Source organism: Hoplias malabaricus, chromosome 2, assembly GCF_029633855.1.
Source record: "Hoplias malabaricus isolate fHopMal1 chromosome 2, fHopMal1.hap1, whole genome shotgun sequence".
Taxonomy (NCBI): Eukaryota; Metazoa; Chordata; class Actinopteri; order Characiformes; family Erythrinidae; genus Hoplias; species Hoplias malabaricus.
In genome coordinates, this window is record NC_089801.1 from 42,462,697 (window position 1) to 42,534,617 (window position 71,921).

The window sequence follows — 71,921 nt, forward strand, 5'->3', positions numbered from 1 at the left end:
CAATGTTAAATTTAGAGAAATGGAAAAAGAAAACTGTTTTTATATATATTATAAATATATACATTTCTTTTGTTATCTTGATGTTTATTATTATTATTTTTGTAATTTGGGCAGTAAAACTAAGGCAGTGTTTTACAATGTACAGATTAGCAAAGAACCATTAAAACAGATAAATGGTTCAGATGAACTAACAGAATGCGTTTCTTGCTTCTCCTACATTTTGACACATTTGTCCTGTAGTTGTATTGAATTCTGCCGCTTAGCATCTTTCTGTTTTGTAATGTACATTATTGTATTGTGTTGCTGTTTATAGCTCTGTTTTCTCACACATGGTCTCTTTCTCTCTGTTTTTCTCAGGTGGAGCACTGAACGGAGATCTGCATGAGGTAAAATGGATTTTGTCTAGTGAAATGCAGATGCTAAGTACTTGGCAGGTCATTGTGTTCATAGGATTTCTCCTGGTGGATTACAGAATGTGTGTAAACTGTTTGTTCCCCTCAGACACATGTTGCTGCTTTTATGATGTATGCTAAGAATAGCAGTGTCAAAGGTACAGAGCTAGATTGCAAAATGGATCAAGATGAATATAGAATGTATGTTGTAAGTAGGGGTGGGTTATATGGCCCTAAAATATGATATTTCAGGGTATTTTGGCGATAATGATATTCTCAGCGAAACGAAATGGCAAATATTTGTATAATTTCAAAAAGTAATTGCAACTAATGCAACAAAATTTTATATGAATATTCATTTTATTAAAATAAATATATTAATTTGTATATATTAATATTTAATCATTTTATTTTTTAAAAGGTCTTTTACTATAAATGTAAATTTGTAATTTTTGATTTTCCAGCCAGGTACTTTTGCTTGAGGTGGTGAAACAGATTTGAGTTTTCCCTCTTCTGTGGTTACAGGCTTCTTTCATTTCTTACATAATACCATGGTTTGTTTTACATCTTAATTTGTAACCAAGTCACCTCCACACGACTTAAGTCACTGCCTCCTCCGCCTCAGAGCCACTTTCCATTGTACTTCACTATGCCTGTATGACTCGTAAAGAATTTAGGCCATATTATGCACAACTGCATGACATCGCTGTGTAATGAGAACAGTCAGAATATCACTGTCATGATATTGATTTTTTTTTTTCTTTATCGTAGTAAAAATTATGACAATGTTATTGCGAATGATATGATATGGCACAGCCCTAGCTGTAAGTCACTTTGGATAAGAGCATCTACTAAAATATTTTTCATGTCCAAATTAAAAGTGAAATTTATTAACAGGTATCTTTCAAATTTTAAAAATTGGTTTAGTTTGTATAAATTAAGTTCTCAGATCACTGAGTGTTCTCCAATGCTCTGTCTAGGGATGGGTGGTATCCACATTTTTCATACCGGCATACAGTCTCTCAATTTAATTGCGTATATGGTACTACTGTGGGGAGTATGTGGAGTGGTGAAATGTTAAGCTGCTCTGAGCCTTATCTGTGAGTGAAAGGTTTTCTGAGTGTTTGTACAGAACAGTCCGACAGTGGACAGTTGACGATAAAAGACCTGTTTCCCAGAGAGCAAATTTCAGCGACTGGTTTTGGATGAAGAGAATGTTAAAAAATAAGCAAACTTGGCCCAAAACACACACACACAGAGGATAAAGCACAAAGTTGTGTGAATGGTCTTCTGAATATTTTGTCTGCTTTCATTCTTCTTCCTCTCTTAACCAAAACTCAGCGCTAAACTCACAATTGCGCTGGGATGGTATTTCTCCACCCGTTATCAGACTGTACTGAAACACTGAAACAGTGGTTGTACTCTGACATAGTGGCCAGGATGAATCCCCATAGAGCATAAACTGGTTTAAACCACTTTAATCCGAGCTGTTTGATTAAATCACTTCTGTAAATATTGTTTATTGCTCCTTTTAATTTATTTGGAGGGTTTTGAGAGAAGCAGTGACTTGGGGGATTATGAGAGTCCTGGTGTATGACAGTGTGGGAACACTTGTTTTGTTTATGTAGTTGTATGTCTGTATATTTAATGCAGCTAACATCACTAATGTGTTGAGTCTTGTTTGTTGTAGCATAGTTCATAATTATAAAGCCTCTGTGGGGTGTGTAATTTTCTGGCTTACTAAACAAATGTTTGCATTGGACAAAGCTGCTCATTCAGTCAATGCTGTGTTGACCCAACAAAGTATGTGTGTTTGTAGAGCAACGGTCCCTCAGATGCATATGCTGCTATTTCCACCGCCGATCGCCTGCAAGCGGAGCCCGAGAGCTTGCGAAAGTGGAGAGAGGAGCAGAGCGAGAGGCTGGAGGCTCTTGGTAAAGAGGGCGGGTTTTGGGGGAGGTGGCATAATACAAAAAATGGTCAGAAGTATGTGGACACCTCTTAATGCAGCATTTCTTTTGAATTGAATGGCATTAAAGCAACACTATGTATTTTTTGTGTACAAACTTCTGTTCTTTGCTTCTGGAGCCCCCCTAGATTTTTTACAAAATGCTACTGGGTGGTGGTTACCTATCCTCCTCCCAGATTTGCATAGTGCAGTTTCTGCAGAGCTGAGCCCAGAGTAGTAAAGCCAGAGGCTCACTTCTGTGTATTACAACTTGGAGGAGCATCACAATGAATATGAAGCTGTAATTTGAAATGTTCCTTTTAAAAGATTAATAGATGACACAAAGTGGATCCACAGTGGTTCTACCTCTTAAATAGCTGCATTATGTCAACATAAGATGTGTCCACAAACTTTTGGGGAGGTGTGTGTGTATGAGGATACAAGTCAAGAATCCTTTGCCCTGTTTGCAGACGCAAACTCCCGTACGCAGGAGGTCGAGTGGAAGGAGAAGGCAAAGGTGGAGCTGGAGGAGTGGCATGCAAGACAGGACGAGCAGCTCGCTAAAACCAAAGTCAACAACAGGTACAGCGTGCACATACACACCCATAGTAGTAAAATACACAGCCCTCCACTGATTAGTTCTAGGATTACAGGTCAAAGGCTTCTACACCACACAAGTGATAATATGGTTGGTTAACATAGTGGAGAACATCCACCTGCACACCACACAAGACTGGGGTTCTAGTCCCAGCCTGCGCAGGGGCACCACACTACATCAATAGGAGTCATTGGGTTAAACATCAGTGCTCACAATGGTCAGTTGTTCTACAGTAGTGCATCATATACATTAAAAACTAAACATCAAGTTTTTTTTTTTTTTTTTTAATTTGTTAAATGAGCTTTAAGACTGTTTAACCTTTCTGCACTTGATTCTGTTGTTCCACAGTTAATGCCAAACCCAGGGCTGGCTATCGAAGCAGAGTATCTTTTTAATATTGAAATATTAGGTTGCAATACAGAGGATGGAAATATCTCTCACTGCTTTAAGCCCAAGTGTTCTAGGAGAGCCAGAAATATCCAGGAGTCAGAAGTTCGATCTGAAATTAGCTGGTCAACTCCCTGTAAGTGCTGGTTAACAGCGCCACAGCCCGTAATGCAATTTCGAAACCAGGTGATGCTTCAGCACAGCCTGCCTCAATCTCTGGGTGTATAGTAGTGCCACTTCATCAGGAGGATATTCCACACACCCCTCAATTTTTTTTGTCATGGTACTGGAAAGCATACTCGTCTGTCAGCTGATGTGATAGATCTGGACAGTTTGTGTTCTCCTCCAATGTGCTGAACTGTCCAGTTGCTTTACATCAGCAGCGATTGGAAGAGAGGGCTGACCTCAAGAGTCTTTGAGGGAGCAGGTGTGCATATCCCCTTCAGCCAACGACAGGCAACATGTATATCCAAGGTTTTGATTTGCAAATAGATTTGTATTTTTTTTTTTTTTTATATATATAAAAACCTTACTATTGCTATTACCTTTTCAGTGCCACCTTTAAATAGTGCACTCTGATGTTCCAGGATATATCTGCTGCATGAGTTAAAGTGGATAATATTTGAATTGCTTTTCAACTATGTTCATTCTTCCTGCTCAGCCCATATAAACACAGAAGTCAGTTTCTTACCCTCCTCCCAAAGTTGCAAAGGGCTGTATCTGTTCTTTCTGTTATGACTCAATAGTGCATCGCAGTGATTTTGAAGCTTTAATTTAAGGTGAAAATAATACCTAGAGTTGCTTTAATCTGTGGTCATGCCAGCTAAAATAATCCTGTTCATTCTAATGGAGATTACTTTGATTATGAGCCAACCTCGACCAATAGCGCTCCTGTTTGACTGTTACAAACCTAACGGGGCAGGGCTAAATGAGCAGTTCAATTCTGGTGTGACCGCACCTTTTAATACTTTTTTTCGAACATATAACCAGCCCTGGGTTGATAACCTTCAGGTTGTCTCTCTGGTACCTGTACTCCTGTTCCTATATGACTGAGTTGAGCAGCTCTCTTCTTGGTTTGTGTGCGCACGCACTCTAACCTCTTCTGTGTATAAACCTGTATCAATGTCTGACTAAGACAGAGAGATTGTCTGTTTCTCTGTCTGAGTGTTTTTCTTCTCCTTTCACTGCTCTTTCTCTTCTCTCCTGACCGGCTGCTCTCCTCTGGGATTCCCAGGGTTTTGGATGAGGATTTCTACAAACAGCCCTTCGCTCACCTGATTGGTTATGTGTATGTTGCTCAACTAACATCCTTTTCTTTTCTCATTCACCACATGCATCTGTTTCTCCCTCTTTATTTTAAACACTCGTTTAACCACCTCTGCTTCGACCCTCTTGCTCCTTCCATCCGTCAGTTTCATCGTTCGCAAAAAAGACTGGTTTGGTTTTATTTATTTATTTATTTAATTCCTCCAGTGACTTTTTATTTGTTTAAAGCAACGGCTGTTTGGTTTTAAGCCTGAAAAGACCGATGCCGTTCCGCATGCCCCCACATCCGTGTTCGTAATCAAATTTATTTTAAAAAAATAATAAAAATAAAGGACTTGATGTGTTTGTGTCAATGTCCAGCCCTTTGTATCGTCTCGTGTTTTGGACACAAGACTGTTGTCATGTTTCGTTTTCTGTCTTTACTCGTTCAGCTTTGTCTTGTGCCTCCGTCATGTTTTCCACCAGTCCACTTTCTTTATTTTTTGTATGGTTAGACACTGTGTTTGTAGTTGAACTGTTTTTGATGTAGTTTATTACTAGTGCAGTGTTAGTTTAAACTTGATTTTAGACTTGTGTTCAGCACCTGGGGTCCAGCAAATATCTGACTGCAAAAGTAAACCAGATTAAAATGATATTTTCGTTAGATTCTGGGGCTCAATTTTATAGTTTTATTTTTCCCCTCTTTCTTTAACAGATTCAATGGTTATAAAATTTTTTGGACTCCTTTTAATGTTCTATAAAATTGATAATTCATTATCAGGTAATATTAAATATAACATTGTAAAGCAGTACAAAACCTTGCATCTAAATTCATCTTTCATCTTATTTTAAATCAATGTGTGAAAATGTCCAACAAAAAAATGTCCTGTTCCATTAACTTGCGTTCAAAGCTAAGAACATTTTTCTTAATCTCCTTAAAAAAATCACAGTTGCAGACCCTGACAATGTAAAATGGGGCATTTCTTGAGAGTCAGTGCTTTGCTGGACATCTCTGTGCCTCTAAAAGTGGGTAGTCACTCAGTGTCTGTAGTTTTTAGTTTGGTCAGTGGTGATGTAGTGTTGTTTTTATTTATTTATTATTATTATTATTGTTTTTTTTTTTTATAGCTCTGAGCCTTTATGCATCTGGCTTAGTTGTGCAGCCCTCATTGAAGCCTTCACTGTCTCCTTCACTGAAACAATGCATGGCCAAGAGTTCACGCTAGGCAGTGTATTGAAGAAACACTGGGATATAGCTTCTCAACCAGGCCCATGAGATGCCAGAATATACATAAACTAAATATTAAGAGACTTTATTATATATAAGAGAAATATTAAGTTTCCACTGAATTTACAGGAATGACCAGCTGTTTCCATATTGACCAGAAGTATCATGGATATATCTATCATATTCTGTAACAATACCTGATTCAAACATGTCCACCCCTGATGTGGAACCCACTTAGCCCTTTCTCCCAACGTGAAACAGGTTCAGTTCCCATTCACAAACATAATTTAGGGCCATTTTGGTGCATTTCCACCAAAATAAATTGGTTTGCAAACCAGAAAATGTGTTCATAGATGGAACCAAAGAATAGTTGGCTTTTCAGCGCAAACTGTAATGGCATCCGTGGGTGAGTCGAGATAAAGAATCTCCAGAAAGAGATTCACAGTGTTATATACATAAAAGGAAATAAAAACAGGACAATGCTGCCTCTGTGTTTTCTGGGGCTGCGGACCAGCTCTTTGCTAGAGAGCACCAAGCTTCCATGAAACCTGAATAGAGCTGGTTCAAGAACCAGAGTAGTTTTGGTGGTAACTGGAAGTCTGGTGCATAAATTGGTTGTTTCAGGGAAGATATAAATACTGCACAAGGGACTGCTTCCACTTTTTTTGTAATTTAAATCCTGGACTGGAATATTTCAGGGGCTCTGCATTCTTCAGCTTTAGCGATAAACAGTGTGATGTTTATTTACGTCTTATACAATGCTATCACACCTTGTCTATGAAGGCTGCAAGCTAAGCCCACTAGGATCAGTCTTAAGATGACTATGTGTATGGGGTGGGGTCTTTGTTTCTTAATTTGCTACTACTTTTTTTATTTATTTATTTATTTATTTTGTCTCCTTTTTAATCTCTGGGGAATGCATGCCTGCTTTGGTCATCTGCATAATTCTCATTTCTTTTCATTTCCTATATTATATCTGACTTGTGCTCTGTTTCTCCTTGTGTTTCTTTTCTCTATGCACCTTTTAAGCACTCATATTAACCATCCTTGCTACCGCCTAGACCAGTTAAGTAAAAAATCAGAAAAGAAATTATGCTAATCCTGATGGAAAATAATAATGATAGCAATGCAGAGACGTGTGGAGTTGAATGGCTGCAGGTGGATGTGGAGAATTGACTGCTGTTGTGTAAAGTTGTGTTTGTGATTTGATACTATTCACCGCTGGCGTTGGATAGACTCTGGGGGTGTTTTTGTAGTGATTGTGATGGTGATTATTTTGGGGTTTTTGTATGTGAGTGTGTGTGTGTATGTATGTGTAGTTGGGTTTGTGACCACAAAACTCCTCACTGGCTCTTATGCTTATTTTGGGGTGGGGGTGTGTGGGCTGCCAGCTGCCAGCTGGCTGTGGCAGTGTGTAATAGTGTATTACTGCCACACACTCAGGAGCTGCGGTTATTTCACATTAAGTAAAAGCCATAAAAGTATGTTAATTGGGGAATTATTATGATAATATTCTTTTTTTTTTTTTTTTTTTCATTTTTAATATTTCAGTCAGTTTGAGTGACTGAGTGTTAAAATTAAACGGAAATGTGATTCTGTGTCTTATATCTACAACTAAAGACTACAACAAAAAATTGATATTTTAAGAAGATTTTATGCCACTGATGATGATGATAATAATAATAATGCAGTTACACACCTTTTAACAAGCAGTGAACCTTTAGCAAAAACTTATTCAGACATTAGGATTGGAGTATAAAATAAATCAGTGAACCTTAATTAAAATAAAACCACTATTTTAAAACAAGTCCATATAACAGCTCTTGAAATAACTAACCATATGCCATAAGTGAAGTAACCCTGTCTCCTGAGAGCACCACAGTGGCAGTAAATGTGGGTTTGTGAAAGAAAAACAAAGCAAAAACCATTGTAAAAGAGCCAAGATGGATTATTATCATTATTATTACAGAATGCTTGGCTTGCCAGTTGTTTTTTTTTTTTATTTTCCATGAGCTGTTTCTCTGTTTTCTCAGGGACTGCCATTGCTTGGCGTGTGCAGCTTCTGCACAGCGATTTGGTGGTTCTTAAAAATCAACAGTAATGCCTGATTTTCTCTGATCCAATGGACAGAGAGCTTGATAAACTAACCAAATCGCTTCTAAAAGTCTGTAGCACATTTTCTGTTTGGTTTCTTTGTTTCATTTTGTGTTAAAGAGCCATCCTTTATGTCTGAGGTTGTTAAGACAGGTTGTGTTGGGTGGGGAATGTTATTGGTTTCTAACTGGTGTTCAGGGCCTTTTGCTCTTTCTCCTGGCCATTCTTGAATAAATTGGTATTTGTGTTAAATTGAGAACTGTATGGAGACTGTTGGCCTTCTGATGTCCATGCTCTCTCACACTGGCTTCTCATTTCCTTCCAAAGTGGGTCGATAGATGGCTCTGAGTTCACAGTTGGTGGAAACATGATCTGATATTCTGAGATTAAGGAAGTGTGATTTCTTGGTCAGTAACTCGCCAATAAACTTCAGTGAATCAGTAAATGAACCAATGAATAGGAACAAGCAAACATTACTTTGAGAGAGAGAGGGAAAAAAAATACAGACATGAGCAAGTTAAGACAGATGTACACAAACTTATCACACATTTCTACTGCATGGTCCCAACCCTGCTCAGCTCAAATTATTTTTCTGCTTTTCCATTAGGTACATTTGGACCTGGTCCCTGGAGCCAGGTTTTTTTTTTTTTTTGTTTTAAAGTCCCTGCTGTCTCTTGTTCCATGCGAGCTGAGTGAGGACTAAACTCTAACGTGTAAACTAGAGGTCTGCATACCAGCAGGTTGCGGGTCCCATCACTATCTTGTGGCACAGGACTAAACTTCAGTGTTTTACGCAGGAGTTGGCTGTTAACCTGTGCTGTGACTACAGGAGCAGGACTAAATACACATGTAAAGGAATCCCGCAAATGAATAAAAACACTATTATAATAATAATCATATTGTCTAAATAAAATTATGCAATAATTACCGTGCATAATCAACATAAGAGAGAATAGCTAAGTGATAATGAATTAAACTCATTCTTAATATTTGGTAACCTGTACACTGTCAGTTGGCCTCTCGGATATGTGTGTTTGTGTGTGCGTGTGTCTGTATGTGTGTTAGTGCCTGCCCATGCTCATATGCCCACATTTGCAAGGGAATTAAAAGTCTGACATGTTTCCCCATTTTTGTGAAGTATGCGTGACTGCGCAGGTAGGAGCAGTCCTTAAAATCTAAGCTGTGGGTGGGAACGGGACAGATGTTAATTTTTCGCAGTTGAGGAACAAACTACTGATTTGTCTGAACTGATGATGGAGCCGTGTTCAGTCTCTAACAACATGCAAAAATATACAATGAGAAAACAATACTTTACCACCACTGATGTTGTGGTTTCCAAAGCCCACTGTTCCCATTCGAGACAGGGTTTTGAGACAATACCAGAAAACTGTCCAGGGACCAAGCAGAGAGTAGAGTCCTATAGAGCAGGGGACCATGCAGTCACCTCTCCATATTGACTTTCTTGAAACCTGTTAACCGATTTAATTCAAAGAAATTGATGTAGATGTATTTCACTAAAGAATAATCACTAAAGCTTTCAGTCTATAATAAATCAACTCTGTCATTAATACTGCAATCAATAATGTGCCAATCCCAGACATCCGGGTTGTAGCTGTGTGTGAACTTTTCCTGAAGTGCATAGGAGGTGAGCAGGTCAGTGTGTTCGGGGTGGAGACTCTTGAGGCCATGGTGTGGGTATGTGTCTGTTTTGGTGTGAGTGTTTAAAAGAGTGTGTATGAGAGAGAGTGAGTGTGAGAGCGTGAGGGTGGGCGAGCGTGCCTAACTCTTTCTTTGCTTTGTTGGTCAGGGCTGCTGAGGAGGCGATGGTGTCGGAGCTGGATGAGGACAACCCTGGAACGGAGTGGGAGCGAGTGGCTCGTCTCTGTGACTTCAACCCCAAGTCCAGCAAACAGGCCAAGGACGTGTCCCGCATGCGCTCCGTCCTCATCTCCCTCAAACAGACCCCTCTCGTCCGCTAGGCCCGCACACACCCGCTTGGCCCCATGCACCTCCCACAAGACTACAACTCCAAACAGCCCACGGGTCTCCAGCCTTTGGCCTCGTTCACCAACTGGGTGGAGTACTGAAGGTCAAGAGAGACATTTCCACATAAGTAATATATAAATGATGTATATTCCGTTTCTATATATATATATATATATATATATATATATAAAATGTCCATAAACACGTCTTTAAAATTGTGCGTTCCAGATTTGGGTTCTGTTATTGTCTTGTTTCTCTACTATTTTACGGACCAAACTCCTGAAGTAAGAGGTGTGTGTGTGTGTATGAGAGAGAGAATTTCTATCTCCATTTAGAGCCCAACTATGGCATTTGTGACTTGATTAAATCTATGCATTTCCTCTAAGACATGTCCAGGAATGAAGTACAAAAATGTCTTGTGTATTGTTGTGTACAGACAGTGGGTGTATAGTGTGTGTGTGTGTGTGAGTGAGAGGGTGTGTGTGTGTGTGTGGGTGTATATTGACCAGCCCCAGTGTACACCTCAGAACAGTGTAAAAGAACTGAAACATAACTAGCTGTTGTTATTGAGCAGAACTGTACTTTGGTTGTTGTATCATTGTCATCCTCTGAATTTGATTCTGATTAAACATGGTTGAAGTCTAGGTCTTCTTTCTGTCTTTGGTTTGTCCCAGAGATGTTCACAAGTCACTGAAAACAAGTCCAAGTCAAGTCTCGACACGAAACATGTACATCATTTTTCTTTAAAATTGGGCTATTTGCTAGAGGACTGGGTTTTTGAGGATAAAATTACATTGCTCTGCCACAGCATTGACTCACTGCCCGTTCTCTCAGCTCCACTGACCACATTTTTCTACAGTTACAGACGGTAGTCCATCTTTTGTTCTGCATGCTTTCTGTCCCCTTGCACCCTGTTTTTCAATGGGTTAAGCTGTTAAATGTGATATTTTCTCTGAATTGCGTATATTTGTGGTTCTAGAATAGCACCTCATTGCATTATTAGCTAGTAATATGAGGGAACGGCTTAATGTTTCTAGCTAATTATGAAATTAAAATAAGTTTAATCACAACAAAAAACTGTCCAAAGAAAGTTGCAACCTTTTAAAATGTATAGAAAAGCCTATAATTTGGAGGAATTTCAATTGTTACAGATCTGTATTCTTTACTTTCTCATTCTCTGTGTTCTCATAACAGAAATCCAGTGTTTCTCAAAAACGAGCTAAATTGCACATCCATTTTCCCTCATTATGATCTTGAAAATACTGCCATTCAAATAAAGGATATCAAATTTTGTGGAGTAGCGTCCAAGTGTGGAGACTTCATGCAGCTAGATGATTCCATTGGTGAAGACAGTGTTGGGTTCAAATCAGAAATGAGGTATGATCTTCACACATCTCCATAATGGTGCAGAGTGCAAGTTCATGACACACACACATGCACAAATCTGGTCTTATGCAGTTATATTGAGTCATTGGAGTGTAGAGAATGGAGCAGTTAACCAGGCTGGCTGCAGTGATACTGATGTTCACCTGTTCAACTGCAGGTAAGATTCAAGTCAAATTTTGTAGAATTCCTAAGTCAAAATACAAAAAATGTAAATAATAAATATTACTGAATTTCACTGTTTATTGGCATGGTGCATAGTAGAATTATACTCCCGTAACTAGTGAAATCATTAAATTTAGTCAATATATGTGAAATGTCTCATGATGAGATAATAGTTAAGAATATTATGATATAGTTTTACCCATTTCTAGATGTCCTGCCCCAGGTTTTAATCAATATTATCAAGGTAAGGTGTCCTAACCCGCTGGCGGAAAAAGCCAAATAATGGAACATTTGTATATTTAACTGTTTTTATTTATTTCTTTTTAGTTTTTAAGAAACGCACAATGGAATAACACAATGTCCCTGTACTAAAACAATGGAAATATACAAAAATGTAGAAATAGTCTGTGTGATCTTAATTGGAAGTAGTTTTTCAGTGTTATTTTTATTTTTATTTTTTTTTGTAAAAATTGTATACATACCTCAGAAAATCAACAGAAATTGTTGCATTTGGAGAATGTAAAATCAGATTTAACTGAATTTAGTCTGTCACCTTTTGATGAAATTTCCATAATAGACTACATCTCAAGTATGATGAGGCAACAACACAAGTTTCTCAAAACCCTTTATACAAAGCCAGCTGGTTTCTTCCTTTCTCTAGGAGGAAGTTGCTCTTTTTCCTAATCTGTAAAAAGCCACTAAGCTACTGTCTAAATTAAAAAAGTTAAAACATCAAATGCTGAACTGCTCAGAGAGAAATCTCTCACTAGTGGCAGGGTTATAATAGGCCATTTCAATTATATTATTAAATTATAATCAATTATTGGACATTCACAAAATAACACATTTTAGCCTTTGAAATATGTAAAGCACTTAACTGAAAAGGATGACAACTAAAAGGCAGCATTTGTTACTTCAAAAATTGAAGTCTTTCTGCATTATGGTGTCTTTAGAGTGGTGGGCGGTGCCCGTGAACTGGGCACTAACTCACTGCCCAAACCATGACTGACCCTTTTAGATTTCTGTTGTTGGAAATCTGGAAAGTATTTTCCTATTTTGACCGGTAGAATAATTTATCCATTTTTTAAAAATAAAAATCTGGAGGTTTGTTTCTTTCCCCAAATTGGCGACATTTTTAATGCAGTGTTTTATGAGTGATTGAAGGAATTCAATTATGGTTCAGTTTATTTTGGTTTGATAGAGTTGACCATGATCTACATACACCTGTCCTGGTGGATGGTGACCAATGCTTTTGGACACCAAAGATCCTTCAGGGAAAATGGCCGAATGCAAGCAGCAAGACCTCAGAGCTTCTATGGTGGTATGTAGAGAGCTGGATTGTGGGAATGCAGTCAGAGATACTGTGAGAAGTCAAGCCACAACAGACAAACAGACCACTGGAGTGATGGTTGACTGCACAGGACAGGAGTCAGAGGTTTCACAGTGTATCCTAGAATGTGTCAACATTGATTCAGAACTTTTGAACATCAGGATATCTGTTGTCTACTCAGGTGAGAGATTCAGGGCAAAGGACATTGCTCATTGTGTGCGAGGCTGAATATGACCAAAAGGATGCTGAAGTGGTCTGTCGAGAGCTGGGCTGCAGACCTCTACTAATGCTACGGGGGCACTCTTTGGAGAAGGGAAAAACTTATTTGGGAGCACAGTTTCAGAGTGGGGCGGCACGGTGGCGCAGCAGGTAGTGTCACACAGCTCCAGGGGCCTGAAGGTTGTGGGTTCAATTCCTGCTCCAGGTGACTGTCTGTGAGGAGTTTGGTGTGTTCTCCCTGTGTCTGCATGGGTTTCCAGGTGATCCAGTTTCATCCCACAGTCCAAAAACACACGTTGGTAGGTGGATTGGCGACTCAAAAGTGTCCGTAGGTGTGAGTGAATGTGTGTGTGTCTGTGTTGCCCTGTGAAGGACTGGTGCCCCCTCCAGGGTGTATTCCTGCCTTGTGCCTAATAATTCCAGGTAGGCTCTGGACCCACCGTGACCCTGAACTGGATAAGCGGTTACAGATAATGAATGAATGAGTTTCAATGTAAAGGCTCAGAGAATCGTCTCTTACTTGTAAAACCTCAGTCAGAAAGGAGGAGATCTATACCCCAGGAAAAGTAGTGGGTCTCACCTGTTCAGGTAGGAGTTGAACTAGATGTCCACAAAGTGGCTTCAAGAGACTCTAAAATAGTTTCTTGAGTTTTTCCTCTGGTCATCCTTCTCTCTCCTCCATCCAGGACCTGCTGATGTGAGACTGGTGGGAGTAAGCGGTTGCTGCGATGGGACAGTGGAAGTGTTTTGCAGTGTAAAGTGGAGAAAAATGAGACCGGACATATCGTCCAGGCGAGAGGCCACTGTGGTGTGCAGACAGCTGGATGCTGTTTCTGACGTTGCAGCTGAACAGAGCAAGGTTTTAACATCTGATTCTAAATGCATTGTCCTGACCAGCTGCGAAGGATCCAACAGTAACCTTTTCAGGCATTTCAGCAAATGGAAATCGCAAATCTGTTTTTGACCAGATGGTAGTGCTAGGAGGTGGTAAAGTTGTTACAATTTTGATAAATATGGGACAACCTCATTTGTTATTTCATGTTCTCTCAGACTACGTGAGGCTGGTGGATGGATCTGGACTCTGTTGTCCAGGATGGTTGGGATGTCACCTCAACTCTCCTAAAGCAGTGTGTGAGGGTGAGGGTGAGGGTGACAACTTAACCCATTTGGGAAGACAGAGTTCCTTTGTAAAGGCACAGAGGACCATCTACTTACCTGTAGAACCTCAGGCAGAAAGGAACACAATTGCAAATGTGGTAAAGCTGTAGGAGTTACCCATTCAGGTAGGGATTACTCAAGAATTGAACAAGGCAGAATGGCTCTTATTCCTCAAAATGGCAGACAACCGATTTTGTAACTCAGCCCTTGAGGACTAACGTTCATGAGCTGTCAAGTGTACCAGCTGTCAATCTGTACCAGATTCTGGTGAATGCATGAAGACTTTCACAACTATCCTTGTTGGAATGGTAGCTAATCCAGTTTCTCTGTCCAGAACTTTCTGATGTGAGGCTGATGAATGGAAGCAGTTGCTGTGATGGGACAGTGGAAGTGTTACATAGTGTAGAGTGGAGGAGAGAGGTGGGGCATAAGTGGAGACAGATAGAGGCAGATGTGACGTGCAGACAGCTGGACTGTGGCTCTGCTGTTGTGAGATCACAGATTGAAATCACAGATCATGTTACAGGGGAAACTGGACAGGATGTTTGGCTCCAGTGTAAACAAGAGTCTTTGCTCCAGGAATGCACTTGTTGGACTTTTTTATTCTGTTGGCTCACACACTAGAGTCAACTGCTCAAATAATCCAATAGAATACATCATCACATAGGGTCCCTGGTCCTGGAGTAATTTCTGTCTGACAATTTGAGTGCTCCTCAGACCCGGCACACCTGATCAAACCCATGAGCTCATCTCAAGCCCGTTTTACCTGATGTGGCTGTCGGCAACACAAAAATCTGCAGGACAGGACGTCCTCCAGGACCCAGCTTTTGAACCACTTCCTTAAGGAAATTGAGGTGGGATCTTGAAAGGGAATTTGACAAATCAAAGCTGTTCCCAGTGTTTTGATAGAAACCAGACTGTAGAAATGCATTTTCCTAGGTCTCCTGGAAAAGCCCACATCTTTTCCTCCACTTCAGTATCCGAGGCCACAACTTCAATCACTTGCTCCAGCCAGCCAAAGTTCCCAGGGGGCTTCTTCCATCTCAAACTGCCCTGGAACAACCGGTGCAACATCCAGGCAGTTCTCAATCACTCTGCCTCCTTCCTCTTTCCAGCTGCAGATGATTCCCACCTGGGAAACTACAGTTGTGTCTACAAGAAATGACTGAGAAGATTGAGTATACATTAATTCTCATTTCAGAGTGAGCCTCTCTCACTTACTATCACAGATGACTTATCCTCCATGTTTTTGTCTTTTTTACTGTCTCAAAATATTGACATATGTCACGCCCTCGTCCTGTCTGGTCTGTTTTCCCTGCCATGTGCTCTCTAAGCACATGGCTCTGTTTGGTATTGTCCTTGTCTCCGCCTCCTTGTCCATCATCCTCGTTATCTGTTTCAGGTGTGTCTCGTCTTTTCGTGTATTTAAGTTCCCTGGTGTCACTTGCTTGTATCGGTCATTCGTTTTGTCTCCTACTCATGTCATGTTGTTAGAATTCCTAGCTCTATTCATGTTGTTTCATGTTCTTGTTCCTAGTCATGTTCTTTCCTCGCTTTGTGTTTGCCCTCAAGTTCGTTTGTGTTTGTTTTGTTATTTTCTTGTAAATAAAAGTCTGCGTTATTAGCGTGTGCGTCCGCCTCCGTCAGTCTGACTCAGCATTTCTGACAACATACACAAAACATAGGCATTTTCACTAACAGTGATAAGTAGAGCAACTGCAACATCTCCAAGGTCTATCTCATTGGGATTGTCCTGATGGAAATGAGAAAGAGAGAGAAAGACAAAGGAACATATAATACCATTTTAAACGTTAATTCTGACACACACTTCCAGAGAGCAGGGGTTCCTCATATAGCCACGGAATGCAACATATTGGTAGCTCCCCTGCTGACTCTCTTCAAGATCAACTCATACAATGACAAGAGGTTAGACTTACCAATAGCAGTAAATCGCTGTTTGTCATTTTGATTTGTTTGATTTTGATTCAAGTGTTATTGCAAAGAGAAAAACGATTTAACATTCTTCCCATCACGCATCATATAACAAGTGCTCTGTGTTGTAATGCTTTTTGCTTGAGGGCATGTTTTGATAAAATGTTAATACAATGCAGTTTTAAAATAATAAAATTTTACAGTTTACCTTCTAAATTGCACTTAATGCTAGGAAATATGGCAAATAAATACATTTCATGGAGTACAGATTTTTCATATGTTGTCACTTTTCTGACATCTTGTAAATTGTAACAGAAACAATGTGTATGAAATTATGTTTAAATAATACATTTAATAATAACCACGTTTTATTACAGAGAGCATAACTAGTCCTGTTTAATTATATGTGGTGAAGCATTTGAAACACAGAATAAAAAACATTGTTTTGACAGTTTGATGGCACCATTTACTAAATGTAAATATTGGGACTATTTAAGGAGAAATGGAAACAGTCTAACAAGAAGCTGATGAATAAGAAGTTCACTTTTTATGCTGTATTTAGTTAAACATAGCACAGTTCATCTGGACTGAATGTGACAGTATAAGACTTACCGTGGATGTCTAGTAAAAACCTAAGACGTCTTCACGCAGCAAGACCGGCAGAGCACGAAGAACTGTAGTTTGCCTTGTGTGGACATCATGTAATTCCTACCAAATAATGAAAAACCATGATACAGTTATCAGGTCAATTAATCACACTTGTTAAACAGTGTTCCTGTATATCACACAAAATTCCCCCATAAACAAAAAACTCCTAACCTGTTCATCATGCACCTTCAAAATGTCACCAAGAGCATCTGAAACTCGCCCTGTCTTGGAAGCCTTTTGCCAGAACATGGTCATCAAACGAGGTGTGTGGTGATCCAGTTGTGCATAGAATTTGTTGGGCAAGTTTTGGTTTGTGATCCTCTGAAACTCTGCATACACCTTTAGTTGACAAAAACATTCCAATGAGATATATGTGTATATATATATATTTTTTTTTTTTTACAGTGTATATATCACTGGATAAAATAAATACATCAGCCTCCATATGCAGGGCAGGCCAGGAAGGAATTTTTTAACTGATGGGCTGGTGGTGGCAATGATCTGAGGGTTTCAAGGGTTACTTGGTTGTGTCCCTGCAGAACGTTTGGTAAGAAGTTGACTTCTGCACGCTTTGGTCTCTTTATGTTTGAGTGTGATGGTTCATTTTCAGGATTGGTCCGACTTCTTTTCCCAGCATTAATATAATTTATATTACAATAATTTTTATAATTTATTAATTCATAATTTGATTCAGTACACAATATACTTTGATTCGGTCCTTATATTGGACTGAGGTCTGATCAAATATGTTAAATGCGACCTGAACTGAAAGTGTTCTTGATTTTGTAAGAACAACAGTTGAACACATCTCTACTTTTTTATCTTAGATTATTCATACATTTTTAATACTACATTTCAAGACACAAATACACAAAACTGCTATGATTTACAAACCAAGTCTGTCCTAATGGAATGTGTGTACAATACAGGTAATAATTAAGAATAATGTCATAATACTTTATTTAATAACGTCAGTATTCTTTTAATTATGAGGCTACATTATCTTGAACATAACTGTGAAAAGAACTTCCAAAGATCTTAATTCATGAAAAAACTCATGCTTGGAAACACTCAAAAGTAGAGGGCAATACGAATCATGGACAAAATGTGCAAGTCATAACAAGGCTGTATTTGAAAAGTTGAACAAACCAAACTTTTATCTTTGATTTTGCCTTCCCTCCTCTCTCTCTCTTCCTCTCCCTCCCTCCCTCCCTCCCTCACTCTCACGCTCTCTCCCACCCTCTCCTTTTCTATCTCCCTTCCCCTCAGCTGGTCTCTCTCTCCCTCCCTTGCTGCTCACTCTCTCACTCCCTCCATCGAAACACAATTCTGTCTCTCAATTGCAGCGGTCGTAGCTATCATTTTTAAAATATATAAACATATCACGCATGCCTATAGAGGAAGGCTGTCTATTCAACCAGTCTGAACCAAGTATACATTGCAAACAAATAACATAAAAATACTGCTGTGCCTTACCTTTTTTGGGTGCAGCGTTGCTCCGAAGAAATTGTGGTTTAAAGTTAACTAGTCCTTAACTAAATATGCTTTTTGGAAAACACCTTCCTGACCATTTCCATCATAGTCACAAGACCAAGTTTTGGGTGTGTCCCATAATATATAAACTTAGCATAAAAAGTGTGGAAATGTGTGTTTGGTAGATTATTTCTTTGTTGTAACAATTCTTCTTTGCAATCGGAAAGCCTGTTAATTTCCCTTTTAAATGGTGCCACATTTGTACAGTAGAGCTGGGTATATGGGTTGCACCCATGAAAAATTTGCCATATCCTCTCTGTCAACGCCAAACAGATTATTCTGCCATTGACTTGTTTGGTGGACTGGAAGATTGAAGTTTGAAGAAACAAGACATATTCACAATTTAACAATGTATTCATTTAACAAACAAGAGCCTCAGCAGCATGTGGAAGAACTATACACAATCACAACAGCCTGGCACCTCCTTCTCATGTTGGTCACCAGCCTGGTCACACACTGCTGTGGGATGGCATCCCATTCTTCAGCCAAAGAAGAATGGGAGTCTGTTCTGAATTTTGTGGGCAGAGAGTCGTCGGCCATATTGCCCTGCAAACCTTGAATGCACATCTGTAGAAGATGGCCTATGGTACCTAAGTACTGACAGGATGAGGAAACGATCTTCTAAGGGTGTCGTTTTCTTGGGACACCCGCCATTCAATAGAACTTGGCCTTCAATTGGGAGATGGTACTAGGGCTCACTTCAAATAATTCTACAACTTGATTCTATGGAACACTGGCTTGAAGTTGCCCTATCGCATGGGCCCTATCCAAATCAGTCAGATGTGACATGCCTATTCTTGGATCAGACACCTACTGACCTCTGTAGCAGTACCAGAATCTCAAACATGTTGCCAATAGCAACAGCAAAATAAGCTGTTAGGCAATGGCAGAGAAGATTTGGCAAATTCTTCATACTCATACATGAGTATGTGCAACCCACATACTCAGCTCTACTGCTCATCCCACAAATCCATGTTTCCTTACAAATGTGGAACCATTTAAAAGGGAAATGAACAGGCTTTCCAATGGTATAAGATTTATTGCCAAGAAGCATTGTTACAATAAAGAAATAATCTACCAATAATTACCAAATAATTGTTGAATTGTTAAAATAATTTACCAAACACAAATTTCCTTACTACTCATGATTTTAGGGCTGTATTAACACCGTATTAATTAATAGGTGTTGATCACACTGTGTAATCTTTAAACAAATTTCACACATATAGCTTATAGCAGCAAAGAGCTTTATCTTCAAGAGTGAGTAACTTTATGTTTAAGCATGAGTTAGCCTTTCTGCACTGTCCTTTACAGTTTTAAACAACTGGAGAACTACGAATGCGTGTTTATTTTCAACTGACTATATCCGTGTTGAATTAGTCGTTTGAACAAAACATGGCGAATAACGATGTGGGACACATGACGTTCAACCAAAAAGGGCAGTGTCTCTTCATGATTATATTTGAAGAAGAAATTGGTAAAATATTGGAACTATCACTAAAGTGTACGCAAGCATTCTGCGCATGCGCTGTCCAAATCAGGCAGCGGAGAAAATCGGGTAGCGACAGGGGGCTCTGGTATGGAGTGTGATCACTGTATTTTATGCGAGAGCGCAAAAACGATACTAAATCGGGCAAGTCAGACTCAACGAGCGCACGGAATCAAGAGAACCGAGCGAAAACAGCGACAGCGAGAGCAGAAAATCAAGCACTGTGCTCGCTTCCGGTAGCTCCGCGCTCGTTTCTCTGTTTTCAGTGCGCGCTCCGGTTTTTTACTCGGTTCAAAAACTTGCGCTCGATTCTAAAACATCCCAACTACGTATCTCTGCAGGTCGGAGGCAAAAGGAAGTGGGTGGGGCGTACGCAGCAAGTGGGCGGAAAACAGCAAGTGGGCGATCTATATTTTGAGTGAAGGCGAATGTAGGAAATTTCTCAGAATTATTCCGAGTTTTTTTCTCGGAATTCTTTACTTTAATCTTGGAATCTTTTTTTTTTTTTTCCCAACGCTGTGGCCCTAAAACTCCGTCGTAAAAAGCAGTGATTTGAAAATAGGGCATAGTTTCTCTCCAACAGAACTAGGTACCCTCTACTAGTTATAGTATAAAATATGAGGTTTCAGTGAAAACGAAATACACAGCACTCTTGATATTTTAATGATACATTTTTGGTGATCTGATTATGGGGTGAACTGCAAACTTATGAAATCCATTAGGTCTCTCATGTCTACAATCATTACTTTAATGTGATTACAGAATTACAGGACTGTATTATTTGTTTTGTACTCAGCACAGTATTGGATTATAATCAGTTTAAATGTGTAAACCCTTACGTAACACTATAGAAAATGGCCCACTATTCAAATAAATATTTAAAACAGCTCCTTTCCATTAATGGACATGAGAGAAATTGTGCTAATAATTTGCAAATAATCATAATATTCAGCAAACCTACCCTGACAGTCATAGGTGGGTGTGTATGACAATAGAGTCAGTGCATGTGGCTACAGGTTAGGTGAACTTAATAAGATGGAAGTTCACTGTAATGTAGTTATGGTTTAATGAACTCCAAGATAGTGGTGCAACCTTTCAGGAAATTTGGCTCAACTTAAAACTAAGAATATAAACAGACATTCAGAGAAGTTCACTGTACTTCATCTAGTTCCTCTGCATGGTTTTAAATGATTCTTTATAGAAATATGTCCTTGTTGTAGAGTGTTGTGTATTACTCTTTGCGTTCAGATGATCACACATGCTTTGATTTGGCATCAGAACCAGGTCCTGGAACACCCTACTCACAAAATTAGTTGATTCAAGTTTGTTTGAACAGGATCAGAATTGGATAACACTGGCTTAGACTGTCAGAAAGCCTCCCTTTCTTCTTACCTGGATTGTGCATGTGAATTTGTAGAAGGACTATCATTCATTCATTCATTCACTGTCTGAAACTGCTTATCCAATTCAGGGTTGTGGTGTGTCCGGTCTGGAGCCTAACCAGAATCACTGGGCGCAAGGCAGGAACACACCCTGGAGGGAGCGCCAGTCCCTCACATGGCGACACACTCACTCAGTCACACTGAGTCACCAATCCACCTACCAACTCCTCACAGACAGTCACATGGAGTGTGGCTCAAACCCACAAACTCCAGTTCCCTGGAGCTGTGTGACTGCAACACTACCTGCTGCACCACCGTGCCGCGCGAAGGGCTATCAATTTATTTTAATACAGTTCATTTATTCAGTTTAATTTATTTCAGAAATACACCATATGTACAAATATTTGAGGACAAATTTGTAATGAATGTATTATACATGACGTTGCACCTATTACTAACACAGATGTGCAAACGTGCACACACTGCCTCTCTAATCCCTGTAGAGAAATACTGACAACAGAATTGGATTCTCTGGAGTAGAGAAACATGAACCTAATGCTAGGCGAAGAATATATAGCACCCCAGCACTGGGCTGTGCTGATGAACCCATATTTACTGTCATGTCTCTTGTTAGGAAGTGAGTAGTAGCCTATATGTAAGCAAACACTGCTGACTGACATTCTCTTAAACTTCCAAACAATGCTCAAACAGAGCAATGTGTGCTGCATTAGTTATAGAAATTTGTTAGAAGAAAGAAAATAACTAGGATACCTATTCTGGTATTTTACACAAAGCAGGACATCACAGTTAAACAGACAGCCTAGGTTTCTAAAAGTATCAAACTATACACACGGTCTGAACTGTGGTGTATAAGGTGCCCTGCAGTCTAGTATCTGTGCCTTAAGAATTGAGGTGAGGGGCTAGCTACAGTCCAGTTTCCATGCCTTAAAAATTCTGGGGTGAAATTAAAATTCATACTCTAAGGCAGATACAAAATGAAGGTCTCATGAAAGCTGGAACTGTCCTATTTCCATTAGAACCGTATTATTTATGTATATATTAGAACTTCTGAGGAATCTGCTTCAAAAATAAAATGCAAAGATATGAAAGGGAATGAATAGTAATAATCTGTACAAAAAAATCTTATCAAGTTTACAGATTTATATATTATAGGAAATATTTGGAATCCTTGATTTTTAGGGGAAAAAAACCCACCTGTACTAAAATATGTGGTTATAAACCTGTAAGTATAAATCTGGCATCACTGAATTCCTGAGATTATCCTGAAACTAACAAGCTCTCATCTGTCTGTCTACAACTTTTCTATCAAATATTATCCACTATATTCATCAGTTACAACATGAAAATGAAGCTCTAATATGTAAATACACTTCAACCCAGGTAAAGACCGTAAAATCGATCACAAGGGGACACCATAAGCTTTCATTTGACACTTCTCCCACCAGTTCAAAACAAGACAAAGCAGACTATGCATGTGGTCTATATCGAATCGACTGTTTGTGTGCTCGATGTATTTTGCCAGAGTCAAGTGAAGTATTCCACATTTTTGTGGATAAACATTAATTTCTAAATTAAGACTATGCTAAGCTTGTGAATCAGTTGACAAAATCCATTCTCTTTAGAGAATAATTCAAAATGAATTACTTTTCATTCTTGCTGGTGTGTCTGCCCAGATTCCAGCCGTGACAGCCAACACTTGCCCAGCTGCCAGCCAAAGTAAATATTATGGGCCTGGCCCTTGTCTGCAGCAGTTTTTAACAGGTTTTCTCCAAACACATTTAACTTTTAAAAGTTAATCCTTTTGGTATTATTCTATATCAGTGGTTCTCAAACTGTGGTGCACGTACCACTATTGGTATATGAAGCAGCAAATAGTGAAACGCCAAAAGACATTGAAAAATTCACTTAATTAAGGAATTTATTAATAACTGAAAATCTAAATATTTTATGTGTAAATTATATAATGTTTCACAGTTTTCATAATTATGCCCCAATGAAATTCATAAATTCACTTTTTTTCAGGGAGGGAATGTGAACTGCCATTTTTTTTCTTTCTTCTTCTTGTTTCTTTTGAAAAATCCATGTAAAGAAAGCCCAGTTTCAGTGGCTTGCTGGACATAAGCAAAGGCTAGATACAGACGTAAGCAATTTGGATTTCATTATAAAAACGGCAAAGCAAAAACAAGAAGAAAACTGAGACCAAGCCTGAGAAATACTCCAAAGCCCAGAAGGAAAAACTAAGTGAGAATTCTGTACACCTGAAGACAAAATGGAAGAAAACTGTGCTGTTTTCATCTGTAGCCTGTTAAAGCATATAACGGATATTAAATTGACCTTCTCGTTTGTTTTTATTTCTTTCAAAATACTTATTGCCTATAAATTTTATGTTTTCATAAATGTATAATTGTCTTTAAAACACTCAGTTTAGGCCTAGTTATTTGTATTCTCTGTAATTTACAGTAATTATTTTAGATAATTTTGTGTTCATTCATTCATTCATTATCTGTAACCGCTTATCCAATTCAGAGTCGCGGTGGGTCCAGAGCCTACCTGGAATCATCGGGCGCAAGGCGGGAACACATCCTGGAGGGGGCGCCAGTCCTTCACAGGGCAACACAGACACACATTCACTCACACACTCACAACTATGGACACTTCTGAGTCACCAATCCACCTACCAACGTGTGTTTTTGGACTGTGGGAGGAAACCAGAGCACCCGGAGGAAACCCACGCGGACATGGGGAGAACACACCAACTCCTCACAGACAGTCACCCGGAGCGGGAATCGAACCCACAACCTCCAGGTCCCTGGAGCTGTGTGACTGCCCCTGGAACAGAGGGAGAACCAGGCACATGTTTCTGTGTTAAAAATCATAGGTGGTACTTGGAGGTGTTGGTTTGATAATGGGTGGTACTTGGTCTAAAGTTTGAGAACCACTGTTCTATATCACTTGGACTATACCATTGTTCCTTTTTAGTAAAAACTACGGATAATGTTTGCAATTATTTGCATATGTTACCATCCCATAATAAGAGATCCACTGTTCAACAGTTCACAAAAATAAATCAGTATTAAAAATTAATACATACAAAAAAATGTCCTCATGGTAAATCTTCCTAAGATTATAGGTTTCAAGAATTATACGTAACAAATGTGCATTCAGAAGAATAAATCAAAGATTATTGCATTGTGTTCAAAAATTAAGCACTGCTTTTTATTTATCTTGAAAATGGCAACATGATTAAGACATGCTCTGGGAGCAATGTCTGATCTTACACAACACTCCACTCTGAGGACGAAGAGTTCCAGTGTCCTTGATATTAAAAGACTGTCCAGGCAGGAGAGTGAACTCGAATCTCTGAAGAAGTTTTGCGAGAACGACTCTGGCCTCCATCTAAAAAACAGTGTGTAAACTTAGCAAAACAACCCTGGATTATCCTACTATTTGTGTGTGTGTGTGTGTGTGTGAGATCTCACTTGAGAAAAATTCTGCCCAAGACAGGATCGTGGACCAAGAGCAAAAGGGAAGTAGCTGAAATATGGTCTTCACAAAAAGAAAAGTTATTATTATTATATTTAGAGAGTCATATTAAAACTAAATGCTAAGAGAAATACTTACTTGGTGGCATCTGCATGAAACCTTTCTGGATCAAACTTCAAAGGATCTTTGAAAAACTTTTCCATCCGAGATGAGACGTAGGAACTTAACTACAGAAAGCAAGAGAATGCAGTGGTGATGAATGAGTGAAAAACTTAAAGGCAACTTTGACCGTTCTGGGGAACTGCTTCCTCTCCTTTCTGCTTCTTTCAGAAGCTCTGCATTTTTAAGGTGGAATAGTACATTTTGGAGAAAAAAAATGTTGTTTGAAGGTGGTTGGAGTTTAATTTTTTATGCACTGTTTGAATTCCCACAAAATCTCATTTGTAACTCAAACTGTTTCATGATTTTTGCCCGAGGCTTTTTTATTTAAAAAAAAAGTAAATTAAAATCATGGACATTGCATTTAAGCATTATTTTTAAAGAAATAAATCATATTCTAAACATTCACGTCTCAAATATGTTGTTGCTCTAAAGGAGCCAATGTAAATACATATGGAATTATAAATAACACTGGGCTTTATAATAGCTGTAAACAGGGCTGTATTTTGTGTACTGATCCATGGAAAACTTAAAAGTGCTGGTGACTAATTTGGTTCTAAGTGGACCTTCAAATTCAAGGACACTTACTGAAAGTCCACATCCTGCTGGGACTTTTATTCCATTGATGACAGTGTCCTCATGGAGCCAGCGAGAGGTGCCTGGGGCAGTGGGATACAAGCGAAGTGTCTCCTTCAGCACCTAAAGCACAGCATTAATAACAGAATTTATTATTTAAACCTAATTTGAGAACAGTAGCTGTGTTTTGTGTTGCATTAACCTCCATCAACTGAAACGTTCTTAAAAACTTGGAATATAATTTGTTTACGAAAATATATATTAAAAAATTAAAATTGTTTCTTTCTGAGAATATTGTTCTATATCAGTTTGGAGATCCAGTTTTGGCTGTAACTATATGCCTTTTCATGCTTTATGGACAAACCTGAGACAAGTAAGTGAGTTTTCCAAGATCATCGTATAGAATGTCACGTTTGGTCCCAAGAACTTGATCAACCTCCTCCTTAGCCCTTAAGGATAAAAACAAAACAAATTCCAAAAAAGTTGGGGTACTGTGGGGTATTGTCCATGTATGCTCTCACACATACGAAATTTGTTTAGGTTGCATTAGCTCACAGTGCACATACAGCGCCATAATTATGTATGCAACCCTAGTTAAAATGTGTTAAAAGCCTTAAAATAATATAATTTTTTATAACAGAAGCATAATTTCACTCTGAAAAAAGCAACCTTCAACTCAAGTAAAAAAAAATGACTAAGAAATAATTATTTCCCTTAAAATGACCTGTTCCACAGTTATTGGCACCCTTAACAATTTCTTGGAAATAAATGTATTTGAACCATGTATGTCACTTCTACTGTAGTGTATAAAGTGGATCAATCTAGGAACCTTTAATTAGTAATTCATCACTTCCGGTTTCCCTGGGGTATAAATATGTCATTACACAGGCCTAATTTCTCTTACTCACTCTTAAACATGGGAAAGAACCTTGTAAGGACACATGGGATCATGAACTTTTTGAAATATCATTACATTTTGAATCAGAATCTGGTGACCTCTGCCCGAAAACTGAAGATAGGTCGACACTGGGTCTTTCAGCAAGATAATGACCCTAAACATGTGGCCAAATCTATGGTTCACAATGCACAAAATCAAGCTCCTCGCATGGCCATCTCAGTCCCCAGACCTCAACCCAATAGAAAACCCGTGGGGTGAGCTGAAGAGGAGAGTGCATAGGAGTAGAACCTGAACTCTGGACGATTTAGAGAGGTTGTGCAGAGAGGAATACTCGAAGATCCCTCTTTCTGTATTTTCCCATCTTGTGAAGAGTTATAGGAGAAGATTAAATGCTGTCTTGTTGGCAAAAGGTTGTACAAAGTACCAACACCAGGGGTGCCAATAGACGTGGCATATGATTACGTTCAAAAGATTTTATTTCTTAATGTGTGTTTTTATATATACTCCCCCACCATATAAAGGCACTTGAATTAAAGCTTAGATTTTGCACTGTTGTCCTATATTATTGGGGAAAAAATAAATAAATAAAAGAATTTATTAGAAGCCAAAGAACACTTCTTAACCAGGGGTGCCAATAATTATGGAGGGCGCTGTAGATTGACAAGATTTCACAGCAGCACAAAAAACCCTAAAGAAATAGTACCAGATAATACTAAAAAAAATACTATCCTAACTATACTATATTGACCTTTTGTAGTCACTTTATTTTTAAGTGTGTGATCAAATCCCCAGGTTCTTTATTATTTTAAGTTGATAAGGTTTATTCTTGAATTGTTTCACTGTTCGCCCCTGTAGTCTTTCACAGAGTGGTGAACTGTCTTTACTTCCGAAAGACTCCAGTGAGATTCTATTTTTAAACCCCATCACGTCACTGACCTGTTGTCAATTAACCTTATTTATTCTTTGTAGCATTACACAAACTTTCCCTGCCCCAGATTTTGGAAGGTGTTGGCATCAAATTAAAACATTTCTAATTTTTAAGATTGAATATGTTACTTTTGTTCTATTTTAAATTAAATATTTTTACTTTAAATTATTTGTGCATTATTGCATTGTTTTTATTTACATTTTGCATTTACTCAGCATCCCAACTTTTCAGGCAATTGGGTTGTATTATCAACAGCTGAAAGAACCGTGGAACATTTACCTGCTGACCCCAGAATTGATAATACATATCATGTAAATAGTTAACAAGATATTCTTTACCGTTTTAAAATATCTGGATGCCTTCCCAGTGCCATTATGGCAAATGACAGTTGATTGGCTGTTGTTTCTTGCCCTAAAAAAAGGATTGCACTCTTAGTCAAATTAAAGACTTTTTTCTTCATTTTCCTGCAGTTAACAAGAACACTCAGTCCTAAAATTAAAGATGACCTTGTTCTTCAGTTACCTACAATGCACAAGCCATGTGATAATCTCATTTCATCTTGATATTTGCTTAATCCATTTCAGGCTTGTGGTTGCAAAAGGGCAAGCAAAACAAACCTATAATAGTCCTTCAACAGTCGTTCCCCTTGTGTTAATAGTGAAGTATGTCTATGTTTCAAGAATATAGCTACAACATTATGAAATAAGTAGAAACATTTGTATCAGAAATGTCAAAATAAAAAAATGGCTAAATACAACACAGTACTATGTGATACTGCATTGTGTCATACACAGGACAGGGTTCTTCATCTAAATAATAAAAAAAAGTATTGTACCAGTAAAACAAGGAGTAAGGAAAATAAAAACCTCAATGAAGGGTGGATATTTTCAGTAATAAAATGAAATTGCATGTATTATATAAGATCAAAATCTTATGAAATATAATGTGGCTCACCAGCAATAAAGAATGTCACAAAATTGTCAAGCATCAGTTCAGAGTCATCCTCACTGTCAGTCTTAAGTTCCTCTTCAAGAAAAAGACAATGTCATTATTATAATAATTTAAATTCTGATTTCATATCCTTAACATAAAGAATTTTGACTTAAACTGACAGCAACTCTTAGTAGCTACATCTGTTTTAAAAAAACACTAAATGGAATAGGGACAGGTTTAGTAACGCTGATCTACCTGCAGTTTTAAGGATCTGGGTGAGTATGTCTCTGGGCACGTCTTCACCGTTCTCCACAGCTCTTTTCCTTTCATTTATCCACTGGGCTCCAGTTTTACGCAGGAGTTCAGCAGCCTCTTTTATCTCCTGCACCTTTTTCCTGTTCTTAGGAAGGTACTGTGAACGAGTAAAATACCAATTTACACTATTCTGGTAAATTTGGGTTACATGGGATTTTTCACTAAACAATCCCTATATTAGGAACACCAACCTTGTTTCAGGTCCACTGACTATACTGTGTCTGATCCACTTATACCAGCACAACACACACACAGTAACACACAACCACCACGTCAATGTCACTACAGCACTGAGGATGATCCACCACCAAAATCAAACCTGCTCTGTGGTGGTCCTGAACACTGAAGAACAGGTTGAAAGAGGGCTAACAAAGTATGCAGAGCAACAGGTGGACTACATTTTATAGTTTTAGAACTAGAAAGTGCTCCTGTGTGGTCAGTGGAGCTGAGAGAATGGACAGTGAGTGTAGAAAAAAAAAGTAGGTGTTCCTAATCCAGTGATCGTTCAGTGTAGTATGAAAAGTATGAATGTTTTCTCACTTTGAAAAATGGATCTCTAGCTTGATAAATCATGCCCTGCAAACACAGTTCTATGGCATTTGGGAACAGAGAGTTATGTTCTTGCAGCAAGTCCAAATCAACTCCAAACGCCACCTAGGCAGAAAAATGAATTCATTATAATTTTGAGGAAGTTACCTGCGGATTAACCTGATATAACCAGTCACAACTTTCCCACTCTCACATCCAAATTAAAACTCTCACATCCAAATGGCAACAAAAAACTAGAGGAAAAGGAAGTTTCTAAAGTTAGTACCCGAATTATAATGCATCATCACGTGATCACAAACAATATTCTGCAATATTTAATTTAAAGCACCAATTTTATCCAAGCCAGGGAAACATTGAAGAAAATGTGCACATCTGATTATAAAAGTAACACTATATACCTGCAGCTGTTTTTATAATCGTTCCTATTATCAGTCTCATCTCCCTTTTCAGTGATTTTGTGACAGTGAACACTCTATGAAAATGTGTGCTCAGAGGCTAAATACGGTGCGCAGCAGTGCCCAAACTCCTATTTCATCCAGTGCGAGGCGGCTTGAGCCTGTTAAAATTCAGAGATTTTAATCCTGACAGAGTTAGTTACCCTAGGTAAGTTAGTATAGGACTTATGAAAAGTTTTTATCTCCACTGTGGACTGATATAATTGGGAGTTTGGACTGATCTGAAAGAGAGCACACCACAACCTTGCAAATAACCCCTAGTGTGACACAGTTGAGCAGGTGGTGCATGTGGGCAGTCGTCTGCTTTTCTGCGATTTCCTCCAGCTTCTCCATTAGACGCTCCGCCCTCTCGTTGAAGGTGTCCATTAAACCTCTGAGATAACTGCCAAGAATTATAGAAGGGTCATTGCACTGTTACCTTTTACAGTGTCTCACCCTCTCCCAAACAGAAGAGTGACAGGGTGTTACTCACGAACTGCTGAAAGCAGGGTCCATGATCCTACGGTGTTTGTACCACAAGTCATGGTTCACAGAGGTCAGCAGTCCTTCTCCCAAGAACCTAAGGACACACCAATCAAATCAAATCAAATTTATTTGTATAGCAATTTTTACAACCGATGTTGTCAATAAATGGGACGGATGTTGTAAATACATTTTGAAAATGTTTTTAAAAAGCCCTGTAAGCTCCACTAAAGGAAGGTTTAGCTAGAGTCTTAACTGAGATGCTCTTTTAAACACATGCTTCACCAATCTTTGTTATACTTTAAATTAAATATATATTTACATATTGCTCAAGTAGATAAACCGAGTCTGAATGTCAACAACATTAATCCAGTTTATAAATGCTGAGTTATAATGAATCAGCAGTAATGAGAGTGAGTTAATATTTAACTCTCTACATCCCTGCTCAAATTTTCCACTGTGCTGAACGATGGCATGTGCCATCTACTGGGTCAACTATCTCATCTAGAGAGCTATACAGTTTTGTTCATGACCATATAAAGCCTATATGTGGATAAACCTCAAAACCGAAGAAGATTAATGTTCTTACGGTGCAGTCTATCGTCTTAATTGCAGCAAGTAAATACTTGTACTAACTTAATACAAAGCTGTTTGAAAAAGAGCGTAAGACATGAGAGAGCTTACCTTTTTCCGAACAAGCTGAATAGACCTCTGTAGACAAAAGGATCTTTGGAATATTTGGGGGACATGAGAAACTCCTACAGCGCCAAAAACAGAGAAGTGACTTATCGATTTTTTGTGATGTTTTTATGCCAAGTTACATTTAACTGCACAGTAAAATATCTACCTTTACAGCTTCAGGGCAGGTCACAACTAGAGTCACACTATGAAATCCATTAAGTCTGTAGACAGGGCCATATTCCTCAGCCCTGAAAAATAAGAAAAACACCAGCTGCTCACTTCTGAAAACCAATATCTAAGAGTTTCTGAAACCACAAATACAAAGAGTCATAAATAAGACCTGCAGGGATTAGTCTTTTTCTAACTGGTACATGAAATTATGATATTATGTGTTATGCACACTTGTGTTTGTGTGTGTGTGTGAATTTGAAATATTTTTCTATAGTTTAGAAACTCAGAATATGACAGCTATATCAGTTGTTGTAGTTTCAGGTTTGCACATTGTTTAAAATACAAATAAGTTATATAAGCAATATGATTACTATGTAATCTCTTTGTGGAATAAATGAATTGTTCTAAAGCATTAGCATTACACGAACATGGACCTTACCATTGGAGGAATTTGTCGTGTATGACACTGTCTTGGTTCATTTCCCTTCGAATAGTCGGGATATGGCCAAGGAGAAAACTGAGGAAAGACCGCAGTGAAAGCATGAAACATCCTTCAGGAGTTTTATAACCGTATAGAGGTATGATGGAGTAGTATATAACACTGACATGATTCATTTTACTACTGAAGACCAACTTTAAACCAAATATTCAGTAGCTATACAACATCGAATATAAAATTTAGAGGGCGAAAGTTTCTTACTTGTCCCTCGGAGGTCCGGGAATGTGGTCATATTTCTTGTGAATGTGTCTGACGTACAGACAGTACACAACGAATGCAATTAGAGCGGCGTAAAACAGGTACAAAAACAGTTGAAGTGCACCTTCCGTAAGCGTCTGATACAGCGCCATTCCTGCTCTGAGACACGAAACTGGTTCAAAGTGTGTTTTGTTGAAGCTCCAGGCAGGGGCTGACCTCCAAACGGGCGGGTTTTTTCCCTTCAAGCTTATTTTCGCGACATATATGGGTCTGGCAAAATAAATAAATAAATAAATAACGGGTTCAGTACTCTGGTAAAGTTGGTTACATGTTCACATTTCTTTCACTAATAGTTCTCAAACGGTGCAGATAGGCTAACGCTTGCAAATTATTTGTTTTAGAATCCAGCAACTACAACTATAACTTTGTCAGAAATGTTTGGCTTGAAACACACGAAATATGTAGGTTTCTATGGGCTGCCGCCATCCCGATAGAGCTAAGGGACCGTCTACAAACTACACTACACAATATAAACGAAGGTGACGAACAGCGGGTTTGTTCTGGTTTATATTTTTTATGTATGCGCACACACAATAGATTTTAATATTGTAGTACATGAAAAAAATGAAAACGCACAATATCAAAGAAAACAGTGCGGAGAAAGTACAAAAAGCCCAAAGGGCTTGTACTAGGTACTTTCCCTTTTAGTCTTAAACCTTAAATTATACACATTAAACTAGGGTGACCAGACGTTCTCTTTTACCCGGACATGTCCTCTTTTTTAGACTTAAAAAAATGTACGGGCGGAATTTCACAAATGTCCGGGATTTTGTTTTTCTAGAGTTTACATAGAACTTCGAGAAGCGTTTAGTTCACAAACTAGTCCCGCCCTCCCCTACTCCGATTGGTTCGCTTGAGCCAGAAGAGGGCGTGGTGAAGTAGCCTAAAATCTTCTGATTGGACGGTCTGACTGTACAGCTACGGTTATTGGTCGATAACCTTCTGTGTAAACATTTAATTGGTCAGTCTTCACGTCAGTAGTCCTTGTTTACGTCAGGCAAAGCTCATGTACCTACCCTATAAAAGTATATGTTTGACTTTACTACTTAAAGCTCAAGAAATACAGATTATAAAAACAAGATTGATAAGAGAAATCTTAAATGTATATTTTTACATTTTGGAATAATAAACTCCATCCAGATAATGTTTATGAGCTCTTCTCAGTCTGTGACTGGACGTGTTCAAATGGATTGGCTTTCATGGCCGGCAGGTGGAGCTCATTATCTTATTTTAAAACACAGCTTTTAATGCCATTGGTTTGGCTTTGGAACAGTGTAAAATATGGCGTCCTGGAGGTTCAAAACTGCGTTTTTTACGGCATTTTGTACCTTGGTATTTTAATTGTGGAAAAGACGACGGTACAATTAACGGGACCACGCTGGAGGAAACGCCATATTTTTCGCCATTTTATAAAGTAAATGCGTCTTATAGATGCCGTTTTTTGACCCTCTTGGCGTTCCATATATTTTTAGCGAGCAAGAAGGTTTCTGCACCCGCGTGGGATATTGCCTATGGAGTCAAAAAAGGGTCAAAAACATTTTGAGTTTGTAAAACAATACTCACAAAGTTACTCAACAAAAGTTACTCACAAAGTTTGCTCAAACGCAGTTACTTTGAGCAACTACATACACGTAAAACTAAAATCCACAAATGTATTGGAATGCACAAACTAAAAAAACAACAACAATAATAATAATTTAAATTCACAAATATGAAAAAAAAAAGATTTGCATTTGTAAATCAAATGTCATGAATGTGTGAATCAGTACCTTCTCAAATGGCTTAAAATGTGCAAGAGCAAACCTTTTTAAGTTTCTAAATGTGACAGTGAGTGTTTTTGAATGAAGTGGAAAAAATCCACACATTCGCCTTCCTAGCTGCGTGTGCGAATCTCTTTTTGCAGTTGCGGATTTAAGACCCTGTTTTGACGGCCAATTGATTGACCAATAGGAAAGCTTTAGCTGGACCAATCAGATCGCGAGGTTTGTTTAACCAATCTGAATTATTGAATCATTGATTTGTTTCTGTCAACCATAGCATTTTTCCACCAAATGAACTCTTGAACCGGTTCCGTTCCTGATTCTTGGAACCTTGGGTCTTTCTTGGTTCTTTACAGTTGTAGTTTCTACAGTAGTTGCAGTACCATTTACCGCCATTGCTAGCACTAATTCACACTATGTACATTGTTTTTATCACATCAGCTACATTGCAGACTCAGTTAATCAATATCCCCACGCGTGGTCCCTGGTACCTGGTCAGACTCTGTGGCTCAAGAACACATCAATCTTCTCAAGCTGAGAGCTGTGCGATTGGCACTTCAGTTTTTCCTCCGTTTTGCAGGGCCATCATGTTCTGGTGCGCTCAGACAACCTGTCGACAGTATATCACATAAATCATTACGGCGGCACAAGATCATGGGCGCTGTTAGCACTCTCCCAGGAGCTGTGGGAATGGGCTCATCCCAGGTTTCTCTCACTGAGGGCAGCCCATCTACCCAGAGAGTAGCCAGAGGCTAAACTCGGGACAATGGCGTCTTAATCCAGAGGTGATTTCCACCATTTGGGATCGTTTCGGGGTAGCACAATTAGACCTGTTTGCTTCAGAAGTCACAACGCATTGTCCCCTGTGATTTTCAGAATTGGAGCAGAGCAGTCCACTGGGCCAGGATACCTTGGCTCACAGCTGGCCAAGGACTCGGCTTTATGCATTCCATCAATTCCCCCTTATTCCGTCACTTCTGGACAGGGTCCAGAAGGAGAAACACAGAGTATTATTAGTAGCTCCACGGTGGCCCCTTCATACTTGGTTTCCCCTGATGATGTCCTTAGTACAAAGAAGCCCGTGGCAGCTTCCTCGGAGGAAGGACCTGCTGTCCCAGCTTGGGGGTGATATCTGGCACCCCCATCCGGAGAGACTTCGACTTTGGTTGTGGCCCCTGAGGCCCTGCCAGGTTTGAATATGTGTACTAAAGGTGTTCAGTCTACGATTTTGAATGCACATGCTCCATCCACTCATATGCTGTATGAAGGCAGATGGAAGGCATTTGTGCTATGGTGTAGTGAGCAGAAGATTGAACCTTGCTCTTGTCTGGTCGAGACTATTCTTTGTTTTCTTCAGTCTCTCCTGGAGACGGGGGAAGTCTCCTTCTACGGACGTTCTATGTAGCTGCTCTGGCAAGTTTTCTGCCTCTTTTCGGGGGTGTGTCTCTGGGTTCTCATAAATTGGTTGTGGCCTTTTTTAACGGAGCGAAAAAACTGTGTCCACCTCGTACGCTCCACGCACCCCTGTGGGATCTTACTTTAGTATTGGACTCTCTATGCTGTCCTCCTTTTGAGCCCGCTGGTGTGGAGTCCCTCATGTGGTTGTCCCTTAAGACTGCTTTTCTTGTTGCAGTGGCAACTGCTAAGCACATTACCGAACTTCATGCTTTGTCAGTCAGCCCTACATGTTTTCAGTGGGGTATTGACCACTTATCAAAGGCTTAACCCAGCCTTTTTACCCAAGGTTTTGGCCCCGGAGTTTGTCAATCTATCCATTACATTGGCAGCTTATACAGATGAGACTGATATGAGGTGTCATATGGTGTGTCATGTTCAGGCATTGTGGCACTATGTTCAGGTCACTGAAGAAATTTAACAGACTGACCAGCTATTTGTCTGCTTCGCCGGCTCCAAGTTGGGCCTTCCTCTTTCAAAACAGAGGCTTATATCTTATATCAGGTCACTGGGTGGTGGAGGTCATCCAGTGGGCTTATCAGAGCTCTGGTCGTTCCATGCCTTCCCTCATTACAGTTCACTCTGACAGAAGTGTGGCAACAAGGGGTATCTTTGGCGGAAATTTGTGCAGTGGCTACATGGTCCTCGCCCTGCACTTTTTCCAGATTCTACAGGGTGAATGTGGCTGCATCTGTTGGAGTGGCTCCTGTCATCCTGTCCACAGCACGGGCTGCAACTGGGTACTCCTCGTGACTCTGTGGGTTACGTCATCCACTTGGTAAGCTCCGCCCCTAGCGGTCAGGAAATACGATACATAACGCTAGTTACGTATGTAACTGTGGTTATGTGAGTAGTGGATGACCGCCAGGGTTCCTGGTCACTCGTTGTGCTTGAGGCGATCAGAACCTAGAGTGAATTCTGGCAGGAGTCGTGAGCTGATATAGCACTCACTTCAATAACCAGGGCACCTATGACAGATTGATATTCAAAATCTCAGTCTGTAGTTGGCACAGTAAGGGATCATTCACTTGGTAAGCTCCGCCTTTGGCGGTCATCCACTACTCACATAACCACAGTTACATACGTAACTAGCATTATCAAACTGTTACCAGACCACTCCATTGTAGCTTTGCCACTCACATACTTAGCTACACAGGGTATAATATTTTTAATATCTTTATTTATATTTTAATATCTTTTACTGTAGGATTTTGGAGCAATAGCATTACAAACTTGTTTAAAATTTGTCTAATTTACATATATGGCAAAATTAAAGGTGCTATTAAAGGGTTAAATCAAACTGTAACCAGACCAATCCCATGCATTCGTGAAGAACACGTTCACATCTACACAGGTTATAATATTCATACATTTTTACTGTAGGAATTTGGAGTAATAGCATTTCAAAAATTAAAAAAATGACAATTCAATTCAATACATGACAGAAGTTTAATGCTATTAAAGGGTTAAATCAAACTGTTATCAGACCACTTCACTGTAGCCTTGAAGAACATAATATTTTTGTACATTTTTACTGTAGAAATTTGGAGTAATAGCATTTCAGTATACATTATGTCTATTTATATATATGGGGAATATGGGGTAATAGTATTTCAGATTTCATAGAAATAACAATTCTGTTCCATGAATGACAGAATGCTCAAGGCCATATAATGATTAGATCAGACTGCTACCAGACCACTCCACTGCAGCCCTCAAGAACATGTTCTCAGCTACACAGGGTATGATATTCATTTTACTGTAGGAATGTAGAATAATAATCATTTAAACATCTGCAAAAATTTCTGATTTAAATATATGGCAAAATTCAAATCAAATTTATTTGTGTAGCGCTTTTCCAGAATTCCAGTAAAGACAGAGGTTTCAATATGAAACTTAAAACCCCCATGTGAACAAGCCAGAGGTGGCAGTGGCAAGGAAAAACACCCTTAGAGCTGAGGAAGACACCTTGGGAGGAACCAAAGCTCACAACGGGGGACATATCTTCCTCTGGTCAATCTACCTTCAAATTATTGACAAAAGGTCCCTGTACCATCACAAAATTATGCTGTTATGATCATATGTACTGATATAATTATAGTAGTAATATTAATTTCATTTAAATAATTTAATTTATGTAATAATTTGTGTAAATAAGCTCATTGTGTATACCTCTCACCAGGGTCGCCATTTGTTTTTGTAAAGGTTTTATAATCTGTTTTGTGGTTAGTTTGAAAGATTTGAAAGTAACTGTATTTTGTTTTCTGCTTGTGTGTTGTTAGGTAAGTTAGTTGTTTGTGGGTTGGTTAGCTTGGGTGTTAGTTGTTTTTGACACTGGCCTTGGTGTTTTTGCTCTGCAGATATTACTACATTTTACAAACTACTCCATCCATTGTCCATCTGTGTTCCCAGTTGTTTTATTTAGCCTATTTTACACATTTCATTCTTTGTAACAATGTACATTGTAGTACATCCACTGTTGCTTTTATAAATGCATCATAACTAAGCATTATTTAATTTTTGAAGTCCTTGATTACATTTTTTGTGACCCTTACTGTAAAGCTGAATGCATATATACATTACAAATGCACAAGAATGTTTAATTACCATTAGCTAAGCTGTTTTTGTCACCCTTGTTGTAAAGTTGAATGCACATTTCCCTTATACACTCTTACACAATGTTTAATTAATGTTAACTATGAATTACATAACTGCACATTATTATTCAAATTTATAGAATGTTTAATAAACACTAAGCATTATTTAAATATATGTAGCCCTAATTAATGTTTACGTAATGTTTAGGTACTTTTTATTAAGAGGAATGTGCAGTCAACTTTACAATAAGAATCACGAACATCATTAATTATTAATTATGATTAAGTAATAAATAAAAACAATGAAATACTGATTTATTATGGTATATTTCTATAGTATTAAACATAATTCATAATAAACAAAGAAAAACAAAATGCAAGCATCTACATGAAGACCATGGAGCCTGAGACCAGATCAGCACAGCACAGACTCAGGAAGATGGAGCAGTAAAGTGGACACCTGCCCTGCGCATCTTATTTTTTCTTGCTCTAATACATCCACTTTAACTCATGGATGGCTTGTTAATGAACTGATTAGATTGATGATGGAAAAGCCTAAATATATGCAATAGGTGATGTTTTAATAAATTAATGATTAACTGAGACATTACCTGACATTTTAATAACAGTTAAGATTGTTGTAAGTGTTCTTAATGTTTAAATGAAACACTCGGTATAACATTTAGTATCCATCCATCCATTATCTGTAACTGCTTATCCAATTCAGGGTCACGGTGGGTCCAGAGCCTACCTGGAATCATTGGGCGCAAGGCGGGAATACACCCTGGAGGGGGCGCCAGTCCTTCACAGGGCAACACACACACTCACATATTCACTCACACACACGGTCACTTTTGAGTCACCAATCAATCTACCAACGTGTGTTTCTGGACTGTGGGAGGAAACCCACGCGGACACGGGGAGAATACACCACCTCCTCACAGACAGTCACCCGGAGCGGGAATCGAACCCTCCAGGTCCCTGGAGCTGTGTGACTGCGACACTACCTGTCATTTTTAGATATGTCATTTTATGTCATTTTTAGATATGTACATTTGTTTCTGCATTGTTACATAATTACAAGTACTGAATATAAACAGGTCTCTTCAGTGCACATTATAAGGTCATTGGGTCTCTTTTACATAAATGCACCCTTATTGGCACCTTTTTTTCCTGTAGAGAAAAGGTAACAGTTTTTGTTTTGAAATGTTTTTAAAAATTGAGTACTGTAATAAATTGTGCAACTGTGCAATAAATTATCAGAAGAAACATTTCATTATGGACAGATTTGCTGTGGTAGAACGTGGTACTCTAAATATAAGGGGAGACTTTGTCCATTTATTTGACATGGTCATGTACTTATGGTGGAGGCTTAAATAAAATGGCAGTTTTTTTGAAAGGTGGAATATTTAACATGTGGCCTGCAAAATATAATGGGAGATTTTTAAGGTGGTCTCTTTATGAATGTGTCTGTTTCTATGAAGTGGTCTTTTAATTAAAGTGGATGTCTAAATTAAATGGCTGATTTATTTAATATGGAATTTTTAAAAGGTGGCCGGCAAAATGTAATGGGAGATTTTTAAATTTTTATCTGGGTGTTTACCTAAGTTGGAAGCCTAAATCAAAAGGCTGGTTTTTCAAGGTGGTGTTCAATAAATTTGGGCAGTCCTTTTTTAAGTTTTTAAGGTGTAATTTAAGTTGTAATTTATTTAATGTGGAAGACTAATTTAAAAGAACGTTTTTTAAGGTGGATTTTTTGAAGGTGGCAGTAAAAATATATTATATATATAAATATATTTGTTTGAGGTGGTCATTTATTTAATGTGGAAATCCAAATGAAAGGCCTTTTCTTAAGGTGGCAGTCAAAATATATTGGCTGTTCTTTAAGGTTTTAAAGTTTATTTGATGTGGTATTTTTTTTATGTGGAAGTCCATATAAAAATATCTTTTGTTAAGGTGGAATTTTTTAAGGTGCTGTTCAAAATATCTTGCCACTTGAAGTGGACATGCATTTAATGTGGATATCTAAATATAATGGCCATTTGCTTAATGTGGATTTTTTTTAGCTGGAGGTCAAAATATATTGAAATTCTTTTTATGGTTTTAAAGTTTAATGTGAAGTTTTCATTTAATTTAAGGTGAATGTCTAAATGAAAAGCTTTTTTAATGTGGAATTTTTAAAATGTGGCATTTAACATATATAGGCAGTCTTTTTATGGTTTTAAGGTATATTTAAAGTGTTAATTTATTTGAAGAGGAAGTCTAAGTAAAATGGACATTATTTTAAGGTGAGATTTTTATTAAGGTGGCAGTCAAAGTATATTGGTGGTCTTTTTTAAGCTGGTGGTATTTTAAAGATAGTATTGGATTGATTGTTTTAATCTCGTAGCTATTAAGCTAATGTTGCAACAATTTTAGCAATAGGTGACAAGCCAAATTCAGTTGTTCACAAACTTTTGCCCTTTAGTTACAGGTTAAATTTCTATAATGTTAATTAAGCAGGTCTTCATTTATGTATTAATTAGGTTTTATAGCTTTGACGATCTAAAATCAGAATTAGCCTATATTGTGCTAAAATAATTTTAAATAACGTTATGGTGTGAGCATTAATATGTCACTTTCTCTTTCTGCAGGTAATTTTGAGAGCTACTGTAAGACCTCCTTAGGCTCTTTGTGCTACAGGTGGTGTTTTCATTACAGCGGGTATATGTAGCTTGTAGCTACTTTGTGGCTATTTTATAGAGATGCAGTTACCGTAGCCCATCTGTTGCTGCATGATGCGTCACTCTACCCTATCTGGCAGTGGAAAGAAACCACCATGGCTTCTCCATTCTCAGCAAAGCAGTGACACTTAAAAGACTGTGTTGATGGTGTTGTTGATATCTGTGTTGATGATGATGTTTATGATGATGTTGACAGTAGTGGTGATGATTTTGGTGTTCAAGAAGGTGTTTCATACTTGTGTTCAGAATGGTCATGTTGTGTTTATGTTCACAGTAGTTTTTAATGGTACTGTTAGAAATGTATCAGTCACAGTGGTGTTACTGAGGTTTTTAAATACATCAATTTCACTGCTGTTCCTCCAATCAAAACATCTGGATAGTAGCAGCTATGTGATCAGAAACTGATTCTAGATGACTAGAAGATTGCAATCACAGACTATCATGCATCAACAGATGCTGTATCAACAGCTATAAGCTCTAACTATACATCAGAAAAGTTAACTAAGAGTAAACAAGGGCTTCTGATATAAAGTGTTGGAAATGTATACAGTGTCAAAACAGTACTAAGATGGTTCTTTTACAACCTTTTATGTGTTTTGCATCAATACATTTATTTTTCAGACATTTTTGCTTTACTGGAAGAACGGACTGACACATCATCAAGGATAGTTGCATTAACTTAACTCTTTATGCTCTTGTAAGCACATGTGTGACTGTAGAAATGTGTTGGTGTAGTCACTTCGTTTCATTGTATCGACAAACAAGATGTCACATGCATAAAAGTATGAATTGTAGCCAGAATTACAAACTTGCCTCAGATCAAATAATGCCATGCTCTGTTCCACCTTAAATGTCACTGTAAAGCTATATTTAGCTGTTTTTCGTTAACACTTAATTGGCTTTGATTGGTGAAACTGATGTACATGTAGAAATACAGGTTAAATTGTACTGTACCAAATATAAATAAATTGCCAATTCCTACTTTGATGTGTTTGATGCCAAAACCATTCCACTGTCATTAAACAGAGGGACCCCTTGGCTATCAACTGTATGGTTTTGGCACAAATTCACTGTATAATTTTCTCATAAAGTCATTGTCAGGTATGGGAAAATGGACCTTTTTCGAACTAGTACCTGGATCTTCTTCCTATCAACAAACAAATGGTCTTATTGCAACCTCTATTGCCAGTAGGGATAAAGTCATCAAAAAAAACCTTTAAACTTTGGACAGGCTGTTGTTGCAACATTTAATCAGTATGAGTGTGTGGAGCTCGGCTCAAATCAAACCACAATGAGTACATGTGTGTATAGTTACTCTGAGGAGTTTGGTGTGTTTTCCCCATGTCCGCCAGGTGCCGGGTTTCCTCCCATAGGTCCAAAAACACATGTTGGTAGGTGGACTGGCAACTCAAAATTGTCCATAGGTGTGACTGTGTGTGTGTGTGTGTGGCCCTGTGATGGACTGGTGCCCCCTCCAGGGTGCGTTCCTACCGTGCACCCCATAATTCTGGGTAGGCTCCGGACCCACCTAAACTCTGAACTGGATAAGCAGTTACAGACAATGAATGAATACATTAATAATGTTATGCATATACATAATATATTACCTGGTACCTTATGTTTAAATTACTTACAGGCAAAATTATTTAAAAAAACCCAAAACAAAACAAATACAGAATTAACTGAAACTACATTCAAATTCAAAACTAGAAGAAGCATTATCACATTTACAGCTTTCAATATATCTAAAGCAGTTTAAGGTTTATACTGAAAATGTAGGGTAAGGCTTAAATTTTTGATTCAGGCATAAGCTGCTCATGTAGACCAAACCATAAGGGTGTTTAGCTCAAGCACTCCTACATTTAGCCCTATCACCCCTGAAAATTGTGCTCCTGGACTACACTTCTGGAGTGGGGTTGGGATGGGGGCAGAGTTATATCAAATGTAAGCCACATACAAATGTATTATATTTATTTAATTCTGAAGAATAATACATTTTACATGTTTAGTATGACTTAAAGGTATTAATATAATTTAATGTGTACATTAGCTTATATTAAAAAGAGTTGGATGAAGTTGGCTTCACCCACACACAAATCTCTTTCAGGTAAATAAAGAGTTGGCTTATGGAAAAGAAAAGTGACCTCATGATTCTGTGTGGTGTAGTCCATTTTACTATTGCATGCATGTAGTAATGTAGTAAAAGACATCGCTGCTCAAACGTGGGTATCTGATTGTCTGTCTGTCCTGAAGCGGATGTTGTGTTCTCCGCAATGAAAACCCGTAATGACGCGCCTATTCGTGAAAGGCTTCACCGTCAACTTCCAAAACGCAGATAGCTTGACCCCGAAAGGCTTCAGACTCTTGCAATACGAGTCTAGTCCTGGTTGGAGCTGCAGGAAAACGCACTTGGACAGGATCTCGTTTTTTTAGGTCGTGTTGTTCAGACATTTTGAACCAGTTTCGTGTCTCAGAGCAGGAATGGCGCTGTATCAGACGCTTACGGAAGGTGCACTTCAACTGTTTTTGTACCTGTTTTACGCCGCTCTAATTGCATTCGTTGTGTACTGTCTGTACGTCAGACACATTCACAAGAAATATGACCACATTCCCGGACCTCCGAGGGACAAGTAAGAAACTTTCGTCCTCTAAATATTCGTCTATGACATTAATCATGCCAATCTTCCATACGCTTAAAGACATCTAGTAGTGTTCTACATATTTTTATTGTCTTTCCTCAGTTTTCTCCTTGGCCATATCCCGACTATTCGAAGGGAAATGAACTCAGACCGTGTCGTACACGACACATTCCTCCAATGGTAAGGTCAATGTTCATGTAATGCTCTCGAGCTTTACTTCTACTTTATCGCACTAAAGCAGTAGAACACGAGAGGGTGTGTGTTATCGTAAAGGCACAGTTGTGATACGACGCATCATTTTTTTTTAACACGACCCCGAGTATTCTATTGCTTTTGTACAACAGTACGGGCAAGAAATAAAATATGAAATATTTAAACCGAGCTGTGAAAATGATGTCAAATGTTTGAATATTGACAAATCCTTGCGCCAAATTATAGTTCCTCAACAAGTTGCTTATTACTGCGTCACAATAACGAACTCCACTCACTCACTCATTTATTCATTCACCACACGGTACTGGATCAGCTTTAGCTCATTAACCACTGCACTACACTATCACTGCCACTAACTCTAACACTATCACTACCACTATCACTAATCTGCTGAATAAACTACTCCAGATAAATTCATCTCTTCCCATAGGAGTCAGATTCAAATTCAAATAGCTTTATTGGCATGATTGTAATTTTTGCCAAAGCATTACAAAATACAAAGGAAAAATAAAAGAAGTAAATAATTACCAAATATGTGATAGTGAATACTTTTTTTATATACATACAAAAGGGCGGCACGGTGGTGCAGCAGGTGTCGCAGTCACACTGCTCCAGGGATCTAAAAGTTCGGGTGACTGTCTATGAGGAGTTTGGTGTGTTCTCCCCGTGTCTATGTGGGTTTACTCCCACGGTCCAAAAACACACGTTGGTAGTTGGATTGGCTACTCCAAAGTATCCACAGGAGGCAGTGTTAGTATGGGGTCAAAAAAGGGTCAAAAAGAGTTTGTAAAACAATACTCACAAATGTACTGGACTTTGTAACTGCGTTTGAGCAACTACATACACGTAAAACTAAAATACACAAATGTATTGCAATGTACAAATTTAAAACAACAATAGTAATAATTAAAATTCACAAATTTGTAAAAAAGATTTGCATTTGTAAATCAAATGTCGTGTATGTGTGAATCAGTACCTTCTCAAATGGCTTAAAATGTGCAAGAGCAAACCCTTTTAAGGTTCGAAATGTGACAGTGGGAGTTTTTTAATGAGGTGGAAAAAAATCCATACATTCACTTTGTGCGAATCTCTTTTTGCAGCTGTGGTTTTTTGACGGCCAATTGATGGACCTATAGGAAAGCTTTAGCTGGACCAATCAGATCGCGAGGTTTGTTTAACCATTCAGAACATTGATTTGTTGCTGTCAACCATAGCACATTTCCACCAATTGAACTCCGGTTCTTGAACCGGTTCCATTCCTGATTCTTGAACATTGGTTCTTTCCAGTGAACTGGTGCATTTCTACTGACAGCGGAGAAATGTAACCAAGAGCCACAGCTGAGCTGCAGGGTTCCTTTGGGACTTGAATTGAGGTGTGTCCAAAAATTCAGGGCTCTTTTTTTGGCCTAATTCAGCGTCCAGGGCTTCTGTTAGATGCTTGTCCCATTTAGTGTAGTTGGGCTCACTGAGTGGACCGATATGAAGAGGAATTAGTTGAAAAGCAATTGTTGTAATATCATCATCATCATTTTCTTCTCCGCTTCTCCATTTCAGGGTCGCGGTGAATTGTTGTAATAGGACAATGTAAAATGCAATCCACACACATCATTGCTTTTCCAAACATTCCTTTGGTGCCTGTCACTGTCCTCAGTCTCCATGAAATAACTTAAATTAGATTTCTAAAACAGAGAAAACAATTAATTTGTACATTTTTTTATGTGTATTATTATAAGTGTACTCTCAAAATAATACAACTGGTTGGTGCCAGTTATGAGCGAAAGGTTATTTACTGGTGAATAAAAATTATAAAGTGAGCTGCAGTATAAACAGAGTTGTTATCAACAGCATTCAGCAAAGTGATACATGCTTGTGGAAACAAACAATAGAACACTTCTCAGATTTCATGGCCGGAACTAACTTTAGTACCTGGAAATAGTGTGTGTGTGCAAGGTGTTAGTGTGTGTGTGTGTGGGGTGTGTCTGGATTTACATTACAGATCTCTGTAATTCATTTATATCTAGACATAATTCTAACTTAAGACATCTCTAATTATAATTTGACTAGGCGAAGTAACAATTTGAGGTATCTAATTACATTTTGACTAATGGGTTTCCTCCCACTGTTCAAAATCACACACTGGTAGGTGGACTGGTGACTAAAATGTGTCCATAGGTTTCAGTGTGTGTTGCCCTGTGAAGGACTGGCATCCCCTCCAGGGTGTGTTCCTGCCTTGTGCCCAGTGATCCGGACCCACCTCAACCCTGAAATGGATAATCAGTTACAGACAATGAATGAATGAATTAAATTAAATTATTATTTTAAACTTACATTTCAGGTATCTACAATTAAATTATGACAAGTCAAAAAGTAAATTAGAGATATCTTGCTAGTTCAGATATCCAATATTGTATTTTTGACTAGTCAAAATTCCTTTTAATATATCTTCAAATAAATTACAGGTATCTTGAACTTACTTGCCTTTTGTGTTTCTGATATCTTAAATTATTATTCTGACTAGTCAAAACATAGCTGATTTACATAGCACATTTTCATGCCATGTAAAAGTTGCCAAGTCTGCATATTATGGGGAATTTTGTTTTTATATTTTCAGTAAAGTCGCTTACAATGATTGGTAGTCAGGGGTTGCTTTTTTGAGCTTGTTTTTAAAACTTTTTGGGTTTGCTTCATCTATAGAGTTGATGTCTGAGAAAATAAGCCAAACATGTAATATATCCACAGTATGGAGGTCATGTTCATATGTTGCCCTATTAACGACAGAATGCAATTACTACACCATTTAAGGTGGAACAGAAAATCTGAATAAGAAGCTGCCAAATAAGAAGCCCACTTCAGAGTTGTAGATTTATTTCTGTATTTCCCCCAGTCCCTGACATGTAAATAAGCTTATGAACATTTCTCACTGACGGAGCATCTGCTGGTGTTATTTCGATTTAAGCAAATTTACAGAAAAATTGTTTAAAATGAGCACACCTGGCAACCGAGGCGGTACATGGGGAGACTAATGCACACAATGACTACAATTCAGATATCTGAAAATGGCTTTTTGACTAGTCAAGTTCAAATATGAGGTATCTTTAATACTATATGACTCATCAAATTCGTTGACGTCATTAGAGATATCTTAAGGTGCAATCTCTAACTTTGACACCAAGCATTTCCAGAGCTTCTCCTAGACATTGGCCTAGTTGCCGCACCATAACATCCATTCGCCATTCCTCTTCTTCCCCTGAGCTTTGCTCAGAGACAGCTTTCGCAGGTGACAATTCGGAAGGAGAAGGGGGCCTTCCTCATTGCTGATCTGTTTCCTTGGGTGAACCACAGGCATGCCCGTCTGTCCTAGGCCGCAGACTAGATCCTGAAGATCTTGTTCTCCACTTCCCAGGCTGGAGGTTGGAGGTATTTTCATGCTCAGGGTGTGCCATCGAGCTTCACTGGACTACTGTAAAGCTTCCCAATTTGATCATTTAAATGTTGAAAAAGATTTTGTCTGGAATTTTTATTGCCTTGAAGCAAAAGCTCTACACATATCTGAAGTAGATTCACCTTGGTGTGAATCTACTAATTCTCCTCGCTCACTTAATTTCTGCAGTTATCTGGGTCCATTATTTTCCATTTCTACTCTCTCCTCTCTGATCTGTTCTTCACCTTGGTGTTCCTCTCAGCACTACATGGCATAGCACTAAAACTGACTACAAAACTCTACCACAAAAACCTGACTGAGATACTGCAAAAATTGCATTCAAAATTCATGGTTTTTAACAATGTTTGAATATGCAGTGGAAATAGGGAATAACGGTTGATCATTAAGTGACTCTCTGTGTCTCTCTGCATTCTATTGGATGCTGATCTGGTCATAAATCACCATGAAGTGTCATTTATGATTCCTCTCTCCACATTAGAAGTGTTACTTTAAATTCTGATCTGGGCTCGGGTGAAAAGATGACCAGAAAGGCCACTCATGTGACTAGGTTAAATTTCCTAAAGAGTAAAGTCCCAAAGATCAAAATAAAGAAATTAAAACACATTCATCTCACTACACTACAGTGGATTCAGAAACTAATTATTAATTAATTAATTAAGTCATTCATTCATTCATTATCTGTAACCGCTTATCCAGTTCAGGGTCTGGAGCCTACCCAGAATCACTGGGCTCAAGGCGGGATCACACCCAGGGGGGGGCACCAGTCCTTCACAGGGCGACACATTCACTCACACCTAGGGACACTTTTGAGTCACCAATCCACCTATCAACGTGTGTTTTTTGACGCGGGAGGAAACCAGAGCACCCAGAGGAAACCCATGCCGACACGGGGATAACACAACAAACCCCTCACAGACAGTCACCTGGAGCAGGACTTGAACCCACATCTTCCAGGTCCCTGGGGCTGTGTAGAAACTAATAAGATTTTGGTCTTCAGAAGTGAGCAGCTGGTGTTTTTCTTATTTTTCAGGGCTGAGGAATATGGCCCTGTCTACAGACTTAATGGATTTCATAGTGTGGATCTAGTTGTGACCTGCCCTGAAGCTGTAAAGGTAGACATTTTACTCTGCAGTTAAATGTAACTTGAGGTAAAAACGTTAAAAAAATCACTTCTCTGTTTTTGGCGCTGTAGGAGTTTCTCATGTCCCCCAAGTATTCCAAAGATCCTTTTGTCTACAAACGTATGTTCAGCTTGTTCGGAAAAAGGTAAGTTTGGTCATGTCTTACACTCTTACTCAAACAGATTGTTATTAACTTAACAAAAGTATTTATTTTCTGTAATTAGACAACTGTAGTGGGGTTAGTTATAATTACATATTTTATTATGACTGATCCGCAAAATTGAATCTGACCTGAAAGTAAGAATTTTGTACAAAGAAATAGAACCCAAATTCCTTTCTTGCCCCCTGGAGACCTTGTGCCATAAACAAAGCCTGGAGTGTATTTTTATGATCCGCTGTCCCAGATGTAGGTGCTATCTCAACTTCAGTCTTCAATCTAGCCTGAAAGTGACCAGGCTAAATTTCTGAATATTGAAGTCCCAAAAGTCAAATATCTTATGAGAGAAATTAACCCATATTCATTTGGCTACACGATAGACCCCACAAAAATATTAACCTTCTCTGATTTTGATGTTTATCCACATGTAGGGTGTATTTAGCTGGTCGTGAACAAAGCTATATAGCTTTCTAGAGAAGTTAGCACTGTGGAAAATTTGAGCATGATTGTTGAGCGAGTTAAATATTAACATTTGTTCTCATTACTGCTGATTCATGCCTATAACAATAATAAAAAAAGAACATCAGCAGTTATAAATTTGATTAATATTGTTTACCTTTTGACGTGGTTTTATGTGCTTGTTTGTAATCTAGTTTTAAATGTTCATGCAAACATTTAAATGCTGGACTACATTTAGAGTGATGCCCTCTGTAAATGGAATAGAGCAAAGAACATTGTACATCTTTCCAGCTTCCGCTCCGTCCTGTTTCTTGGTGTCTCCATAGGTTTTTGGGAGATGGGGTGCTGAATGCTTTGAACCATGACTTGTGGTACAAACAGCGTAGGATCATGGACCCTGCTTTCAGCAGTTCGTGAGTAACACCCTGTCACTCTTCTGTTTGGGAGAGGGTGAGACACTGTAAAAGGTAAAGGTACATTGACCATTCTATAATTCTTGGCAGTTATCTCAGAGGTTTAATGGACACCTTCAACGAGAGGGCGGAACGTCTAATGGAGAAGCTGGAGGAAATCGCAGAAAAGCAGACGACTGCCCACATGCACCACCTGCTCAACTGTGTCACACTAGGGGTTATTTGCAAGGTTGTGGTGTGCTCTCTTTCAGATCAGTCCAAACTCCCAATTATATCAGTCCACAGTGGAGATAAAAACTTTTCAAGAGAACAACTTTTCAAGTCCTTTTCTGACAGGATTTAATTTTCATGGGCTCCTCCCTTTCATGGGGTAACTAACTCTTTTACAGAAGGATTTCTGTAGTTTTATTTTTTTTGGAATTGACCCAAATCCCCCTGATGTCCTTTGAGAAAATTACAGATTGAATTACCTAGAGCAGGGGCAATTAATTCAAATTCATAAAGGTCCAGTTAGAGAAAATTTCCCAAGCCAATGTCTGGAACATAATGTATAACTTGCATTATGATCAGTGCCATATCCTGTACATTAAAATAGCCTTATAATGATAGCAAAATTTTAAGTAATTAACAACTGAATATCTAATCTAATGACATTTTCAATATATTTCAACAAGATTTATGAATAATTATAACAAATATTCTAAATAAAATGTCCTTTCCTTATTTCAAATAAAACAATGATTTAAAAAAAAAAAAGTCTCTAATGACTTTTGTAGTTGCAGTTAGCTGCTTTTCCGTAACCCGCAATCAGATTGGCCCTAATTGCTGAAAGGCAGGGCTTAACCATTAACAGCAAGCTGATTGGCATTTTATGCAGAAGAATGCGACTTTATCTGTAAATAGAATCCATGTTCAGCATTATGAAAATATTTCAACCTGTAATCACTCCCTTATTTTTAATGTTTCTGGATTTTCCTCACACAAAACTGTAATCCCAAAAGTGTGCCATAAAAGCTTTTTTATTTTATATTATTTATATGAAAATAAATAATAAATAAATAAAACTGGTACTTTAACATAAAAGTTAAAATATTTCAGAACATCCCTCATGATCATGTGATGACGCGTTATAATTCTAACTAACGTTAGAAGCTAGATTGTCCTTTGGATGTGAGAGTTTTAACACAGAAGAGGCAAATAAAACTAAACCAATCTGAATTGGGCTGCAGCCACATTTCCTAATACACGCTTGGTTGAAAACACAAGTACATTTTTTAGAGCAGTGACAGTACTTTATATTCTGCCACCGCTGGTACTGGATCAGGTCTGCCTTTCTGTCATCTGTTTTGCTGAGGGAAGGTTGTGACTGGTAATATCAGGTAAATCCGCAGGTAAATTCCTCACAATAATAATGAGTTCATTTTTCTGTGTCTAGGTGGCATTTGGGGTTGATTTGGACTTGCTACAGGAACATGATTCTCCATTCCCAGGGGCCATAGAACAGTGTTTGCAGGGCATAATTATTCATGTCAGAGATCCATTTTTCACAGTGAGAATTTTTAAATTTTTCACAGAAAAGTTAACCATAATCCCATGTAACCCAAATTTACTAGAATACTGTATGAATTGGTATTTTACTTGTTCACAGTTCTTTCCCAAGAACAAGAAAAAGGTGCAGGAGATAAAAGATGCTGTTGAGCTCCTGCGTAAAACTGGAGCCCAGTGGATAAATGATAGGAAAAGAGCTGTGGAGAACGGTGAAGACGTGCCCAGAGACATACTCACACAGATCCTTAAAACTGCAGGTAGATCAGCGTCACTTCACTTAACCCATCTTTTTCTCTTTACTAGTTTACAGAGATGTTTTTAAAAGCTGTTGTAGCTAATAATACTCTTGTCCAGTTCAGTCTAAGTTATCTCTTAGTTAAGAATAATTATGAATTCAGAAATTATTATTATGGTTGTGTAACTGTATCCTTCTCTTAAAGTTTTTTACTACTTCTTCATTTTCTTCTAATTATTCAGACAATTTTTGGTCTGGTACTATTCTCACAATTTTTGAGATATCGACTCTTCAAACCTTCACTCATGAGGAGTGGTGGTATGCATCTTTGGGATATGCACACTCGTTGCCCCCTACACTTGTTTTTGCCCATTCATTTCAATTGACTTTTTTCTTCCTGTTCTAATTTGATCAGTTTTGAAGCTACAGCCACAGAATTTCACACGGTTGGACCTGAGTACATGGGCACTCGTCACATCAAATCAGACCACTCTCATTTTTCAGTCCCACTTTATCCCTTGTTCAGTATCCCTCCATTCATTTGAATAGGGAAGCCCAGGGTGCGTGATGTCATAATTTCATCTGCCTCCTCTGCCCAGAACGGTTTAATCCACTTTCACCTGAATGTTTTCTCATAAAATCCTTTACGTTCACCTAGAGTCTTCATGTAAACTTTAAATGGTAGATAGATTTTCCATTTTTAACACCTGTTTGGAGTGAGTTAAAAGGAATGGATTGAAATGAGTAGCTCTTGGAGCTGGAGCTCTGTATGTGTTTATGTGTGTGTGAGTAAGAGAGAGAGAGAGAGAGTGGGAGAGAGACTGTGCAACCATCAGGTCTCTAGTTGTGATTATTATTAATATTGTTATTATTATTTTGTTTTGAAGAGGAACTTAAGACTAATAATGAGGACGACTCTGAACTGATGCTTGATAATTTTGTGGGATTCTTTATTGCTGGTGAGTCCTTTTCTATTCATATTTCCAGTCCATCCCACTTCTAGTGGGACACTGACAACATTATGTCCCATGTCCACATCCTTGTTTTCTGTTGTCTTACAGCAGTGCAGTGTGGTAAATTGAAGAATGAGGTCATATTTAAATTTAAAATATTGAGTACTGTGTGTGTATTCTTGTTAAACTTTGCAGGGTAGTGAAGAAAATCCTTTAATTCTACTAATACTGTATTACTTTTTATTTTTAGGGCAGGAAACAACAGCCAATCAAATGTCATTTGCCATAATGGCACTGGGGAGGCATCCAGATATTTTAAAAAGGTAAAAGTAAGAAGTGCCCATTAAATAATCCCTATTTTTTATTTACATAATTACATATATTAGCATGTGTGGTTTCAGCAGGTAAATATTCCACGGTTCTTCCAGCTACAAGCCCATTTCCAGGCAAGATGTAAATAAAAACAGAATGCAATAAATAATTTAAACCCTATTTGTAATTGGAAATAGAACAAAAACAATATTTGAAAATTTGAAATAGGGAAGTTTTATTGTTCTTGGAAAAATATTTGCCAATTTTAAATTTGATACCAACAACTGGTTCCAAAAAAATTTGGACAGGGAACAAAACAGTAGTAAAATTGTGTAATGCTACAAAAATAGGTTAATTGGAAATAATACAGTGACATGAGTGTGTTTAAATAGAGCGTCTCAGAGAGGTAGAGCCTTTCAGGAGTAAAGTGGGGAGTAGTTCACTGCTCTGTGAAACACTGAGCAGATATAGTAGAATAATTAAATAATAACATTTGTCACTTAAAATAGTAATGAACTTGAGGATGTCTATGTGTGGGACAAGGCCCAAAAACAGTTTTAGCTGGCTGTGGTCTTCGAGTCCTTATATGGCATTGAGTAAAAAAGAGACAGGTTTCTGTCATGGAAATCACTGCATGGGCTCAGAAACACTTCCCAAAACCAGACAGTGAACATGGTTCATCACGAAATTCACAAACGCAAGTTAAACCTCACAAATGCAAAGGAGAAACCAGATATAAACGGGATCCAGAAAAGCCACCAACTTCTCTAGGATTGAGGTGAAGTGGAAAGCCACCAGAAGCCAGCATCTGTGGTGGTGTGTGGGGTGTCATTAGTGCACATGACATGGGTGAAATGAAAGGATGCTGCCATTCAGACAACATCTTTTTCAGGGAAGGCCTTGTTTATTTAAGAAAATGAGGCTAGTCCACATTCTGCATGGATTACAACAGTGCGGCTCCTTAGTAAAATAGTCTGGGAGCTAAACTAGTCCAGACCTGTCTCCCACTGAAAACAACTGGGACTTTATGTAACAAAAACACTATAACGGAAAGCCCAAGTTGTTAAGCAGCTGAAATCCTTTAACAAGCAACAATCAGCAAACAGTTCACTTTCAGAACTGCAGTGACAGGTCTTTTCAGTTCCCAAACTCTTACAGAGTACTGTTAAAGAAGAGCTTATGAATGCAGAGGTAAACACCACACTGTCATAGCTTGTTTTGGAATGTGTTGCTAGTATCATTGCATTATATTTTTATTTACATTTTTTGGAAATTATATTGTAGTTTTAAATTGTTTTGTTTTTATCCTTAAGGGCTAGGGATGAGGTTGATCAAGTTCTTGGGACCAAACGTGACATTCTCTACGATGATCTTGGAAAACTCACTTACTTGTCTCAGGTTTGTCCATAAAGCATGAAAAGGCATATAGTTACAGCCAAAACTGGATCTCCAAACTGATATAGAACAATATTCTCAGAAAGAAACAATTTTAATTTTTTAATATATATTTTCGTAAACAAATTATATTCCAAGTTTTTAAGAACGTTTCAGTTGATGGAGGTTAATGCAACACAAAACACAGCTACTGTTCTCAAATTAGGTTTAAATAATAAATTCAGTTATTAATGCTGTGCTTTAGGTGCTGAAGGAGACACTTCGCTTGTATCCCACTGCCCCAGGCACCACTCGCTGGCTCCATGAGGACACTGTCATCAATGGAATAAAAGTCCCAGCAGGATGTGGACTTTCAGTAAGTGTCTTTGAATTTGAAGGTCCACCTGGAACCAAATCAGTGGCTGCCACATTTCCATCCAGTTTTCCATGGATCAGTACATAAAATACAGCCCAGTTTGCAGCTAATTATAAAGCCCATTGTTATGCTTATATATATATTCTATTTCATATATATTTTATTTATTTAAAAAGTTATGTTCAACCATTATCACCACTCCTCTTGCCTTCTGTAGTTAAGTTCCTACGTCTCATCTCGGATGGAAAAGTTTTTCAAAGATCCTTTGAAGTTTGATCCAGAAAGGTTTCATGCAGATGCCACCAAGTAAGTATTTCTCTTAGCATTTAGTTTTAATATGACTCTCTAAATATAATAATAATAATAATAATAATAATAATAATAATAATAACAATAATAATAATAATAACTTTTCTTTTTGTGAAGACCATATTTCAGCTACTTTCCTTTTGCCCTTGGTCCACGATCCTGTCTTGGGCAGAATTTTTCTCAAGTGAGAGCACATACACACACACACACACACACACACACACACAAACAATACGTCCAACGAATGTTGTTTTGCTCAGTTACAAACTTTTTTTTCTTTTGTTTAGATGGAGGCCAGAGTCGTGCTTGCAAAACTTCTCCAGAGATTCGAATTCACTCTCCTGCCTGGACAGTCTTTTAATATCAAGGACACTGGAACTCTTCGTCCTCAGAGCGGAGTGTTGTGCAAAATTAGGAGACGCTAATTAAAAAATCAAGACTACACTGAGATATTATAATAAAGTAAAAAGAAGTCTAAGTTTGTCATGAATATCACATACAACATATTTACCACCCTCACAAAAATAAAAGGACGTTCTAGTATTTTAACCTTATTACTGTGATTATATTTTAAATCGATTGACACTATTAATATAATTCCATATGTAACCGCTTATCCAGTTCAGTTTGGTTTGTTTATTATGTTTGGCTTATACTTAATAAACCAATAAGATTTATGTAAATAATCCAGTAGGCTTTACGTGATTGTTTTTCCACCACATTAAAGGGTATGTTGTAAAGGAAGAGGAAGGGTGTGGGACAGTTGCAAAGGGGAGGGGATTAGGACAAATATCCATGGCTGCACCTGAAAAGAGGATGAGCTGGAAAGTCAGAGACTGGGAGTGCTCATAGTGGGCAGGATGCAGGCATGCAGCAGCACCTGTGAAGGGGTGTGGGCTAGAAAGTATGAGGCTTGGAGTAGCGGCTGCCGCAGGGGTAGAGGGTGGGTTGATGAAGGGACTGGGTTGGAATGATGAGTAGAAACAGATGGAGAGAGGAGGAGAAAGGGAGGGGTGGGATGATAAACGGAGAGGTGGGATATTGAGTAGAGACAGACAGAAAGAGGAGGAGAAAGGGAGGGGTGGGATGATGAGTAGAGACAGACAGAAAGAGGAGGAGAAAGGGAGGGGTAGGATGATAAAGGGAGGGATTGGGACTCGAGGCCAAGTGCCATTGGTGGAGGTAGTGGTGGGATTTCACGCATGTCACTGTGGGAGGAGAAACAAGAGAACAGTCAGTGCAGGAGCAGGTGCGCTAAAGTTTTAACAGTGGGGCAGCAGCCATGATGATGGCAGATTCGTATTTCCCAAACACGAGGCAGTCCCGTAGCAGTGTAGCCAGAGATGGAGATAAGGGGAGGCTCGAACCTGTGCACCAGCATCGGAGGCAGATGCGGGGGGGTCGCTCCGGAGGCCAATTGCAGTGGAAGGAGAAGCAGGAGAGAGAGCAGAGGCCATGGCCATGTCAGGGAAATACCCCTTGAAACTGGAGGAAGAACCCTTAGAAAGAACCAAGACTCAAAAAGGGGACCCATCCTTCTCTGGTCAAAAAATTGTAAATAATAGTGTTTTAATTTAAACTGCAGGTTGAAGCAGCCTTGGAGTCTGGAGTGTGGGTTATGGAGTTCTTTAGTAAAGATCTGTGCTGAATCAGTCCCATTGTCACGCCCTCGTCCTGTCAGGTCTGTTTTCCCCGCCATGTGCTCTCTCTGCACATGGCTCTGTCTGTTATTGTCCTTGTCTCCGCCCTAGTCCCGCCTTTGTTCCGCCTCCTTGTCTGTGTCTCATTTGTTACCCTGCCCTCTCATTATCTGTCTCAGGTGCGTCTCCTCTGTGTTTAGTATTTAAGTCCCCTTGTATCACTTCTTCTTGTCAGTCATTCGTTCTCGTACTAGTTTCATTCCAGTTCCCAGTCTTGTTGGTTTGCTTCCTTTGTCACGTTGCTGAGTCCAGTCTGTCTGTCCCTTGATTCAGTTTGTTCTCTGTCTGTTTTCTTCCTTGTGTCTGTCCTTGTCTGTCATTACCGTTCAGTCTGTTTAGCTCTTTCTGTTTAGGTTTCTGTTTAGCTCTGTGTCCAGGTTTGTCTCCTTGAAGGCGGCACCTGCCACTCCTGTCTCCGCGAAGGCGGCACCCGCCGCTCCTGTCTCCGCGAAGGCGGCTTCACCAGCCGCTCCTGTCCCAGCGAAGGCGGCTTCACCAGCCACTCCTGTCCCAGTGAAGGCGGCGTACCCAGCCGCTCCTGTCCCAGCGAAGGCGGTGTCCCCCGCCGCTTCTGCACCCGTGACTGTGGCCCCGGCCACTTCTGCACCCGTGACTGTGGCCCCGGCCACTCCTGCACCCGTGACTGTGGCCCCGGCCGCTCCAGGTCGTGTCTGTAGATCGGCCCCAAGGACTTCAGGGCCAATCCCCAGAACTGTGCCCAGGCTGGTTCCTCAGACTTCCCCACAGACATTTGCCAGTCCTGGGCACCCCCCAGTTGTTTTGATTCCCATGTCTGTTCCTGTCCTGGTTCCTGTCTCTGTCCTCGTCCCAGTACCTGTGTCTGCCTTTGTCTCTGTTCCTGTCCCTGCCACTGTGTTCGTGTCTGTCCCTGTAAACATCCTGGTCCCTGTTCCCCTGCCAAGTCCTGTCCAGTCCCCTTTTAATCCAATCCAGTCCCCTTTTCAGTCTACTGTCTTATCACCTGTCTATTCTCCTGTCTTGTCTCCAGTCCAGTCTCCATTTCAACCCTCTGTCCTGTCTCAAGTCCAGTCTCATGTCCATTCCCAGCACCCAGTCCCGTCACCTGTCCTGATTCATGTCCAGTCCCTGTATCCATCCAGTGTTCCCTGTCTAGTCGGTTGCAGTCTCTAGTCCCGTCTCCTATATCCGGTCCTGTCTTGTCCCCAGCTTCTGTTTTTGTTCCTGTCACCCGTTGGTTAGTTGTCTTGTCTTGTTTTCCGTGCCCTCTCCTGTGCCAGCTCCTGGGGATTTAGGTGTACGCGCCCCGGGAGTTGCGTGTTCAGGGGGGGACATCTGTCACACCTCGTCCTGTCAGGTCTGTTTTCCCTGCCATGTGCTCTCTCTGCACATGGCTCTGTCTGTTATTGTCCTTGTCTCCGCCCTAGTCCCGCCTTTGTTCCGCCTCCTCGTCTGTGTCTCATTTGTTACCCTGCCCTCTCATTATCTGTCTCAGGTGCGTCTCCTCTGTGTTTAGTATTTAAGTCCCCTTGTATCACTTCCTCTTGTTGGTCATTCGTTCTCGTACTCGTTTCATTTCAGTTTCCAGTCTTGTTGGTTTGCTTCCTTTGTCACGTCCAGTCTGTCTGTCCCTTGATTCGGTTTGTTCTCTGTCTGTTTTCTTCCTTGTGTCTGTCCTTGTCTGTCATTACCGTTCAGTCTGTTTAGCTCTTTCTGTTTAGGTTTCTGTTTAGCTCTGTGTCCAGGTTTGTCTATTTAGTTCTATGTCTAGGTTGAGTCTGTTTCTCTGTCTGTTTAGCTCCCTCTAGGTTTCTCTGTCCTGTTCCCTCTCTATCTGTCAAAGTCTCTGTCTTATATCATGTCAAGTTATCTAAGTCTGTCTATAGTTTATTATTATCTTGTGTTTCAATAAAGTCATTGTGTTTTAGCAAGTGCGTCCGCCTCCGTCAGTCCGCCCCCTGTGATCCTGACACCCATCAAATATCCAGGATCTGCCGCATGGAAACGACAGTAGCCACACATATGGTTTGAAGGTATGGACTGTAGCAGATACTGGCAATAGATTCTACATGTGAAATTATATACCAGCCAGTCATCCTGCTGAATACAGCAATTTTTGTAAAGTTGTTTTCTTGAGCCAGGAAGGAGAGTCAGGGACTGTATAAAAAACATGCTGCTGTGATAAATGGGCTCAGGAGAACTTCTGGGAACTCATCTTTCAGCACAATCTGTAGCTGTATCAAGAAATGCAACCTGTAACTATCTTACAAAATAACAAAGACATATTTCCACTTTATGCAGACACAGACTTCAAAAGCAGTGGACATGGTCACTGTGATAAGATTTTGTTTAGACTGTGGGAGGCCCCCCTGCCAACACAAGGAAAACACACCACACTCCTCATAGACAGAAACTGGGGATCGAGGTGGACCTCACTAGTGTGTTTGTGTGTTCCCTACCATGGATGTGTCAAATGAATAGAAGCAATTTCTAAGGGTATCATTAAATAATAATAATAATAATAATAATAATACATTTTATTTAATAGCGCCTTTCTAACACTCAAGGACACTTTACAATTACAACAGCAAGAAATAAAAATAAATAAATTTATACATAAAATACAGGTAAAAGAAACGATTAAAATATAACACAGTTAAAAACATAGATCAGTTAAACATTAAAAGCAATCTTGTACAGGTGAGTTTTTATTGAGGATTTGAACTGTAGAAGTGAGTTTATGTTCCTTATGTCAGGTGGCAGCGAATTCCAAAGCCGGGGAGCAGAGCGACTGAAAGCTCTACTCCCCATGGTGGTGAGACGGCGCAGGGGACAGTCAGGTGAATAGAGGAGGAAGATCTGAGAGTGCGAGATGGAGTAGTGACAGTGAAAAGATCAGAGAGATAGGGTGGGCCGAGGTTATGGAATGCTTTGAAATTGAGTAGAAGGATTTTATAGTCTATACGGAACTTGATTGGGAGCCAGTGGAGTTGAAACAATACAGGAGTGACGTGGTGGAATGAAGGGGTTTTTTCTGATGATACGGGCAGCTGAGTTTTGAACCAATTGAAGCTTATGGAGAGATTTGTGTGGAAGACCAAAAAGCAGAGAATTGCAATAGTCAAGGCGGGAAGTCACGAGGCTGTGCACGAGGATGGCAGAGGTATGTGGTATGAGGGCAGGACGAAGGCGACTGATATTACGTAGATGAAAGTAGGCGGACTGGGTAATTATATTGATATGTGATTTAAATGATTAATTGATTAAATGAGAATTGTCGAGGATGACACCCAGGCTTTTTATCTGAGAGGAAGGGAAAACAGATGTGTTATCAATGTCAATTAAGGGACTGTTAGTTTTTGAGAGTATTGATTTAGTGCCAACAAGTAGAACCTCGGTTTTATCACTGTTTAGTTTTAATAGATTTGCAGTGAACCAGGATTTTATTTCTGTCAAACAATCAGTAAGGGTGGAGAGTGGGATGTGGAGAGTGGGTTTACAGGAGAAATAGAGCTGGGTGTCATCTGCATAACAGTGGAAGCTAATGTTGTGTTTTCGAAAGATATGGCCAAGGGGAAGGAGATAGATAATGAAAAGAAGGGGCCCCAGAACAGAGCCCTGGGGCACACCTGAAATAACAGGGAAAGATTGAGAAGTAAATGATTTGTTATGAACGAACTGAGTGCGGCAAGAGAGATATGATTTAAACCAGTTTAGGGGAGTTTGAGTGATTCCAATGGAGGAAAGTCTGTTTAGAAGGGTGGTGTGGCAGATGGTGTCGAATGCTGCACTTAAGTCAAGGAGGATAAGGATGGAGAGTAGTCCTGAATCGGCCGCCATAAGGAGGTCATTTGTGACTTTTATAAGGGCAGTTTCCGTGCTGTGTAGTGGGAGGAATCCAGATTGGAACTGTTCATAGAGGTTATTATTTTTTAAGTGATTGTGGAGTTGCGAAGCTACTACCTTTTCTAGAATTTTTTAAATGAAGGGAAGATTAGAGATGGGCCGTAGGTTATTAAAATCAGTGGGGTCTGAGCCAGTTTTTTTCAGAATTGGAGTTATTGCAGTAGTTTTAAAATGAGCAGGAACAGTCCCAGTGGAAAGAGAAGAGTGTGTAATGTTGGTGATGATGGGGACTAGTGAGGGCTGACAGGCTTTCACTAGGACTGAAGGGAGAGGGTCTAGTATGCAGGTGGAAGGCTTTAGCTCCTGGATGATATCAGAGATATCTGAGGTAGTGGGAAGCTGAAAGGCAGACCAAGAATGAGCAGGAGGAGAAAAGTCAGGGAGCAAACTGGGAGTGGATTGTGCATTAAGAAGGTGGTGGATTGTATGGATTTTGTCAGTGAAAAATGACAAGAGTGAGTTACAGTTACAGAAAGGTGAGATGGGATAGAGTCCGGGGCTTGGGTAATACTTTTATATAATGAGAAAAGTGACTTGGCATTACCTTCATTAGAGCAGATTATATCAGTATAATGATTTGTTTTTGTATGGATAATACATTCCTTATATTGTAACATATGATTTTTATACATTTCCTTATGAACAGTTAGTCCGGTTTTCTTATAGAGCCGCTCTAGCTTCCGTCCTTTGGCCTTCATAAGCCGAAGTTCGGGTGTAAACCAAGGGGCTGAATTTGTGAAGGTTACTGACTTAGTTTTTAGTGGGGCTAGTGAGTCAAGTACAGAATGAAGACCAGTGTTATAGCGAGCAATAAGATCGTCGAGGGTGGTTAGGTGATGAATCAGAATCAGAATCAGAATCAGAATCAGAATCTCTTTATTTCGCCAGGTATGTTAAACATACTAGGAATTTGTCTTGGTGACAGCAACGCATGTATGACATGTAACACAGACTGTTAACAAACATAACTCTAAAAGAGGTACAATAAACAATAAATAAACTAAAGAATACAGTTAAGTACTAGCAGAAAAAAAGAGCATTAAGACATAAATTAGACAACATAAAATATAAAATCTATACTGTACAGATATGAGTATGAATATAAATGTTTCCAAATATACCTGAAGTAGGTTATATTATGTATTGTTGTAGGAGTTACAGAAATAGAACTTCTGTACAGCTGTGCAAAATAGCATAGTGCAAGTGAGTAAAGTGTCCTGTTCAGTGCAGTTATGTCCAGTCGGTTTAGTTCAGTGGTTTGGAGACTCAGAGGTGTTCACTGTGGTTGAGGAGAGCTACAGCTCTGGGAAAGAAGCTGTTAGCATGTCGTGTTGTGCTGGTTTTGATGATCCTTAGTCTAGTGTGAGTGTCAAAGATGGAGTTGATACTAGAGGAGAGCAAATCCAAATTAATGTCCTTAATATTTCGGAAAGAAATGAAGCGGGGAAGTTTGGTGACATTTAGTAAAAGACTGACATTGAATGAGAGGAGGAAATGATCAGTTATTGGGAGTTCATCAGCTGTAAGGTCCAGAGGAGAAACACCTGAGCAGCAAATTAAGTCCAGAATGTGACCCTTGGAGTGAGTGGGAGCATTGGTGTACTGCCAAAACCCAAAACCCTCAAGACAGCACATAAAATCACAAAGGGTACAAGGAATATACTGGCTCAGGTAAGAGGATGCTGTAGTGTGCAGACAGCTAAGACTGTGGGTTAATTGTTGCAACAGCACTCAGAAAAGCAGAGAGAAAGGAGAACAAATTGAGTGTGTATTATGGTGGTTGGGAACATTTTACAGTATGTCACCCCCCATGGATGACACTGGAGAGATCTGTTTAGCAAATGGCCATGAGTAGGTCTTTGGGGACAATTGTGGTTAGTACTAAAATGTATTCCACTGTTTGTAATTTTGGTTTCCTATTACCAGGTCTCCTGGTGAAGTCTGTCATCTAGTTCTCTTCACCCACAAGAATGGCCGAGGTTCCCCAGAGGGAAGAGGTTTTCAAGGGTCATAGCTTTAGCATCACCTACTCCACCCAACCACAGTTCCCTGGAGGTTCTTTCTACCTTAAACTGCCCTGAAACAACAGAAGTCACAACCAGACTCCTGCCAATTACTTAGCATCCTTCCCCTTTTATGCTGCAGACAAGTCCCACAAGGGGATTATGAGAACCAAATTTAATTTTCAGGCTGAAGCATTCAGAGCTGAGGGCCACTGGAGTATAATGATTTATTATTTGGAGCTTTCAGCCACAATTTCTCTTCAGAGAGTATCAGGTAAACTTATTTTTACAACAGTGATTTGTCTTCTTAGGGGCGGCACGGTGGCGCAGCAGGTAGTGTCACAGTCACACAGCTCCAGGGACCTGGAGGTTGTGGGTTCAATTCCCGCTCCTGGTGACTGTGAGGAGTTGGTGTGTTCTCCGCGTGGGTTTCCTCCGGGTGCTCCGGTTTCCTCCCACAGTCCAAAAACACACGTTGCAGGTGGATTGGCGACTGGAAAGTGTCCGTAGGTGTGAATGTGTTGCCCTGTGAAGGACTGGCGTCCCCTCCGGGGTGTATTCCCGCCTTGCGCCTGATGATTCCAGGTAGGCTCTGGACCCCCCGCGACCCTAAATTGGATAAGCGGTTACAGATGATGGATTTGTCTTCTTCTGGCATATTTAATTAAATAGAATAAAATATTATAGCATTAAGTTTGAAGCCTTTTTTAGTCACTTATCTCTGCTCATACAGTTTTGGCAAATGTATTGTTAGAGTCTTTCCCAAGGAATCTTATTGGTTCACCAGGATGTGCTTACCCAAGTGAGAATCCCCAGGCTACCACAGAGAAACCCAAGATTTGGCTTTGCTATACCAACCAACCACTTTATACACATCAGAGTACAGAGGTTGCCAACCCTGGTCTTGGAATATCCTGTCTGAAAATGTCAGGGTTCTCCCTGCTCCCAACATGGTCTGGTCTCAAGGTAGACTCAACCATATATCACTAAATGATCATTCCAAGGATTGTTAATGTGTATGAAATATAATTTGCTATTTAGAGATGTGGGCGCACGGTAGCGCAGCAGGTAGTGTCACACCTGGAGGGACCTGGAGGTTGTGGGTTCGATTCCCGCTCCGGGTGACTGTGAGGAGTTGGTGTATTCTCCCTGTGTCCGTGTGGGTTTCCTCCGGGTGCTCCGGTTTCCTCCCACAGTCCAAAAACACACGTTGGTAGGTGGATTGACGACTCAAAAGTGTCCGTAGGTGTGAATGTGCGTCTGTGTTGCCCTGTGAAGGACTGTTCCCGCCTTGCGCCCAATGATTCCAGGTAGGCTCTGGACCCACCGCGACCCTGAATTGGATAAGCGGTTACAGATAATGAATGTTTAGAGATGTACAGGTGCCTAATTTTGATGCCGACTTAGTGTGAAAAATGATCCTTAACTTTACCTAACAAGTTCAAGTCCAAGTTTTCTTTTGCCATCCTCTCCACAAGGATTACAGCACTGTTTCTGTGATTCTTCTTCAGATACCTAACAGACAGTTTGTGTGGAGTTAGAGAAACCAGTGGATGGGAGGAAATGTATTAAATATAAAAACTTTTGGTATACAATGTTAAAATTTTAATTTCAAGGTTCATATAATTTCAAGGTTATCATTTTGCCAAACTTTTGTTGCCTAACCAACCTGATACAATGGTGTCATTTGTGCCAAAAAAGCACACATAAAGTACATACATTTTGCAGTACATTACTCCCTCCAGAACCAGGGTTTGAAACCTGTGCTACACAAAACAAATGTTGGTTGATTTTCAACAAATAAAGTTACAGAGCTTGTGTCTTTTGGCTAAATAATTGTTTACATGCACTGTGTGGTGGTCCAGATCCCTCACTGCCTGCAGTTATTACTGGTGGTGTGTCTGATGATGCTCATGTGCTCTTCCATCTTCCTGATCTTCAAGAAATGTAGTGAAGAATCATCATCCGCTGAGTGACCACATTACCCAGAGAGAACATCAGGGAAGATCTGTACTTAATTTGGATATTCTGAATACAGTAATGTCATGCAAAATATGCAGTGTTATTAGATGAAGTGTGTTAGGGTAGTGAATTGCTACACTGTGTGTTGCTGTAGTGATAAAGGGGAAAGAGACAGGTCACCTGTAGGAAATGCAATGAGGAAAGCTAAACATACATTGCAATATATTTAGCCACCACTAGAATTATGACCATAATATATCTGTATATTACTATTTAAAGAGGATGTATTATGAAAAACTCACCTTTTCAGTGCATGTTCAGTGCAATGTGTGAATCTGGAGCCCACCAACCCATACACTGTGAATCAAGACCACCCAGTCAGTTTTCTGTGTCCATTGGACCCAGCAATTCCACTGATTTAAATGGAGAAACTGATCAGGTCACTTCCTGACTGGCTTGTCTGTAGGAGATGCGCTGTTAAAAAAAATAATTCATACCCAGAATGGAAAAGTTTTTGCATTGATGTACAGGCAGCAGCATAGACTAAAGTAAATGACAGCCTGCTGAGCTCAGTTTGGTATTATTACCACTGGAGAATATTTCTCTACTAGTCACATGACTAAATAAAAAACAAAAACTGGTGTTCAGTGAAGAACCAGTGTGAATGTTTAAATGTCACATATGAAGGCATGATTAAAGTCAATGAAAGATTGACTGGGAAATAAGACAAGAATTCTTTAAATGAACAGCAGCAGAGGTCTGTCACATCAATTTTGTTGCTTCATGAACAGCTGTTTTACAGGTATGTAAAATAAATATACAGTTTTTATCACAATTACAGCTGCTTCAGATTGTCCTATTTGGGTAGTTTATTAGTTGAATTTAACAATGATAAGAGGTGTCTAGAAATATTAGACATACACTGGATTGAAGCCAATAAGAAGATTGCAGTGAGAAATCATGATAATGAATTGAAAACCTTAATTTAATTTTGACTGCAAGCTTTGCATAATGTCAATACATCAATCATGTCTGTAGTTTGGTTGTTTTTATATTTTGCTAAATTGTATTAGACTGCTTTTTCATTTTACCCATTTACTTACTAGACACTGAGCTGTGTGATTATTTCTCCCTACTTACAGGTAATAGATGAGATAAGCTGAATGTTCTGACATGTGGATCATGTTTGTAAATTACCACTTTTATCAAATTATTAGGTCTAGAACAGAGTGTAATTAAAATAATTTCCAGGCATACTCTGCAATGGTTTATCATACTGAGTGCTGCAAATTGTGATATGTGGATCCTACCTGTAGGTAAAAGCAGTTTTGTGGACCAAAAAGCATCATATATGAGGTCAGATAAAGCCTCACACCAAACTCCTCACAGACTGGATCGGGGCTCGAACCCACAACCCAAGGACCCTGGAGCTGTGTGACTGCAGCACTACCTGCTGCACCACCCTGCAACCCATGATATATATTTTTCACATTAAAATTTAAGTATGTTAGGTATGAGCTAGTAATTTACACAATGCAATTTTACCTACACTGGTGCCATGAGGGGCGGCACGGTGGCGCAGCAGGTAGTGTCGCAGTCACACAGCTCCAGGGGCCTGGAGGTTGGGGGTTCGATTCCCGCTCCGGGTGACTGTCTGTGAGGAGTTGGTGTGTTCTCCCCGTGTCCGCGTGGGCCTCCCACAGTCCAAAAACACACGTTGCAGGTGGATTGGCGACTCGAAAGTGTCCGTAGGTGTGAGTGAATGTGTGTGTGTCTGTGTTGCCCTGTGAAGGACTGGCGTCCCCTCCAGGGTGTATTCCCGCCTTGCGCCCAATGATTCCAGGTAGGCTCTGGACCCCCCGCGACCCTAAATTGGATAAGCGGTACAGATAATGGATGGATGGATGGTGCCATGAGAAAATGTTTCTGGATTTTTTTGGTGACACTAAAATTTAGCTTAATTCACAACCTAAATTTTTCAGCAAAATTGCTATAGGCAAAGTCATCATTCATTTTTCATTATAAGACAGTTAGGTTTTGGAAAATGCTCTTGTGTGATGAAATGAACTCAAATTTAATATTTATGTTGCGAAATAATTTATTTTCTGTACCTCAATTGTATATTGAATTATGTTTCCATGAAATACAGCTTAATTTACATTAAAAGTATGAAACTTTTTCTTTTGACATTGCTGATATTTAGCATAACCCAGAACATGAATCTTTCCCCAAAATTGATAAACTATGTCTTACCTTCATAACCATTTTTGACAGTTTTCAAAATTACTCAGTTTTCCAAAACTCTTTAATGATTTGGCAAATGTACCTTTTTGATGGTTTTGAATGTTACATATTCATGTAGTAAATAAACTTTAGTTAATTGTATGTTATGAGCTTGAATTTCAACAAATGCAGCTATATTGACATTAAAAACATTAGGAAATGTTAATGTCCAGCCTGTAGAAGCTATTAAGACTAATAAGCAAAAATAAAAAAAAATAAGCATTAAATTGAGTATTAGAAAGGATTGGATTACTTTGTCAGTATCCACTGTATAGTAGATAGAGCGAGCTACCATTAAAATGACCAATAATAGTGAGCTTGAATATGTCAACAAATTTGCAAATTACTTTTAGATTAATTTTGGAGCATTTTTAAATTCCTTTCATTATAAAAACCAAAGCACCTGATTTGAAAATGTGCCTGTATAACGAATCTTATCTAATATGTTCCATTAAATAAAAATTATAATCTTCAACATGGTTACATATATGTATTTGTTTATTTTTAATTCCATTAATAGTGCACTTTGACTGATTAATCTGTACAGAAATAAGTTTAATAATAAAAAAGATAAAACATTCTTTCATTTCTGTAACTTAAAATGGGGTAACATTTACAATAAAATAGGACAAAGACTTTAAAAATAAGGAACAATATATCTGTGCTTTAAATACACAAAGCTTTAAATTAACTTTCATTGTCATGCATTATCTTAATGTACACAAACACACAGTTTTATAGCACAAGATTGTGTTAGCTAGAGGTGTTTAAGCATTTAGAAAGTGTCTGAAGGGTATAGGCACCTAGTTCTGAAGGTATGTGGTTGTAATGTTATTGTTTTTAGAGGTTTTTCTTCATTTGAGGTTAATGTTACTAAAAGAAATCTTAGGAAACATTTACTTTAAAAATGTGTTGAAGATCTTTAGTTTTGCACTTGAGCTAAGAGGCAGCTGTTGCTAAGAAATAATTTAAGTGAACCCATCACCAGTTAGCATTATTCTATGTAGCAAAATTGTCACACTCGTTTGAAACCACAGACATCATTATGTGGTTTGAAGTGGTTTTCTATAAAAATGTAGTTGTACTACTTTCCAAGTAGCTGTACCACTGTTCATATTTACAACAGTGTTTCTTACAATGTCCCAAAAAATAATAATAAAAGTTTCACATCACTGCACAATTTGCAACATTTTGAAGCAAGTGTGGTGATTTTGCAATTTTTAATGCAATGCTAACTGATATGCATTACTTGTTAGCTACATCCCTCCCTTAGCACAAGAGAAAAACTAATGGTGCTTTTCCACCAGGCAGAGAGGTCTGGCTCTACACGACTCGACTCAACACAGCTCGGCTCGCTTAAAGTTTGTCACATTTCTACTGGCAGGGCTCCACCGCGAAATGGAGCTGGTGATGTTGCAAAACCCACTCTCTAACAGGTATCACAAGCTTTGAAAACCACAACGTCATTGGTAAAGTTAGGCATTGTTTATTCATTGTGTATTTGCGTGTTGTTTTTGTTGTTTGGACTGAACACAGTGCTGCGCCCCAATTCTCACAGTTCAGTTTTCCTTGTTACACATTCAAAATTTTTGTCGGCCATCGGCACAAGGAGCCAAGTTGAGTAGAGTCTTGTAGGTTCCAAACAGTGGAAAAGTGCCAAAAAGTATTAAACAAATCCTTTTTTTGGATTGAAATCCTTTGAAAAAATTTTCAACTCTAAATCTCTTCTAATCAATACATTTTAGGACAACATCAACAACAAAAAAGGCCCTTTCTCTCTTCAACTTTAACCTGTTTCCTTCTGGTTCTTGTCACTTATTCCACTACACTAAGTAGCTTTTTGTTCAAGAGATGTGGGTATTTGTCCACATTTTGGTCCATCACTACACTGGTCTTCATTCTAGACAACTGCTGCCTAGTTTTTGCTCAAATATCAGAGACCACCCTGTGATTATTCAATTTCCAAACAAAAATGTCAATTATGTACTTCATTGAAAATATATTTTTGAGGACATAAGAATGCTATAGCTATACAATGAGGCAACTGTATTAGAAGTGGTTAAGTTAGAAGGAAAATGAGGATAAAACCTGATTAAGCTACAGAAAGTTAACATAACAGCTGTGAAAGGCTGTAAAGACATTGGTGTCTTCAACAAAACTGTCCCCAGCATCTAAAGCTTGTATCTCTTTGTTGGAGACAGGAGAAAGTCAAGATTCACTTCACTTTAGATGTTTGCTGTGCAAAAACCTGCATGGAGAAAAAGTAAAAATTTCAACTACAGTAGTGTTAGGGATCGACTCAGTAGAGTCTTGTGTGGGCTGTGAGAAGGGGAGTCTCTGGAAAACAATGAATGCTGAAATAAGGGCAAAGAGTAAACACATTAAATACAGTTATTGAGGTTTAGAGTAATTTCTGTTGAATTTACAGAAAAAATAAATAACTTGTTTTAACTGAAAATTAAATAAACAAAGGGAGATCTCTGAATTTTGACTATATATCCTTCTTTTCTCATCCTTTTTCCCTCATTCTAGGTGTTCCAGCCACCTCCTTTTGTCTCTTACTTTGTTTCCTTGTTTCATTCATTCATTCTTCCTTCCATTTATGAGCTGATATAGTGAAAGAGCTGTAAATGTCCATGCAGATGCATTTATTACTGATGAGTAATAATGCACACCTCTCTCTTTCTCTCTCACACTCATACACTCTCTCTCTCTTACACACACACACTCACACACGCACTCACACACACAGTTATAAGCACAAACTATTTTGCAGTAGGGTGCTAGTGCATGGAATACCTCTCATTTGTCAATAATTCCCAGTCAACACACTTAACACACTTGGACACATAAGCTGAGGGTCCAAAAGCCACGAGACTACTTGTGCAAACGCTTCAAAGTTCTAAAATTTTCTCATTTTAAGACAATTTCTCATTTTAAGACATTTTTTAAAACAAATTCCATTACCAGACACCTTTGGGAATTCCAGACGTCTGCAAAATCTTCACACTAAATATGGAAACACTGCTGTGCTGAAGATTTAATGGCAGCCTCAAAGACATGAGTGAGGTTTGGTGCTGAGGTGGATGAGTATTTCCGGATCTCCAGTCTTCCCGAATGTCTTGGATGGAGCTTGATCACTCCAGAGAACACAGTTCCACTGTTCCACAGAACACCCATGGCATTGGTAATGAAAATACTGAAGCATTTTCACTCATGTTGTCAGATTTTGGATCCCACTCTATCTCACTCTCTCTCTCTCTTTCTCACACACACACACACACACGCACACACACACACACGCATATACACACGCACACACACACAGATCTTGCTTCGCAGAAGCAGCAGTAGCACAGCCTAGTTTAAGTTCCTCTTCGTGACATCATCACAAGTGATGTCATTGGTCCATGACAACATTATGATGTCACAATAGCAGGCATGTCCTTGAGTAATCTTCATTATTTTCCTCTTCATCTCTCAGTAAGAGTCAACCAAGAGGACTGTGTGTGTGTTTATTTGTCCAATGGGCAGCTGAAAGTGTCTCGTATTCCCACAAGTTCAGACACACACAGATGGCCGTAAAGCTTGACGTACCACTCTGGACAGCGCCCCCTGGAGGAGAGAGGAATAGATTAGTGTTCGTGCATATGTTCATGCACGCTACTTTATATATATATAAAGTGTGTGTGTGTGTGTGTGTTACCTGCAGTCTGTCCTGGAGATGTATGTGAGACGGCTTTTGTTGTTCCCACAGGGCTCAATGAAGTAGCGTGATGTTAGCATGTTAGCTCGCACCCCCAAAACTGGCGCAGCCTCATGGTCCACAGACACACACACCAGTGCACACACACCTTTAGGAAGATCTGTCACCCATGACCTGCAGAACACACACACACACTTAACTCTTTGATCGTGATAACAACTGGAGTATGGTGATGCCTTGTTCAAGCTGAAAAAGCTTTATAGCTAAATGAAAATGAAAATGGAAAAATAAGCAATGCCTGCATAATTTTGGCTCATATAGGACTGATAAAAAAATACAATAAAGATGAATGGCCCTAGTTGATCCCTTGTGATGTCACAGTCACCCTGTAATCAGTATGAGCCTTAGATATGTATTCACAGCAGTCACCACTAGAAGGCAGTGTAGCTGCAATAAAAATCTCAGCCTACTGCTGTCTACATGCATAATAATATAAATGTAATATTAATACAAAGTTACACATATATAGCACCTTTCACATTCCTAAGAAAACTTTACAACTGAAGATTGAAATAAAAAACAAAAATATGGCATTATACTGCCTCTGTGTGATCATTTCAAAAGTACATCTTTAAATATATTATTGTATCATATTAACTGTCCATACATTCATATTCAGGGTTTACATTACAAGAAAAAATATAACAGAGGTATAACAGGCACATCTGGATTTAAGATATGTACCACTGATAAGACCTTTAATTTGACCGCGAAAATATATAAAATGATGTATGCATTATCACCACAAGAGGGCAGTGTATCTCCAATGAAACTACTGTCATCAACATTGTGTCTGTCTGTTACATTTAAATGGTTATACATATAATGAAAAGTCACTAGTTCAGAGCATATGCACATATTAATGTGTTTATCTGTACTGCACCACCCCGCTCACTGTGAAACAAGGCCACCCAGTTTTCTGTGAGCTGCCTTAGTCAAAAAACATGGAATAAAACAAGCCATTCTGATTCTTTCTTCTGACGTCAAGAACAGAGATTTTAGAATTGCCCTGGCCCGTCATCTGAGTCTGTCTAATCAGAGCTCTGGACCCACATATATGTGAGAGGGCAAAGATGAGGTTAAACACAGCAAAACAGACACCATGAACACAGAGAAATAAGAACATGGGGTAAAAACTGAGATAACTGAGTGAAAACGGCTAAAAAACAGAGCTTCTGCACCTCGCTCCTTACTGCGGTGCACTTGGGTTGGGGTGAACAGTTAGTAGCTCATTATCATTTAAAGGAATGGGTGCTGAAAGTGGGGATTCTGAATAGGATTGCTTAAACAGGGAGAATACTGCTGTGGGGCATGTGGGGTTTTGACCAAAGCACGTGACAGACAGTTTAATTAAGGACCAGAACTGTGGTCCACTGTGGGGAAAAGTAGTGCCATTTAAGTACGTTAGAGCGCATTGTCATTAGCCACCACTAGTAGTAGCAATAATAAACATCAACTAAAAGTTTCGAAGTTTGGAAAAAGCTCAAACAGAAACGGAGTGGAGTATATCAACAAATATGAAAAGACTGTTGTGATCTCAATATTCAGATTAGATATTATAAAATATGCAAGGTGACACATACCATCACATAATAAAAGCTAATAAGACCACCTCCATTAAACTGTAGTGACTGTCTCACCTGAGCACTACATATTCAGTGGGTGGATGTGGAGCCATGTTGTTACGGACAAACTGATAGACCTCAGTGGATGAGTCAAGGGTCTCCAGGACCCTGGTCTCTATCAGGTCCTCATCCCAGCGGCTCTGCTCACGGATGATTCGCTGCAGGACTTCGTCTGGCGCTGCTGCCACCTCCACACACACCTTCCACTGCCTCAGAGTCCTGCCATCATTCACCTGCACAATATACAGTTTTATTTACATATACAAAATAAAAAAGTCATCTACCATCACCAACAGTGCCATCATGTTACATATGTAACATGTAGTATAGGAATTTATTATATTTTTCTAAACATATTCAGACCACAGTTTTGACTGATAAGAGCTTAATGTTGATTTGTTTAAAAGCACACTTTTGTCAATTGTGATGTATTGTGAATTGAGCTGTACCTTTCTGTAAGCAAGTTCCATGTTTTCCAGTGTCCCACAGCTCTCATATCCCCTGAACCTGTCCTTGGCTTCTTTCAGCAGCATATCCATGGTCTCCTTAACCACGCTCCTGTAGCTGTCCCGCAGCTCGTCCATCCGCATCGGGCTCAGGGCCTGGTCCACATACGAATTCCGGCAGTGGGACAACTCCTCCGGCACCTGGGGGATGAAAGAGATACAAACAATATTATTATTATGAATATTAATTATTGTTATTTATGAGCAGAGTGTTGACCGTCCGACCAAGGGTGTGGCACAGAAAACACCTACACATTTGTTCTAGACCATTATGATGAGATCACAAAGCTGTCATAGGTACTGGCCCCAGGTCGTAAAATCTTTACAGATCCCTTCAAATCTTTTTCAATACAAACACTGAAACAGTTTCCTTGGCAAAAGGATTTCCATTAGCTATTGTAATAATGTTTACAGCATCCATTCATTCATTGTCTGTAACCACCTATCCAGTTCAGGGCGACACACACACACACACACCTACGGACACTTTTGAGTTGACAATCCACCTACCAGTGTGTGTTTTTGGACTGTGGGAGGAAACCAGAGGCAACCCACACCGGGAAAACACACCAAATTCTTCACAGACAGTCAACCGGAGCG

At 39.1% G+C, this 71,921-nt stretch overlaps 4 protein-coding genes across 7 annotated transcripts in view; 2 read left to right on the forward strand and 2 right to left on the reverse strand.

The window, feature by feature from the left end:
• The window catches only part of clta (clathrin, light chain A), a 15,458-nt gene extending 4,924 nt beyond the window's left edge, over window positions 1-10,534 (forward strand). The window contains exons 2-7 of one of the 3 annotated variants that reach the window (XM_066659717.1): window positions 358-386; window positions 2,212-2,326; window positions 2,811-2,922; window positions 4,560-4,613; window positions 6,828-6,863; window positions 9,700-10,534. In XM_066659717.1, the coding sequence (XP_066515814.1) occupies window positions 358-386; window positions 2,212-2,326; window positions 2,811-2,922; window positions 4,560-4,613; window positions 6,828-6,863; window positions 9,700-9,871 (518 nt within the window). In that variant the 3' untranslated portion in view covers window positions 9,872-10,534. The remainder of the gene's footprint in view (window positions 1-357; window positions 387-2,211; window positions 2,327-2,810; window positions 2,923-4,559; window positions 4,614-6,827; window positions 6,864-9,699) is intronic. The other 2 variants (XM_066659719.1, XM_066659720.1) reach the window with 2 other exon arrangements.
• A 13,793-nt stretch (window positions 10,535-24,327) lies between these two features.
• Window positions 24,328-43,614, reverse strand: LOC136686152 (cholesterol 24-hydroxylase-like). 2 transcript variants are annotated; one of them, XM_066659722.1, is made up of 15 exons: window positions 43,459-43,614; window positions 31,188-31,265; window positions 30,744-30,825; window positions 30,581-30,654; window positions 29,907-29,993; window positions 29,678-29,816; window positions 28,971-29,084; window positions 28,371-28,527; window positions 28,137-28,208; window positions 27,521-27,593; window positions 25,721-25,805; window positions 25,369-25,479; window positions 24,760-24,848; window positions 24,618-24,684; window positions 24,328-24,534 (listed from the first exon to the last, which is right to left on the reverse strand). In XM_066659722.1, the coding sequence occupies exons 2-15, from the start codon at window positions 31,226-31,228 to the stop codon at window positions 24,382-24,384; spliced, it is 1,344 nt and encodes a 447-aa protein (XP_066515819.1). In that variant the 5' UTR covers window positions 31,229-31,265; window positions 43,459-43,614; the 3' UTR covers window positions 24,328-24,381. The 2 variants fall into 2 exon arrangements, with proteins under 2 accessions (XP_066515819.1, XP_066515818.1); XM_066659721.1 differs by lacking the exon at window positions 43,459-43,614 and adding an exon at window positions 31,449-31,929.
• LOC136686153 (cholesterol 24-hydroxylase-like) lies at window positions 42,272-54,253 on the forward strand. Its single transcript, XM_066659724.1, has 15 exons — window positions 42,272-42,670; window positions 42,782-42,859; window positions 47,365-47,446; window positions 47,527-47,600; window positions 48,398-48,484; window positions 48,575-48,713; window positions 49,920-50,033; window positions 50,133-50,289; window positions 51,155-51,226; window positions 51,471-51,543; window positions 52,846-52,930; window positions 53,172-53,282; window positions 53,500-53,588; window positions 53,709-53,775; window positions 53,879-54,253. The coding sequence occupies exons 1-15, from the start codon at window positions 42,522-42,524 to the stop codon at window positions 54,014-54,016; spliced, it is 1,515 nt and encodes a 504-aa protein (XP_066515821.1). The 5' UTR covers window positions 42,272-42,521; the 3' UTR covers window positions 54,017-54,253.
• An 11,665-nt stretch (window positions 54,254-65,918) lies between these two features.
• Window positions 65,919-71,921, reverse strand: part of dlc1 (DLC1 Rho GTPase activating protein) — a 94,910-nt gene continuing 88,907 nt past the window's right edge. The window contains exons 15-18 of the mRNA XM_066659725.1: window positions 71,265-71,462; window positions 70,831-71,048; window positions 69,131-69,304; window positions 65,919-69,039 (exon numbers count right to left, since the gene is read on the reverse strand). Of these exons, the coding sequence (XP_066515822.1) occupies window positions 68,940-69,039; window positions 69,131-69,304; window positions 70,831-71,048; window positions 71,265-71,462 (690 nt within the window). The 3' untranslated portion in view covers window positions 65,919-68,939. The remainder of the gene's footprint in view (window positions 69,040-69,130; window positions 69,305-70,830; window positions 71,049-71,264; window positions 71,463-71,921) is intronic.

Coding starts and splice junctions, on each gene's coding strand:
- LOC136686153 (XM_066659724.1), top strand. CDS start 42,522: ATGGCGCTGTATCAGACGCTTACGGAAGGTGCACTTCAACTGTTTTTG. Junction 42,671..42,781: donor CCCGGACCTCCGAGGGACAA/GTAAGAAACTTT, acceptor GTCTTTCCTCAG/TTTTCTCCTTGGCCATATCC. Junction 42,860..47,364: donor CACGACACATTCCTCCAATG/GTAAGGTCAATG, acceptor CTTATTTTTCAG/GGCTGAGGAATATGGCCCTG.
- LOC136686152 (XM_066659721.1), bottom strand. CDS start 31,597: ATGGCGCTGTATCAGACGCTTACGGAAGGTGCACTTCAACTGTTTTTG. Junction 30,655..30,743: donor CCTGCCCTGAAGCTGTAAAG/GTAGATATTTTA, acceptor TTGGCGCTGTAG/GAGTTTCTCATGTCCCCCAA. Junction 24,849..25,368: donor CAGCAGGATGTGGACTTTCA/GTAAGTGTCCTT, acceptor TGCTTTCTGTAG/TTAAGTTCCTACGTCTCATC.